Source organism: Eretmochelys imbricata, chromosome 1 (assembly GCF_965152235.1).
Source record: "Eretmochelys imbricata isolate rEreImb1 chromosome 1, rEreImb1.hap1, whole genome shotgun sequence".
Classification (NCBI taxonomy): domain Eukaryota; kingdom Metazoa; phylum Chordata; order Testudines; family Cheloniidae; genus Eretmochelys; species Eretmochelys imbricata.
Window position 1 is genome coordinate 214,767,203 of NC_135572.1, and position 71,659 is coordinate 214,838,861.

General features: G+C 46.0%; 1 protein-coding gene across 3 annotated transcripts; it reads left to right on the forward strand.

The window, feature by feature from the left end:
- The first annotated feature begins 3,890 nt into the window (after positions 1–3,890).
- CASP2 (caspase 2) lies at positions 3,891–31,141 on the forward strand. 3 transcript variants are annotated; one of them, XM_077823592.1, is made up of 11 exons: positions 3,891–4,210; positions 4,849–4,999; positions 8,718–8,885; positions 9,835–9,916; positions 15,324–15,418; positions 16,115–16,291; positions 18,554–18,682; positions 18,932–19,022; positions 27,777–27,926; positions 28,112–28,221; positions 28,887–31,141. In XM_077823592.1, the coding sequence occupies exons 2-11, from the start codon at positions 4,850–4,852 to the stop codon at positions 29,019–29,021; spliced, it is 1,287 nt and encodes a 428-aa protein (XP_077679718.1). In that variant the 5' UTR covers positions 3,891–4,210; position 4,849; the 3' UTR covers positions 29,022–31,141. The 3 variants fall into 3 exon arrangements, with proteins under 3 accessions (XP_077679718.1, XP_077679728.1, XP_077679709.1); XM_077823602.1 differs by having other exon boundaries at positions 3,891–4,125; positions 16,115–16,261; XM_077823583.1 differs by having other exon boundaries at positions 3,892–4,125.
- The last annotated feature ends 40,518 nt before the right edge of the window (positions 31,142–71,659 follow it).

The window sequence follows — 71,659 nt, forward strand, 5'->3', positions numbered from 1 at the left end:
TCATCTTATGGAACCCCAGCTAAAGCTGACATCATCATCAAGACCAGGCATAAAGATGCACTCTGCTCTGTAAGAGTGAACAACCAGACAACACAGTGATTTAATATGGACACTGGCATAAAACAAGGCTGCACTTTATAGAATCATAGAACTGGAAGGAACCTTGAGAGGTCATCTAGTCCAATCCCCTGCACTCATGACAGGACTAAGTATCTAGACCATCCCTGACAGGTGTTTGTCTAACCTGCTCTTAAAAATCTCCAATGATGGAGATTCCACAACCTCCCTGGGCAATTTATTCCAGTACTTAACCACCCTGACAGCTAGGAAGTTTTTCCTAATGTCCAACCTAAACCTCCCTTGCTGCAATTTAAGCCCATTGCTTCTTGTCCTATCCTCAGAGGTTAACAAGAACAATTTTTCTCCCTTCTTCTTGTAACAACCTTTTATGTACTTGAAAAGTATTATGTCCCCTCCCAGTCTTCTCTTTTCCAGACTAAACAAACCCAATTTTTTCAATCTTCCTTCATAAGGCATGTTTTCTAGACCAGTGGTTCTCAAACTTTTTTTTTTGCGGACCACTTGAAAACTGCTGAGGGTCTTTCCAAATGTTGTTTGTACGATTAGCTAACTATTGAAAAGCATTTTGGATAGAAGCGCTATATAATAAAAACTTAAAAATAATAAACTTTTTTTGTTCTACAAATAAGAACACACAACTCATATTTTAATATCAGTAGTCTTACCTTTCTAATGCAATGGATGTGCCCTCTCTCCCCTGCTGGGGCTGGGAAGGAAGGGGGTCTCCCCTGCCACGGCAGCCACTGAGCTGGGCTGGGAAGGAGGGGCATTTCTCCCCCGCTACAGCAGCCACAGAGCTGAGACTGGGAAGGAGGGCTGTCTCTCCCGGCAGCCGCAGACCCGGAGCTGGGGAAAGTCACCTCTTTCTCTGGCCGCTGCAACCCTGCACATCCCAAATTCCTCCCACCCCCTCTTCTCACCCCACTTCCCCCTCCCACCTATCCCTTATTCCCGCAAGACCACCACCTCACCTTACATGTGGGTCTTCTCCAGGGTCCAGGAACTTAATTAGTGGAGCCATGCCTGCACAGCTCCACTAATTAGGTGGATGGTACTTCATTCTCTTGTGTGCGGCCGCCCAGGCATGCACCTTAGAGGGAACTAACCTCTGTTCTAGACCTTTAATAATTTTTGTTGCTCTTCTCTGGACTGTCTCCAATTTGTCCACATCTTTCCTGAAATGTGGTGCCCAGAACTGGACACAATACTCCAATTGAGGCCTAATCAGCATGAAGTACAGCGGAAGAATTACTTCTCATGTCTTGCTTACAACACTCTTGCTAATACATCCCAGACTGATGTTAGCTTTTTTTCAACAGTATTACACTGTGGACTCATATTTAACTTGTGGTCCACTATGACCCCCCCAGATCTCTCCCCGCAGTGCTCCTTCCTGGGCATTCATTTCCCATTTTGTACGTGTGCAACTCATTGTTCCTTCCTAAATGGAGTACTCTGCATTTATCCTTATTGAATTTCATCCTATTTACTTCAGTCCATTTCTCCAGTTTGTCCAGATCATTTTGAATTATAATCCTATCCTCCAAAGCACTTGCAACCCCTCCAAGCTTGGTATCATCCACAAACTTTATAAGTGTACTCTCTATGCCATTATCTAAATAATTGATATATCTACTGTTGTTTGGCATTGCCATAGACTGGAGAGTGAAGAAGTGTACGAGCAACACAAACTCTGGTATAGCATGGATAGATGGCAAATACCTAGAACTTTGCTGACAATATTGTGCTACTGAGTGATACCTTCCAAAAAGCTACAAATTAAGACAATTTGGTAAAAACAGGAGGCCAAATAGGGCTCAGAATCGGTTATGCTAAAAGAAACTCCTTGAAACCCTGACATCAGGCAACATCATCATATTAGAAGGCAAAAATATCAAGAAAGTATAACAGTTCACATACCCTATAAGTCAATGGCCACCTCAAGAAGAAAGGGACACCAAAGATAGAAAAGGCATCCACAGCATTTGCTAAACTTGACAAAGCATGGAAATCAAAAAGATACACAATACCAGAACAAAACTGAGAATTGTCAACTTGAACATAATCTCAGTGGTAACCTATGGCTATGAGAGCTGGAGATTCACCAAAACAACAGACAGAAAACTAGACATGTTAAAAAATAAGTGCCTGTGAAAGATTTTGGGCATTGGCTGGAGAGACTTTCACCAACAAACAGATTTGAAAAATCTTCACCAGAATCAGAAGAAAGTGCTGGACACATTTAGAGCAAGTACACAGGGACTCCCACATGAAGCCCTCAAGTGGGAACCAACTGGTGTGAGGAAATGAGGATGTCCAAGATAAACCTTAAGAAAAACCCGTAGCAGGGAGGACAGAACAGTTGATGTCAGCACCACAGAGCAGACAGAAGCAGCAGTAAATGTCAGAGTGGAGCAGAAGAGATTACTTTCCATCCTAAGCACCAACACTGGCATAAGAGTAATATATATATTAAAAAAGTTGCCAACCACAAGCATCAAAAATTATGAGTCAAGCTCCAAAATAAATAAATAAATAAAAAACATGATTGACTTAAAAATAAGCTATTTTTAAAATGACTTTGGGTTCTTTCTAATTTGTCTTCTGGTGTCAGAGTCTTTGTGGGACACAATTTCAAGTTTTTCTTTGCAATCAGGAAGGCTGAAACCTTTTTTTCCCCCCACATAATCCCAGGACTCCAGGAACTGAGGCTTTCAGAAAAGCAACAACTATCCCAAGACTGCTGATAAAATCATGCAAATTGGCAGGCCCTACCCCAACTATGGGAGCAAAGCAGAGTGGAGGGAGTGGCAGGGTGGGGATCCCATCTGCCTGGGTGCATTTTAGGGTTGCTAGGTGCCTTGTTTTCAACTGGAAAGCCTGGACAAAAGGGGACTGGTACCATGTCCGGTTACCATGAATGGGAGAGGAGGGAGAGGGTGTCAGCATCTCATGGGCCGACAGGCTCCGCATCAGGGGCTGTAGCTCACATCCCAGCCCCAGAACAGAGGGCCCCCAGCTGGTGGTGGAGCGGGGGGAGATGGAGAAGATCCAGTAACCTGGAAAGGGGAAGGACAGAAGCGTAGTGATCAAGGAGCCACAGGGGATGGGGAGGGAGAGAGAGAGAGAGAGAGGAGCAAACGGGGAGAGACCTTGAGAGAAGAGATAGGGTGCGAAGCTGGGCTCCAGGGGAGAGGCGGGGCAGGGGATCCAATGAGAAATTTGGCAAGCGTAGTCCCAGACCGCCCCTCCCCCCCAAGTAGCAGCCCCAGAGCAGGGGCCAACAACGTGTCCATAGATGGACACAAGTGTCCATGGTAAAAATGCTGAGGTCTGTGGTAATTTTTCAAAAAACTGAATGACTAAATGACATATCCTCTTCCCCCCACAATGTCCGTCACTAAGTACGGTAATTTTGTCAGGCACCCATCAGGCAACATGGTGGTACCGACCCCTGCCCGAGAGGAGCGACCAGGGGGCGGGGAGCGGCGGGGGAGCGTGGTCAAGGGGTGGAGAGAAGCCAGCGACGCAGGGCCCGCAGCAGCGGCGCTGTCAGCCGGGTACTGCCCGGAATAGGGATCGGGCTGCCCTGCCACGTGGGCAGTAAACACCAAGGGGGCCCGCGGGGCGCCCTCGCCGCCGCCACGCCAAAACTGTCCCCGCAGCCCCGTCACGGAAGCCCCCGCTCTGCCCCCACCTCTCCTGCGACCGGCACACGCGCACAGCTGCCTTGCCCGCCCAGACCACGCCCCTCTCCTTCCCGTGAAGGAACATAGGCGCATGCGCGTAAACTCCAGAAAGCTGAAAATCCCTCGGCTGCGGGCCCCATGCACATCCATGGGAGGGGGAGGGAGATGAGGGGACTACGCATGCGCATATGGACAGTGCCCAATTTTGTGTAGGTGCTAGGGGCCGTTGAGGCTATCCCGGAGGGAGGGGTTTCCATTACAGGAGCCTGGCTCACGTGATCCAGAGGAGCGGGTGCCTTGTTTGAATCCCCAGCTCAGAGAAGCGGGTGCGCGCTGTAGCGCGCGGGAAGAGCAGGTGAGTGATCCGTGCAACGGACCCAGCACGAGGGGACGGAAGTGGAGCAGCCTCAGTGCCTCTTACGCGGGGAGGGGAGAGAACGGTCAGTAAGTCACCCCCGGCGGGAACAGCCTAGGAGCACGGCGGACAGGGCCTGGGCCACCCGTGCAACAGGTCTGGGCGGGGGAGCAGAGGCAGCCGGCTAGTAGCGGGTGCGTCAGGGCCAATGTGCCCTGGGAGAGCAGGGGCAATGCCCCGCCCTGGCAGCCAGTGCCCCGCCTAGGGAGAGGGATGTCAGCCCACGTAGGGGAGCAGAGCCCTCTGGGGATGGGCAGGGGAGGCGAGTGACAGCCTGCAAGGCCCCATGGGGCAGGGAGGAGACATCCTGGGGACATTGAGGCAGATTACTAAGAGTTAGCTGGGCTATACCAGCGCCTGGGCTGAAACCCTCAGGAGGTGAAATCACACTCAGCTAGTTGTCCCTGCCCAGTGATAGCATATGGTGGGGTGGGACTGCTGGCTGGGCTGTCTCAGTGCCAGTTGGATGGACGAGGGTGTCCTTTCTAGGTTTCAGAGTAACAGCCGCTCATGCTCAAATAAATTGGTTAGTCTCTAAGGTGCCACAAGGACTCCTTTTCTTTCTAGGTTTGTTATTAATGCTGTCTTCCCCCCCTCCCCCTGTGTGGGGAGAACTGTTGACCCTCATGCTGGGGCTTGTGTGTTTTCTTTCCCCTTTGACAGCATGCTGGGTACGTGTGGCATGCAACGATGTCACCAAGAGGTTCTAAAGAAAAACAGGGTGTCACTGGCAAAGCAGCTGGTGTTGAAGGAATTGCTGGAGCATCTGATAGAGAAGGATGTTATCACCATAGAAATGATGGAAACTATACAGGTATTCCTCACACTCCTGTTTGGCCTAAGCAGTTTGTATAATTTTGTTTTCTGTGAAATAGTGACATCACCAAACCCGTGTTCATATTAATTTCAGGTTTGCAGTCTGAGCTGGTCTGTGTCCTCCCCTCCCCTGCCCCCAGTACTTTGAAAACTCTGGCTATGTTTTCTCTGTTAAGGAAAAGCATTGTGTCCTAAAATAGTTTAACTAATATTTTAAACTTGAGTTAGCATGTAGCATAGGCAAGAACAAGTCCATATTTAAATAGGTGTTAGTTGGTTGAGGTCACCTGTAGGACACCCTGTCAGTGATGAGAGGCAGCTGTGTAGAAGCTTAACCAAACAAAAGAAGAGAGAGAACAGAATGCTATTTGCATCCACTTGCCATGTAAATAGCACTAATGTCAGCAGTGGGTGGAGCATAAGTCCTCTCAGGTTTTTCTGTGAGGGCATGGGGTCAGAGCCTCTATTTTAAATAGGGCCTGATGAAAGTAGTGGTTTTGACAAAAATAAGTAAAACAAACGTGGATCTTCATGGAGCATGAATCTCATAAATTGGAAAAGGTGAACAAACTCAAGAAAGGTTTGCAGGTTATTTTTAAAACACAGGTCTGATAGTCACTGGTGTGATATCATTGTAATCATATCTCTGTTATAGATGTACAGCGTTATCTTTGCAAGTAACTTCACCTCAACTCAGTTTCCCTAGGATAACATCTGCCTTCAAAAGGGTGCGATAATGCTGAAATACATTCATGTCTTTAATTATACGTTATGTGCTTGTACAGTGGGGCTGTCAAGGTTCCTCCCCCACTCTGAACTCTAGGGTACAGATGTGGGGACCTGCATGAAAAACCTCCTAAGCTTATCTTTACCAGCTTAGGTCAAAACTTCCCCCAAGGTACAAAATATTCCACCCGTTGTCCTTGGACTGGCCGCTACCACCACCAAACTAATACTGGTTACTGGGGAAGAGCTGTTTGGACGCGTCCTTCCCCCCAAAATACTTCCCAAAACCTTGCACCTCACTTCCTGGACAAGGTTTGGTAAAAAGCCTCACCAATTTGCCTAGGTGACTACAGACCCAGACCCTTGGATCTTAAGAACAATGAACAATCCTCCCAACACTTGCACCCCCCCTTTCCTGGGAAATGTTGGATAAAAAGCCTCACCAATTTGCATAGGTGACCACAGACCCAAACCCTTGGATCTGAGAACAATGAAAAAGCATTCAGTTTCTTACAAGAAGACTTTTAATAAAAATAGAAGTAAATAGAAATAAAGAAATCCCCCCTGTAAAATCAGGATGGTAGATATCTTACAGGGTAATTAGATTCAAAAACATAGAGAATCCCTCTAGGCAAAACCTTAAGTTACAAAAAAGATACACAGACAGAAATAGTTATTCTATTCAGCACAATTCTTTTCTCAGCCATTTAAAGAAATCATAATCTAACACATACCTAGCTAGATTACTTACTAAAAGTTCTAAGACTCCATTCCTGGTCTATCCCCAACAAAGACAGACTATAGACAGACACACAGACCCTTTGTTTCTCTCCCTCCTCCGAGCTTTTGAAAGTATCTTGTCTCCTCATTGGTCATTTTGGTCAGGTGCCAGCGAGGTTACCTTTAGCTTCTTAACCCTTTACAGGTGAAAGGAGCTTTCCCCTGGCCAGGAGGGATTTCAAAGGGGTTTACCCTTCCCTTTATATTTATGACAGGGGCCAATCCTGATTGTGGCCATTAATTGCTTCTCCAATAAAATTATTAAAAAAAACAGAGTTGTGTAGACTGCTTTAAGAAGGTTGGATAGCAAGTGGTCTAATGATTGCATATAGGTACTAAGAAGGGCAAGGTGCTATTATCCTAGCTAGAGCAGTAGGGACTGATCAGTTGGGACATTCATCTCTTATAAGTAGGGCTGTCAAGCGATTAAAAAAATTAATCGTAATTAATCACACTAGTAAACAGTAACAGAATACCATTTAAATATTGTTGGATGTTTTCTAAATTTTCAAATATATTTTAATTCTAACACAATACAAATTATACAGTGCTCCCTTTATTTTTGATTACAAATATCTGCACTGTAAAAAAACAAAAGAAATAGTATTTTTCAATTCACCTAATACAAATACTGTAGTGCAATCTCTTTGTCATGGAAGTGGAACTTACAAATGTAGAATAATGTACAAAAAATAACTGCATTCAAAAATAAAACAATGTAAAACTTTAGAGCGTACAAGTCCACTCAATCCTATTTCTTCAGCCAATCTCTCAGACAAACAAGATCATTTACATTTGCAGGAGATAATGCTGCCCGCTTCTTGTTTACAGTGTCACCTGAAAGTGAGAAAAGGCGTTCTCATGTCACTATTGTAGCCAGCGTTGCAAGATATTTACATGCCAGATGTGCTAAAGATTCATATGTCCCTTAATACTTCAACCACCATTCAAGAGGATATGCTTCCATGCTGATGATAGGTTCTGCTTGATATCAATCCAAAGCAGTGCGGACCGATACATGTTCATTTTCATCATCTGAGTCAGGTGCCATCAGCAGACGATTGATTTTCTGTTTTGGTGGTTCGGGTTCTGTAGTTTCTGCATCAGAGTGTTGCTCTTTTAAGACTTGTGAAACCATGCTCCACACCTCATCCCTCTCAGATTTTGGAAGACGCTTCAGATTCTTAAACCTTTGGTCAAGTACTGTAGCTATCTTTAGAAATCTCACATTCGTACTGTCTTTGCATTTTGTCAAGTCTGCAGTGAAAGTGTTCTTAAAATGAACATGTGCTGAGTCATCATCTGAGACTACTATAACATGAAATATGGCAGAATGCAGGTAAAATAGAGCTGGAGACATACAATTCTCCCCAAAGGAGGTCAGTCACAAATTTAATTAATGCATTATTTTTTTTAATGAGCATCTTCAGCATGTTCTCTGGAATGGTGGCCGAAGCATGAAGGGGCATATGAATGTTGAGGCTGAGGTGCACGTATGTGTATAGCTAATTTACCTGAACAGTGTAAAAAATGTAGTGACGTGCACAGAGTCCTTTGGGCATCATTCATAAGGTATGTGGCATAGACCATTCTGATGAACTCCAGGGATAAATTTCCATGACATGGAAGTTTTTTTTCTTTTTTAAACCCTAAGAAATTTCATCCAAAAAACAGTTAATGCTCATATAAATGTTCCTTATTACATTTGTCTTTAATTATGCAATCTTATATTATTAAATACTATGTCATAGTTCTTTTTTCCTACCAGTTTAGATACTTATATATAGCATCTTGTAACATTTTTCATATTTAACAAGGAAACATTATGCTTATACTAACACATTTTCTGATGGATTTGTATATAAATATATGGGACCTGGAACTGAGTGGTTGGGATATGATGGAAATTGTGTTAGAATGCAGAGTGTGGAATAAAGGAAGAACAGGATAGATACTGTACAGGGAAGTGGGGATAAGAATCATGTAGAGGAAAAATATGAAAGATACACATCCTAGAGGGTATGATGATGAAGCATTTGAGCAGGGAGTTGGACTAGATGACCTCCTAAGGTCCCTTCCAACCTGATATTCTATGATTCTGTGATCTCAGATGAGGGAAGAGGATTTGAAACTCATTTTGAGGTGTAATTAAAATTAATTCTGGAGGGGTTTTTTTGTTCTGGTTTTAATTTTCTTATCTGTGGATCCAGGCTAAGGCTGGGAGCTTCAGCCAAAATGTAGAGTTACTCAATCTGCTGCCCAAGAGGGGCCCCACAGCCTTCTCAGCCTTCTGTGAAGCTCTGCGAGAAACCAAACAGCAGCACCTGGAGGAAATGCTCTTGAATGCCTTACCCAGCCTGAGCAATGGGATTTCAAGGGTAAGAGAGGGCTACAAAATCGGGAGAATGGAACTTATTTGGGAATAGATGTGATCATGAAGGGCGGGTGTACCTTGAATGTAAACAAAAGAAATTTTTGGCTTTTGGGGGTGAGAAGAGATTGGGGGAGAACCTGAGTGTAATAAGTGATAAGCAAAGGGTTGTGGGGATAATATACTGTGAATTGGGCTCATATACTGTGAAGAAGTATAAAGGCCTGAAAAGGTTTGTTGTGGTGCTTTTTACATTAAAGTTTGGGTACTGTCTAAGGGTGGAAGATTCTCTGACTAGAGAGCTGGTGAAAGTGAGTTGTTAAGAGGGGAAGGGATTTTGTTCTTGCTTTTTTATTTACAGTGGCTAATGTTGGAATAAAGGAAGCCTTTGTTAAAGATTCAGAACCATTACCATATTAACTATGGTGATAAGATCTCTCAATAAGCACTTTATACCTGGGAAAGACCAGATTTTACGATCCTGATTGTTAAAAACAAGCAGAAAAATCCTTTTGGTAAAAATACAACACTTCCCAGGCATTTTTTATACCTCATAAAGAGGCAAGGGCACAGGGAAGCACCAGCACAATTTAAAAAAACCCTTTGAAAGTAGCCTAAAAGAGGGGAATGGTGGGGGAGGAGGAGGTTGAGTGGGGCATATAGCTGAGAATAAAGATGAATCCAGAGAGGGCACCCTGAATGTGCGGAGGGGGAACTCTACAGGGGGATTCAGATGGGATTATGTGAGCATGGAGAAGAAGAGATCTTGAGTTTAAAGAAAACATAGCCTAATCCTCTTGAGCCACGCATTCCTTGTGACTGAGATCTGGATCAGAGTTGGTGATCTAAAGGTTTAAAGTTTTATATTCAATTCCTCAATCCCTACAGTTCTGTACTGGACAGATTAACAGGAATCTTCGACTGGTGACTTCATGGATTTCTATAATCTCTTGCAGCTGGGCCAAGGTTACGAGTCAAGTGTCCCGTTCCCAGTTCGTGAATCCTGCTTCTCACCAAAGAGACCATGCCGGATTCGTGGTGAGTAATCCAAGACATAATGAAGGTTGAATTGGCCATTTCTTCAAGGGGCAAAATGGACTACTACTTGCTCTCCTTCCCCGAAATACTGCACACCATTTTGCTTAGCCCAGAAATCTGGAAGTTCCAATGGTAACACACACTTTTCACCAAGAATGTCTTGAGACGTGGGATATTAGAAATATACTTTGTTAGATTAGCTTTTTTGAGTTTGTTGCTGGAGGAAGAATTTAGTTGAGAAATGACTGTGAGCCTAGTGGAAGAGATAGCAAATCAGTTTCTAATTAGCTTTCATCATGGTTCATACAATCATAGAAGTAACTGCATTATGTAAGCAAAATGTGTGAACTGTAAAATTCTGAGTTTTAAAATTCTTCTTTTTAAGTTTAAGATGTATGAGAAGAGAGGGACAGAATATAGAGAATGAGAGCTTGAGTTAGCACTAGAGATTATGAGAGGATTATATTGTTATCTTAACAGCACCCACAAGTATGGTGAGTGCTTTTACAAAACAAAAGAAAGGCACAGCCACACAGTCCCAATGAGTTTACAATCTAATTTTAGATGTGATTTGACATCTGGGGTTAGCAAACAGTAGGGGGAGGAAGGAAGGATTACGTCAGTAAAGTAAAAGTTACAAATCTATGGCACGTGCATGTTTTACTGATTCGATTCTGTGGATCATATAATAATGAGTTTTATGTTCTAATAAAAAAAAGGCAGCAAATGAAAATTTTAAATAATTACTAAGACAAACAGAGTTAAATCACAAAAAAAACTTGTGATACTAACAAGAAATGTGATCCCTTTAGTCCCCTTGCTCTAGTCCCCAGCCTCTTTCTTTATTACCTACATATGCCCCATCCTGACTGGATCTCTGTTACTCTTCCATTCTGGGACTTCTCATCCAACCTAAGTGTTCTTGCCTCCACTGGATCCTTGTCCCAGCCAGCATAGGAGAGAGAGAGAGAGAGACAGAAAAGGGACAATGATAGGAGTAAAGGTTGGGGAAACAAGTCACACGTCCACCCAAATTAGGCCTAATCAATTTTTTGCCTTTATTCAATAATTTCAGACAGAATTATTGTCACTTATAATGTCTGGATATACCTTTATGCCAAACAAATAATAAACAGACAAGACAGAACTAGTAAATGGCCCAAATTACCACATTTTGGGGCACTGGGAAGGTCTTCCACCTTCCATGATGGACATTGCTTTCTCTGATCCCTTGGTCCCATTCTTCAGTTTCTGGTCCAGTGTTTTTCCACTTTAGGTCCATGTTCACTATACATTTCTACGTTACAGATTAATCTTTATCCAGTCGGCTTTTAGCACCGCTCCTCTTTGGATTTTACTCATGTGTAAGCTTCAATTACCCAACTTCTACGTATTTCCTGCTGGTTTTGCAGTTTTTGGATCATGTCCTGGGCCTTTTCAGAAAAAGGGGGGTTTATTTATCATTACATGTTTGTGTATCTCTTACTTACATCTTTCAACACACACATAACGTGATATTGCTTATAGAAAAAGGGTAAAGAAGATTAGCAATCCTATGTAAAGGAAGAATTGGCAAAATCACACTTATGCTAGCAAGGACTTGGTCTAATCATTTACCTCATCTGTGTTCATTCACTATATAGAATTACAAACTATTAAAAGTATAGGTATCAATACTCTGAATCTTACCATTAACAATTCTTCATTTTGTATTTCATTGTTACGCATCAGTATGTGATTCTGTGCTCCCCTTAATCTTTTGGGAAGGGGGAGTTATGAAAAACATGATGATTCTTTAATGTCAACATTTCTTAACTTAACACTTTTTTTTTTTTTTTAATTTAAAGTCCAGTTTTGTTTGTGAATCATTGCAAAGAAACTTCATTAGAGTTTTTTCTGTGAGTGCAGTTTTAGTGCCTGGATATGTAGTTGCTTTTAATGGTACCCCAACAGACAGGTTTCCTGCTTTCACTTCTGGTGCCCAGCTTCACCTTAGCATGGACCAGTGGCGAGTCCAGGCTACCCCTCCCCTGGCCACCCAGTGTGACAGGTTGGACCCCTTAGGATGCCACCTGGTGTGCTGGGATACCACTGAGCCCGCCTGTTATGCCAGCCTGAGGCCCTTTTTACCTGGCCTGCTGAGCCAGGCCATTAAGCCTCCTCCAGCAAACAGACAGGCAGGGCCACACCCCACTGCAGAACAAAACAGACACTGAGATCAGATCTGGGAAGGCTCAGCTTAAGGGACTTGCCCAAGCACTCAGGTGTCCACCTCCCTTCGAGTGCAGACCCAAAGGTATATTAGGAAATCCGCCTCCTCTCTCAATGTAGAGGAAAGTATGCACGTCTCTTCTCTTCTTTTCTCTTCTCCCCCACCCCGCCCAATTAGAAATTACAGAAACTGAGTTTAATAAGAAACAAAATAAATTTTATTAACTATAAAAGGCAGGTTTTGAGTGGTTAAAGCGATAGCAAACAGAACAAAGTAGATTACTAAGGAAATAAAAACAAACACTTAAACTAAGTTTGTTTCACTAAAGAAATTGGTTACAAATAGTAATTTCTCACCCTAGATATTGTTGCAGGCAGATTACAGAAAGTTTTGAAAGACAAATGCTCTGGTCTCCATCTTGAAACTTCGGTTAGTATTACTCACAAGCTAGATACCCTTCCAGCTTGGGCTCAATATTTCTCCCTCCAGTTCAGTTCTTGCTTTCAGGTCTTTTGCAGTGTTTCTTAGGCTGGGGAGGCAGAGGAGACTCCTAATGATGTCACTCCCTGCCTTATATAGCTCTTGTGTAAGGCGGGAACTCTGTCTTCTAGTGGAAAACCACTGGCATTCCAAAAGGGGAGGAGTATCCAGTACCAGGTGATTCAGACCCATGACTCTGCATGGCTGTGGCAGGCATTGCCTATAGGCTGTCTCCAGCATCCACAGGAAGACTAATCTCTTTCACAGTCCATTGTCTCTGCTAATGGCCCTTTAGCCCTGTCTGGCTTTTCCATTGTTATACCTAAAGGGCTGGTTGGGGGTGACACCCAAAGTCACACATTTGAAATACAGATACATAGTTAATATTCCTAACTTCAGATACAGAAATGATACAGGCATACAAATTGGATAATCACATTCAGTAAATCATAACCTTTCCAATGATATGTCACATGAGCCGTCTTGCATAGAGTATATATCAGTTATGTCCTATTAAGATCATAAACCTATTTTCATAAAGAATATGGAGTGAAACATCATGGGCAGGTCTGGGGCTGAGTGGGTGCCCCCATAGACTGACTGTGGATGTTCCAGGGCTGGAGCACCCACAGATTATAATTAGCAGGTGCTGCTCAGCAGCACCCACTGGCAGCCAAGCTTCCCCCTCCCCCAGCTCCTCTCACCTGCTGGCAGCCCCATTGACCAACTCCTCCCCCTCCCTCCCAGCACCTCCCACCTGCCACAAACAGCTGTTTTGCGGTGTGTCGGAAGGTCTGGGAGGGAGAAGTGGGGATCGGGTGTGTTCTGGGGAAGAGGTGGGGTAGGGAAGGCAGAGTGTGGGCAGGGACTTGGGGAAGGGGTCGGGGGGGTCAAGCACTCCCCGGTGAGTGGCAAGTCCCGGCTGGGCGGGTTCCCCAAGTGCCTGCGTGGTGCTAAATAGGCACAGCTTACAGGGAACTTAGCACATCATCTCTTTTTTTTTTTTTTTTTTAATCCCTTGCTTAAATGTAAGAATTAAGAACTTTTAATTAAAAAAATAAAAATAAAAACTTCCTTTACATGTCTGAAATTCTAATTGACACACTGCCATCCTGTGTATATCACAAGGAATGTCAAAACAAACTACCACAGTTTTGCCTTAAAAGGTGCAGGTTTTTTCAATGATTATAAAAAGTAAGTTTAAAAAAACCCCAAAACTGGAATTGTTTAAATCGCTTAAGTGCCGTTTTTAGAACTTTGATACCGAAATAACTTGAATGGTATGTATCAGGATTACTGTTGCTTTTTGAAAAAAATTTAACAGAAAAACTGCTCACAGAACTGACAGCAAGCTGGTACAACAGTGACAGCATAGGTGCTAAGCACCCAGGGAGAAAAATTTGTTGGTGCTTAGCATCCACCAGCAGTCAAGCTCCCCTCCCTCCACCCCACTCCTGCCCACTGCAGGTCCCTGCTCATCAGCTCCTCCCTCTCTCTCCTGCATGCAGCAGAACAGCTGTTCAGGGGCATGAGGTGCTGGGAGGGAGCAGAAAGAGGCGGGGTGGGGTGGAGCGGGGGCAGGAAGAGGTGGGGCCTTGGGGGAAGGAGTAGAGTGGGGGCGGGGCCTGGGGCTGAGTGGAGATTGAGTACCTTTGGGGAAAATTAGAAGCTGGCGCCTGTGAGTGACAGTATGTGACATCACAGAACAACAAAACCTGTGAGTGTGATTCTCTGACCAGACTTGAGCCGGTGTACTACACCGGATTCGGGGCAAGGGAGATAAACATATATAGGAGAGAGAGGCTCAGACAAAATATTTAGCAATTTCCTGAATAGGCGACTTTTGGTAAACCGATGAGAGGCTTAGTGTTTTCCTGCAAATTACCACAGTCTGTGTGGTGGGTTTTTTTTCTTTTCTTTTGCCCACCCAACGCTGCTTGCAACAAAATACATTTTACCTGTTCCTGCTATTATGGCAGCTGGTTCTGCCATATTATGGGATCCCAGTCCCATTGCAGGTGACTGAAAAGTGACTAAAAATGATCTTTTAGAAGACTGCTTCCTATGTGTATTATTCAGTCGTGTATACTCCTTTTAATAACTACAAAGATTCTACTGCTTTTTTTAATTCTGCTGCAGAAACAGCATAGCTCAGAAGGAGTGAGCTAGGTTCCCTTTCCTGTTGTGCAGTTCAAATTAATTGAAGTGATACAAAAGCCAATAAAAACCCTGGGTTTGCATGAGTGTCACTGAAGGAATAATTGGTGGTGATGAATGCGGAGGAGAAAGCCCAGTTTGATAAATCAAACTGTGTCCCTTGTCCCCAGTCCAGTTTCCTTTAATGGGTTTGCATGGATGTAACTGATTTGGGACTTGGTAAACAATTCTGTTGATGCACAAGAAGCAATAGGCACCAGTTCCTTTCTCTGAGAAGTATTGTTTGTGCAGGGCAAACAGCAGTAAAAGCAGTAATAACTTCTCATTCACATCACAGAGCTGACCCCAAATACCCACAAGGGGCTGACCTACTGGATGAAAGATGAGTGAAAACATCTTACAGTAGAACCACACTTTAACATTAGCTAGTTAACATTTGTGCAGTGCTTTCAGTATGTGAAGCACTGTATACTATGTCTAAGTAACTGTTTCATATTAAATATGTTTTGCAGCCAGATCTTTCGTTTGTTCATTGCTGATTTTTTTTGTATCAAACAGAGCTGATGGAGCATTCCTTGGATAATGGAGATGGTCCTCCTTACGTTCCGGTGAAGCCATGCACCCCAGAATTCTATTACGCTCACCAGCGCTTGGTGAGTACTTGGTGGGGCAGGAACTGAGGTGGGATGGTTGGATGAGCTGAAGAAAGAGCACTCCACAAGCAGGCTGGGTGAAGAAAAATGCATTTTTGGGCTGTAAATATATATATAATATTGACACACGTGTAACTCAAAGGTGTTACCTGCCATAGTCCACCTCATGCGACTCCCACCAGCAAGAGTCGGAGAAAACCCTAGATCAGTGTCATAATCCTGTGCTACAGACCCATGCCTTCTTGAGACAGCTATTCCAGTCTGTCACTCTTTGTGCCAACATTCACAACTACATGTGCCTGTCAGTCCGTGCATACATCTGTTTCATCTGTGTTGGGACTGACAAACTCTGCTGCTTTCGTTTTGTCTCAGCTGGAAAGGGAGGAGTTGCTCCCTAGATTCACAGGAACTGGATGAGTATTCTGTACAAATCCTATGGGAGAAGCACCTAATCCTCCACGGTGGTCTGTATGTCTCAGTACCTGTCACAGATGATGGAGCCTTCACCCCATGTAGGAAGCAAAATAGAGCGTTTCTAGCCCAAGATGGTTTCTCTATCTGTATCTTTGCATCTCTTGTGCCCCAAAGGTCTTGCACACCTCATCACAATAATGGAGTGGATGTGTAGTACCCTGTAACTTTATTTCTTTTCCCACATAGCTGGGTTTATCTATTTCTGCCCTTCTCTGTTAACAGTCATATAAGTTGATATCACAGCCCCGGGGCCTGGCACTTGTGCTCAGCAACATGCATTTCAGCAGTGAGAAGGACCTGGAGTTCCGTTCAGGTGGAGATGTGGATTACACTGCTCTGGAGATGCTTTTCAAGCACCTTGGCTACAGGGTGACTGTCCTGCATGATCAAACTGTGCCGGTGAGGAGGTTCCTTTGCTGCCTAGAGATTGGGGTTGGGGATTTGTAGCTATTGCATTGGTGTCTTGGGGACAAGCTGAGAGTAAATGGAAGGGAAGGATGGGGCAGAGTAATGGTAAGGGGCGGTGTCCATGAGACACTCTCTCTATTAGGATATGGTCGACAATATGAAAGTGTTTGAGAGCCCCTGTATGGAAGGTCTCAGATTAATGTTTCCACATAAATATTTGTTAGAGAATATATGGTCTGTGAAGGATTCAGATCTTTAGGGATGTTACCTTATTACTGTCATACTCTTCAGTAGTAAAGCTGGGGGTTTAACTGCAGCTGTAGTATTTTTTCCTAACGTTTGTTGCACCAACAAGCTTAATTTAATGTTAACAAAGGGCGGGGTTGGTTTTTTGTTCTGGTTAAATAATCAGAATTTCTCTATTTCATTTTGAGGATCTTGTAGAACCTCACAAATATTCACTGATTAAGCCTCATGGTGAGAGTGTAAAGTATTAACCCATTTTGTAGATGGTGAAACTGAAGTGACTTGCACAAAGTCTTGTGGAAATTAAGGTTAGAGGTTCTCTTAAAACCAGGTCTTTTGACTTCCAGGCCTATGGTCTTGCCAGTAGACATCGGTCTCCTCAGCAAACTTGTTCTTCATTTGCTAGTTCAGTAGGAGTGTTTTTCCCTCTGAGTTGATAGTAAACCAAGTGATGCACACTAAAGGGTGCTGTGCTGCTCCAGAAGCCATTTTCTGGATAACAGATCAAACCCAAGGACCTGTCTATTCATTAAAGATCCATCCATTGTAAACAGTTCTACCACAACAACAATGAGGAGACCGGTGGCACCTTAAAGCCTAACAGATTTATTTGGGCATAAGCGTTCATGGGTAAAAAAACCCACTTCTTCAGATGCATGGAGTGAAAATTACAGATATGTGCCAATATATTTATGACTGTAATTTTCACTCCATGCATCTGAAGAAGTGGGTTTTTTTACCCATGAACGCTTATGCCCAAATAAATCTGTTAGTCTGTAAGATGCCACCGGACTTCTCGTTGTTTTGGTGGATACAGACGAACACGGCTACCGCTCTGATACTTGGCAGTTCTACCGTGTTCATCGCTATTAGTATCTAAGTACCTGAGTTACCATGGGCACTTATCTCAAAAGCTGCCCCAGTATCCTTACCAGGCTCTGGCAAATAATATTCTGTCAACCTAAGCTCCCTGTGTAGTAATTGTCTATGGAATTTATTATCTCTTAAATGGCTCTTAACGTAGCTGAATTTCAGAAGTGGTGAGTGACTCCTATGTAGAGCCTACAAAACATTTTGGGATCCTTAGGAATGAAAGATACTAAAGTAATAAGGGCATTTTGCTGCTGTTTAAAAGCATTAGAATATTCCTTCCTCCCTATCCTCCCCCTTTAAATTAGGTTTATGGTTCACTTTACTCCTGGGGGAATTCTACACCAAAAAATTAAAAATTCTGTGCAAATAATTTTAAAATTCTGCATATTTTATTTGTGAAAACAACACTATATAATCATGCCAGTTGCAATTATTTTGGTAATTTATTTCAAAATACCTATCGGCAGCTATGTCTGTAACAGTACACAAAAAAATTCCTTTGGGAATAGTGTGTTAAGGAAACCCCTACAACACCCCAGTTCCTGTTTCTCTGCTCCCTCCCCCCAGAGCCCACTAGGGGAGTTAGATACCCACACTCCATCGCCCCACCAGAGCCCAGCTGTGGGGCGTATTCCCCAGGCCAGACATTCATATGCACCCCCTAACCCTCAGAGCCCAGCTCTGGTGCACCCCTAGACCAGACACCCACACCCACTTCCCCCAAGACCCTAGCTGTGAGCCGCCCCCCAGCCCAGACACTTGCACCCCCTCCCCCTCAGAGCCCAGGGATCAAGAGGGAGAAAAAGCCTGATGCTGGATTCTGAGTGGAGTTCTTGTGTGGAGTTTCCTGCATGTCACATGCTTCTTTCAGGGTGTGCTGAGAACTGCAGCTGCCAGGAACCCTCCAGCTCTCTCCCTCTTCCTGACAGTGTCTTTTACTTTCAAGCTGTGCTCCGCTGGGTCCAGCGGCCCCTAGTGGCAGCCAGCAGTTCATTTTTGTGGAGGGCAAGAAAACATTAATTTCTGTGTAAATTCTGCATGCGCAGTGGCACAGAACTGCCCCAGGAGTATCACTTGACTCATTCCACTTGTTTCCCTTTCTGAAGGGACCACTGAGTGTTTCTCTCCCTCCAGGAGATGCAGGAGGCATTGCAGATGTTCTCTCAGCTGCCAGCTCACCGAGATGTGGATTCCTGCATTGTGGCCCTACTCTCACATGGCATCGAGGGTGGGATCTATGGAGTTGATGGCAAGTTACTGCAGGTACCTTCCGACATACTAATCCCTTCCATAGCTTTACGAAGCGGTACTGGGGAGGAGGGATATTGGGGAGGCTGGAAGCACATGTGGAGTGGATGGGAACTGGTGGGGAACTCAATGTAATACTGAGAAGATTGCATGTAAGAAGTGTAAAGGGAAATTATGGGAAATGGGAAGTTATGGGGAGGCACATATGGAAAGAAGGGGGAAGTACCGTGGGGATATGCTTAGCTCTCTTCTTTCTTCTCACAGTTGCAGGAGATTTTCAGGCTCTTTGATAATGCAAACTGCCCAAATCTCCAGAACAAGCCCAAAATGTTCTTTATTCAGGCCTGTCGTGGAGGTGAGTGATGCCAGGGATCATGAGGGCCAGGTACTTGGTACAGCATTAAAGATGGAGTCTGGATTACGCACATACGCACACATCCTCCCACCCAATTTCCTGTCAACTCTCCTCTTTGCTTCTCTCAGGTGTAAGCAGAACCCACATTCACCTCCCTGCTGCCACAGCCTCTGTTGTTCTGTAAGTGCCTTTCACTCTGCATGGGGTGTGTGCATTGAATCACAGACCCCACAGCACCCTGGGAATGACAAGTTTCATCATGGCATTTCTACTTGTGGCTTTCTCTTGCTGTGCCTGCATGGGGGAATAGGGGCATATAATATCATAATCCTTGTGCAATTTTGAGTGATGCATCTATACTCTCGAGTCTTGTTTGAAATCCTTCTCTCTCTCTCGCTCCCTTTCTTCCCCCCACCCCCCAATGTCCTGAAGCTGTTGTCTCCTCTTTCCCTATCCTGAGCTCTCAGAACTGGGCTCTCCTAATGTCAGAGCCCTTTCCTCTTATCTACCTTCTGGTCCCCAAACCAGTGTGTTCTCTTTTTTTTTTTTTTTTTTACATCCATGTGCGGAATGAATTTGTTATGTGCAACAATATGGAGGCGATGTGGGGTGAGGCTGAGAGATTTGGAGTGTGGGAGGGGGCAGAGGCTTGGGGTGCAGGGGGATGAGGATTCTGGCTGGGGGTGTGGGATCTGGGGGGGTAGGGATGAGGGACTTGGGGTGCGGGAGGGGGCTCAGGCTGAAGCAGAGGGTTGGGGTGCAGGCTCTGGGGTGGGGCTGGGGATGAGGGGTTTAGGGTGTAGGCTGCCCTGGGGCTGTGGCGGGGAGAGAGGACCCTCCCTCCCCCGCCCTCTCTTGCCGCAGCAGTTTGGGTCCAGGGGAGGGGCACCTCTCTGTGGCAGCTCGGGCGGGGCAGGGCTGGGCTGGACTGGACTGGGCCGGGGGAGTGGCTCCTCGCTCTGGCGGGCCTGGGCTGGGCCAGGCTGGGAAGGGGCTCCTGTCTCTGGCTGCGGCAGTTCTGGCGTGGCCGGGCCGGGGAAGGGGCTCCTCTGCCCGGCAGCTCTGGGCATTTTACAGGAACTTAGCCCCAAACCCTTGTCCATGTCTCTTCCCACCTCTGTCTCCTTCTCTTCCTGAAGTTCTTTCCCTTCTCCATCCATGCACTAAGTCTACTCTTATGGCAGTATGTAGAGTGTATATACACTGCACATACCCGTAGCACGCTTGTAAATAGAGTAGTTGATATGGCACTGCTTAAGTGAGTAGATACCTGCCTGAACCTTAAGATGTATACCCTGTGTGGCTCTGTAAGCACCCAAGCAATGCCTCCCAGTTTTAGGAGTGTAGTGTCCCACTGCTGTGAAAGGCTGAAGCAGCAGGGAAAGGCTTATGCAATGGGGAGGCAGCTGGGAAAGGCTCTGGCAGGTGGAGCTGCTGGAGCCTTTCCCTTCTGCCTTTCATTGCCAGATGTAGCTACACACCACAGCCTGCTTTTCACAGCTGCAGGTCATCACTCCCAGAGGAATTCATGCGTTGCACAGAATTCATGTTATGCGCAGAATTTTTTTCTGCAGGAAATACGTTCTGCCCCAGAAGTGCTGCAGTTCCGCCTTTCACCCACCAGAGGCTGCTGTGGCACCAGAACAGCCAGCAGCATGAATGCATCTGGCTGTTCTGGGACCACAGTGGCCTGTGATGGGGGAAAAATGCAGTACTGCAGCACTTCTGGGGCAGAACATAAGATTTTATGCAGTGTGGGGGGAGGAATTATGTGCATGCGCATTGGCACAGAATTACCCCAGGAGTAGAAGTTCATCACAGCACTCTGCCCATGGAGCCAGGTTAGGACAGAGTGGGGCACATGGGGCTGGGGGTGTGTGTGTGTGTGTGAGAGAGAGAGACTGGGGTTCAGAATGGCTAGTATGGCGGGGTGGGGGACAGACTGGGGCATAGATTCAGGAGCTAGTAGGGTGACAGCCTTGGGCCAGGGGCTGAATGGGAGTGAGGGTGCAAGGCCATATGGGGAGGGGGCTGCAGGGACACATGGGGATGTGGGGAGGAGGCTGCAGACAGCCATGGGGGTGGGGAGGTGCCAGGACAGGGGCAGACGTGCCTGACTGAATGGGAGAGGCTTGGGATCAGCCGGGTCTGCATGGGGGAGGCTCCCCAACTTCCTAACAATCCTTACTCCCCTCCCCTCCCCCCCCAAACCCAAAAAACTGTTCTGTACTTATGCCACCCACACCCAACAACCCTCCAGGTTCACTCCAGGCTCCTACCCTCTCCCTTAGCTCCCCCATTACCTCTGACTCCCCCAAGCCTTTTCACTGCTTCTGACAGGTGAAGGAAATACAGTTCTGTATTGTAATTCAAATGAATTACTCAAAATTCTGTATTAATATGCCTAGTAAGGAATCTATTTGTGTGATTTAAAAAAAAAAAAAATTTACCAGAATCTCTTTTTTGGTCTGTATTGTTACAGACATACTTGCTGACAGATATTTTGAAATAAATTACCAAAATAATTGAAACTGGCATGATTATATTGTGTTTTTGACAAAATATACAGAATTTAAAAATCTTGTGTGTAGAATTTTTAATTTTTTGGCTTGGAAATTTCCCAGGAATAATATTATATGTACCCCACATGCTGCCACCAGTGTCAACAAGGCCATAGTCTCCTACTGGCCTCATTGCCCCTTTTCCAATCTCCTCTTAATCTTCTAGCTGTCTCCCTTTTCTCTACTGTGCTGTCCCCATCACACTTCTTCATGCTTCTCACTTCTTGGTTCCTTCATAACTCTAACGTGGCCCTACAGCATGCAGACCCTTCCCAAGTGATATCCTCCTTTTGGCCCTGCTGCTATGATACAATCCAACGCAGAGCATCTGTTGTACAAGCTGTCTTTGTCTGTGTCGGTGGCAGTGAACTCTGAAGATGACTGTTGAAGTCTCTACCCCTCTTCATAGTTGCTTGCAACTGCCTTACAAATTTTCCTTTTGGGCTGAAAGTTCATATCTGGAGGTGGGGGTGTTTAAGCAAAATTAAGTCCACCATTTGAGTTTGGTGAATTTTATTTCAGACTTGGAAAATCTCCCAAATCTCAGAAATAGAAATTTCTAACTGGACCTCAATAGGAATGTTTGGGCAAAAAGGTGTTCAGATGATCTTTTTTTAAAATGTCATAATAACTTGAAGTTATGCTGTAGTACATGTAGGAACTACATACAGTAAGATTTTAGTGTGATTATAACATTTTCCTGTGTTGTGCCAGCAGATGCTCTCTTGTACAGAAGTTAAAATGAATCTGAGTTACCTGCAAATGTCTTTGTTTTGTTTTTTTTATTTTAAAGGAGCTTCTACCCCCCCTTTTTTTTTTTAATTCTTTCTGATGTATAGGTTTTCCCTTCTAGTGAGAGAATGGTATGGTAGATCTCAAATCAATGAAGGCTATACTCAGAAAGACCTCAAGATTTCTGGAATATGCTGCTCAAACAGTTTCACTTTTGTTTCTACTGCCTGTCCCTCCCTTCTCACATTTATCTCCAAGCTTCTTCTTGTCCAGATTTATTCCACCCCCAACAATCTTCTATTCATTGAACTTTTTGAAACTTTGCACTTTTAGAGAGAGGTAAGGGATTGACTCTGTGTACACAAATTTGCAGAGGGACAGTAGGATTGAGATCTGTTTTGTTTGTTTTATTTATTTATTAACATTTTTGCTGTTAACAAGCATGTTGTCTCTGGAGACACACATCCACAGTTTGAGAACTGCAAAACTAAGCATCTCTGATGGTATCCTCTAGAGCGGGGGTCTCAAACATGCGGCATGCGGCCCCTGCAGTTATTTCCTACGGCCTGCCATAGGCACCAACTCCGTGGGTGCTCTGGAGCACCCACGGGGGAAAAATTAGTGGGTGTTCTGCACCCACAGCGGCCAAGCTCCCCTTCTCCCCCCAGCGCGCCCCATCCCCACTCCTTTGCCTACCTCCCAGCGCTTCCCACTGCCAAACAGCTATTCTCCAGTTATTCTCCACCCTAGAGCAGTCCCTAGAGGCCATTTCAGATTGTCCCAGAAATCCAGGGCAGGATTTTCCCTACCTCAATCCAGATGAAGAAACAGGCTGCGAGAGTCCTCTGCCTCTCTTAACCCTAATGCAAGAGGTTAAGAAGAACAATTTTTCTCCTTCCTCCTTGTAACAGTCTTTTATGTACTTGAAAACTGTTATTGTGTCCCCTCTCAGTCCTCTTATCCAGACTAAACAAACCCAATTTTTTCAGCCTTCCCTCATAGGTCATGTTTTCTAGACCTTCAGTCATTTTTGTTGCTCTTCTCTGGACTTTCTCCAGTGTGTCCGCATCTTTCCTGAAATGTGGCCCCCAGAACTGGACACAATAATCCAGTTGAGGCCTAATTAGTGCGGAGTAGAGCAGCTGAATTACTTTTCCTGTCTTGCTTACAATACTGCTGCTAATACATCCCAGAATGATGTTTGCTTTGTTTTTGCAACAGTGTTACACTGTTGATTCATATTTAGCTTGTGATCCACTATGACCCCCAGATCCCTTTCTGTAGTACTCCTTCCTAGGCAGTCATTTCCCATTTTGTATGTATGCAACTAATTGTTCCTTCCTAAGTGGAGTACTTTGCATTTGTCCTTATTGAATTTCATCCTATTTACTTCAGACCATTTCTCGTTTGTTCAGATCACTTTGAATTTTAATCCTATCCTCCAAAGCACTTGCAGCCCCTCCCAGGTTGGTATCATCCACAAACTTTACAAGTGTACTCTCTAGGCCATTATCTAAATAATTGATGAGGATATTGAACAGAACCGGACCCAGAACCTATCCCTGTGGGACCCCACTCGTTATGCCCTTTCAGCATGACTTTGAACCACTGATGATTACTCTCTGGGAACGATTTTCCAACCAGTTATGTACCCACCTTATAGTAGCTCCATCTAGGTTGTATTTCCCTAGTTTGTGTATGAGAAGGTCATGAGAGTATCAAAAGCCTTACTAAAGTCAAGATATACCACATCTACCTTCCCCCCCCCCCCCCCCCAAAAAAGGGGGGGTTTGTTACCCTGTCAAAGAAAGCTGTCAGGTTGGTTTGACATGAGTTGTTCTTGACAAATCCATGTTGACTGTTATATGTCACCTTATTATCTTCTAGGTGTTTGCAAATTGATTGCTTAATTATTTGCTCCATTATCTTTCCGGGTACAGAAGTTAAACTGACTGATCTGTAATTCCCCGAGTTGTCCTTATTTCCCTTTTTATAGATGGGCACTATATTTGCCCTTTTCCAGTCTTTTGGAATGTCTCCTGTCTTCCATGACTTTTCAAAGATAATTGCTAATGGCTCAGATATCTCCTCAGTCAGCTCCTTGAGTATTCTAGGATGCATTTCATCAGGCCCTGGTGATTTCATGACATCTAACTCGTCTTAAGTAATTTTTGACTTGTTCTTTCCCTATTTTAGATTTTGATGCTACCTCATTTTCGCTGGCATTCACTATGTTAGACATCCAATTGCCACCAACCTTCTTGGTGAAAACCAAAACAAAGAAGTCCTTAAGAACCTCTGCCATTTCCACGTTTTCTGTTATTGTCTTTCCCCCCTCATTGAGTAACTGGTCTGGTCTGTCCTTGGTCTTCCTCTTGCTTCTAATGTATTTGTAGAATGTTTTCTTGTTTCCTTTTATGTCCCTACTAGCCCCTTGTTTTGTGCCTTGGCTTTTCTAATTTTGTCCCTACATACTTGTTGTTTATATTCACCCTTCGTAATTTGACCAAGTTTCCACTTTTTGTAGGACTCTTTTTTGAGTTTTAGATCATTGAAGATCTCCTGGTTAAGCCAGGATGGTCTCTTGCCATACTTCCTGTCTTTCCTATGCAGTGAGATATTTTGCTCTTGTGCCCTTAATAATGTCTCTTTGAAAAACTGCCAACTGTCTTCAATTGTTTTTCCCCTTAGACTTGCTTCCCATGGGATTTTACTTACCAACTCCCTGAGTTTGCTACAGTCTGCCTTCTTGAAATCCATTGTCTTTATTGTGCTGTTCTTCCTCCTACCATTCCTTAGAATCATGAACTCTACCATTTCATGATTATCCATAAAAATGTTCAGAGTTCTCAACTAATGCTAACAAATTCTGGAAGGGATATTAAGCATACTTAAGCAAGTTAAAGACCTGCACGAGACCTAATGTATGGGGGACTTTATCTCCTATCAGCCTACTGTGATGTTCTTACACCTTCCTTTTGAAGTAGCTGGAGTTGGCTACTGTCAGAGACAGGACATTGGACTAAATGTAGACTTGAAATTTAGATGAAGGTTTCTAACCATCAGAAGAATGATGTTCTGGAACAGCATTCCAAGGGAAGCAGTGGGGGCAAAAGACGTATCTGGCTTCAAGACTAAACTGATAAGTTTCTGGAGGGGATGATATGATGGGATAGCCTAATTTTGGCAATTAATTGATCTTCAACTATTAGTGGTAGATAGGCCCAATGGCCTGTGATGGGATATTAGATGGGGTGGGATCTGAGTTACTACAGAGAATTCTTTCCTGGGTGTCTGGCTAGTGAGTCTTGCCCACATGCTCAGGGTTTAGTTGGTCGCCATATTTGGGGTCGGGAAGGAATTTTCCTCCAGGGCAGATTGGCAGAGGCCCTGGAGGTTTTTCGCCTTCCTCTGCAGCATGGGGCACGGATCACTTGCTGGAGGATTCTCTGCACCTTGAAGTCTTTAAACCACGATTTGAGGACTTCAGTAGCTCAGACATAGGTTACGGGTTTGTTACAGGATTGGGTGGGTGAGATTCTCTGGCCTGCGTTGTGCAGGAGGTCAGATTAGACCAGGAGCGGGCAAACTTTTTGGCCTGAGGGCCACATTGGGTTTCCGAAATTGTATGGAGAGCCAGTTAGGGAAAGCTGTTTCTCCCCAAACAGCCAGGCGTGACCCGGCCCCCTATCTGATCCCTCCTGCTTCTTGCCCCCTGATGGCCCCCCAGGACCCCTCCCCCATCCCCCCCCCACCGCTGACTCCCCCCCTGCCCCCCCATCCAACCCCTCCTCTTATTCCTGACTGCCCCCCGGGACCCCTGCCACATACAACCACCCCTTCTCCCTGTCCCCTGACTGCCCCCCCCCACCCCCCCCATTCAACCCCCCTGTTCCCTGCTCTTGGACTGCCCCAACCCCAATCCACACCCCCGCCCACTGACCACCACCCCAAACTCCCCTGCCCTCTATTCAACCCCCCCCCGCTCCCTTACTGTGCTGCCTGGAGCACTGGTGGCTGGCGGTGCTACAGCCGCCCCACCCAGAGCACTAGGACAGGCAGCGACGCTGCCTGGCTGGAGCCAGCCACGCCACCGCATAGCACAGGTCAGGCCGGGCTCTGCAGCTTTGCTGCCCCAGGAGCTCACAGCCCTGCCGCCCAGAGCATTGCGCCAGTGGTGCAGTGAGCTGAAGCTGCAGGGAAGGAGGGGACGGGACGGGGGCTAGCCTCCCAGGCCAGGAGCTCAGGGGCTGGGCAGGAGGGTCCCATAGGCTGGATGTGGCCCATGGGCCATAGTTTGCCCACCTCTGGACTAGAGGATCATAATGGTCCCTTCTGACCTTAAAGTCTATGATTCTATGAAATGGATCTTGAGTTTGATTCACTATGGCAATCTCTGTTCCCATGCTCCCCTTCAGGCCTTTTCATTTAAGGACTGAGAGAACTTGTAGTTCAGAACTGAGTCTTCCAGAGAGCACTTAGCGAAAAGCACTAAAGACACAAGGCTTTATATCCTTGAAATGTCTAAGGTAGAAAACATGCAGGAGGGGAAAAAACATTAAAAAGAAAACCAAAATCCCTTCCGTCTTAATATGTTATAAAGAACTAAAAAAAAAAACACTATTTTTTCTTTGCAGGTCCCCTTTAGATGTGTAGGGGGTAGAGGGAAATGCAGAACTCAGATCATCCCTGGTCTGGTCAGACTGAGTCAGTTCATTGCAGCGAGCTGTACGCTAGCACTTTTTGGTATCCCCAGCCATTCATGCAGTATCAAGGATCTAATTTTTAAATAGTGTTTCTAGTCTTCATGGCTGTATAGAGAATCTGTCCAAAAGTGCAACCAGTGCAGGGATTCCTGATTTCATCTACGGATCGAGAAAACTAATAGGTTTAAATGGGTTCTGTTGGAACTGTTGACATTGTGAACTGCTATTTTAGCAGATGCATCCTGCTATCCTGGGATTGAGGGGAAGATTTGGGATTTGGAGTTGTGTCCAGGGTTTAGAAAGAGTGCTGCAACTTCCCAACACACCCAAATTCTCAGTGATTATAGAGCTATGCTACTGTAATATATAGACATTGAATAAGAGCTAGTGGTACTGCAGCAGTGATACTAAATTAACCACAATAGTAATGTGGGCTTAGTCAGCACAATATTAACAGAGTTTCTATTGCTGCCAGTAATCACAGAAGACCAAATGTAGAAGGAAAGAGGAGTTTAAATGTTATAGGTAAGGGAAAAGAGATTTTTCTGTTGAAATTTGAGAAGACACAGATACAGAAATGCAGGAGTTGTAGAGAAGGTTCTTGTGCTAACAGCTGTGGCGTTGGGTCCTGGACAAAGGAAGCCAGCACTATGGAAGCAGATAGGGCTCAGTGACTGGGGGAATATGAGGAGACTGCACAACAGGTTTGGGAGTAACTTGTTTCCCTGTTGCTGTTTTTTTCCCCAACCCCTCAGATGAGACAGACCGGGGAGTGGATCAGAGGGATGGGAAAGAGCGCTCTGACTCTCCAGGCTGCGAGGAGAGTGATGCCAACAAAGAGGAGAATCCCAGGCTGCGTTTGCCCACACGTTCTGATATGATCTGTGGCTATGCCTGTCTGAAAGGTATCGGGGAGGGTCCCAGGGAGGTGTCTGTCTCCCTGTCTTTGAGGGTGTTAAAGGTGGTAGCCCTCCTCTGAGCTTCAGCAGTTCCCCTGTGTGTGTCCGCTAGAGACTTCCTTCTCTCGATCTTCCTGTGTTTGTCTCTCTCTTTTTTTCACCGTGGACTGATGCACTTTTTATGTTTTCAGGCACAGCAGCCATGAGAAATACCAAGCGTGGATCCTGGTATATTGAGGCTCTCACCTCTGTGTTTGCCGAGGATTCTCAAAACATGCATGTGGCTGACATGTTGGTGAAGGTAAACTGAGACACCCCTCTCCTACATTTGCCTGGTTCTTGCAGTGTCTTATGCTTCAAGTTGTTAGGCCTGAGCTGCCCACAGAAGAGTGCTCCTGCCCCACACTCTACAGCAGAGGTTCTCAAACTGGGGGGTCTCAAACTGCAGAATGTATTCTGAGGGGACATGAGAAGCTTTAGGAGTGCAGAGGCTGCTGGCTGGGCACCCAGCTCTGAAGGCATCGCCAGCAGCAGCGGAGGGTGGCAATGCCTGGCCAGAAGCTGCCGTTCTCCACTCTGCCTTCAGAGCTGGGCAGCGGTATATACTTCGGTGGTGGTGGTGTGGGGGGGGCATAAACAACTACAAACACACAGAAGGGGGGCTGCAATCAAATAAGTTGGAGGAAAAACTGCTCTGTGGTACCTCCTGCTGTGAATGGCCATGGCAGAGCCTCCTACATCCATTGCTCCTACACCACTATCTATAGAGCCTCCTGCTAGGAGGAACTGAGACAGTTCCCTAGAACTAATTCTCTGTGATGCCTCTACCTGAGAGCTTTGGCTGGAGTAACTTAACTGCCTGATCTGTTTGTTGGGGCTTGTTTCACTTATACCCCAGGAATGAAGTTTTCCTTAGCTCTGTTTGTTTTGTTTCTCAAACCACCTCCTGTATCTTTCCTCTTTCAGGTGAATAGACTGATCAAGCAGCGAGAAGGCTATGCCCCTGGCACAGAGTTCCACCGATGTAAGGAGATGTCAGAGTACTGTAGCACACTCTGCCAAGACCTTTATCTGTTCCCTGGCTATGTTCCTAGGAACTAACCCTGCTGTTCTTGCTCTGACGGATGTTCTGACAAAGCTTTAATGTGGACAGCCACACCTTTACTGCTGTCAGTCTGGGCATCTGACAGTGCAGCCCACAACAGGAAGTGTCCCTTCAAGATTGGGTGTTCTTCCTGCTTGTGTGACTCTCGCTAACTCTCTCTGTCTTGGAGAATCTCGCAACTGTTGGTGACCCCCAACTCAGTTCAAGGTTTAAAATCTTAATGTTCCACTGGATTGTCTCACTTTTAGCTGCTGGACTAGGGGGAATCAATGGGGGAATCAGGGCAGTGGTGGCAGCACCTTTTGAATGAAAGGAGACCTGTGGGCATTGGTAGCCAGGAATGTGAAATTAGAATCGGCCTTTCCTTTTTAAATTTTGGAAAACTTGGGTCTGTTTCTGTCAGGGTTCCCTCCCCACTCTGAATGTGGAACTCCAAGTGGTCCTTTCCCTGATTCTTTGCCGCCACCACCAAGTGATTTAACAGTATACCCTCCAAGGGCAAAGAATTTGTGCCTTGGGGAAGTTTTAACCTAAACTGGTAGAAATAAGCTTAGGGGGTCTGTTATTTCTAAAATTTTTTTTTATACTGCTTAACTTGTTATGACTTTTTAAGAAATTCTCTGCCTGGTTTCCCAAGCAGCAGGGTCTACAACTGTGAAGGACAGGAAGGGATGCCCCTCCCTGAAGTCAGGAGAGACCTTCCTCCCAGTAAAACAGAATCTCTCACCACTGAAAGTCCATGGTGAAGGTTTTCTCTTCATTTCCAGTATATACCCAAATTTGACACCCTCATCTGCTTTGGTTTGGTTTTTGTGTTTTTGTTTTGTGTGGTTTTTTTTTTAAAGTCGTGATATTTTGCCTGTGTTTTCTGTAGCCATAGGAGAATTTCAGATTAGCTGGAAAAGACATTGTGTTGAGATCTAGCTCTGAAAGCAAAGGTATGTTTTTATTTTAGAAGTCTAATTCTGTCTTGGAAATATTTTGAATCTGGGAACTCCAGGCTTGTTTCCCTCATGAGTTCCAAATGTGAGTTAGTACACAGTTTTTGTAACATCCACATCTAGTTGCTGTGGTTTTCTGACCATTTAAATACTTCAGCAGGCTTCTGATGAGTCTATAAACTGTACCAGGCTTGTGGATTCCTTGTCTTTTTTGTTTAAGTAATGTATAAATCTTTTTCCTTGCAAAGAGCCTGTCACTGTTTCTTCATCACAGTGATTTTCTTTCCTTTTAAAGTTTCTTTAAAAAAAAAAAAGGGGGGGGGGTTGCAGAATTCAGCTTCACTCCTCCCCTCCCCCATAACTTTTGCTCCCCCCAACTATGGGCAGATAGAGATCTTTGCTTGTCCACTGTTCAGTGCCACCACACAGGGCCAGTCAGAGAGAAGAGATGGAGTAGGACACTCCATCTGTTGAAATCTACCTATGCGTTCTCTTTTCCAGTACTGTAACTGTCTCCCACTTCAGGACCTGCCCTGGGGTGTGATCAGGGAGATAGAGGGCGTTTCTGCACCCTCCCTTTGTTGTCCTCTTGTGTGTTTCATGGTAGCCAAAGCCCAGGAGTGCTGGATTAAAGTCTGAATTCCTGAGCCTACTTTTTCCCTACTCCATGGCAGTGTGTTAGCAGCTCTCTCACTTGGATTACTCTGTGTGTCTCCTTTTGCCAGGATCTTTCTTATTTTAAAAAAATATTGTAGGGTTTTTTTATATTTCTGGAGGAAGGCCAGAAGGCTAGGTGTCTGCTTCCTTCTTGCCCTGCCCAGCAGATATGAAGGTCATATTCTTCCAGTTAAAAGGTGTGCTGCACGGTTATACGTCCTACATACAGCAACTGAGGAGCAGAATACCAGTGACCATGTCTGCCAGCTGGCACCTTACCCTGGAGCTCAAGATAGCAACTCAGGGGGTATTTCCTCTCTAGGTGAGAAGTTTTTCTCGGAGTGCTCCTTCCTCGGCAGGAATGCATGTCAGTGCGGCATCTCCTCTCTGTTTGGTGAAGGGAACTCCAGTAGAGCTACACCAGGTCTCAATGTCACTGCCACTTTCATATATACTTTTTTATATGCCTGTATGTACTACCTCTGGATGCCAAAATACAGAGTTCATGTTTGGTTATATCTGTGCCCTGTTTCCTGTCTAGAACACTGCACCTTTTTTATTTTTTTTTTAAACCCCCATAATGGAACTTTGTGTATGGAGAGAATTTTGAATGAGCTTTTGTACAGCAGTGCCCAGGGACTCTGCTTGGGGGGGTTGTGTTCTTGTGCTATTGCCCAGGCATTCTGGTGTAGGGAGTGTGGCCAACTGAGAAATAGTTGGGCTGTGGTATGAGGCAGACTTCCTTACAGCAGTGATCAGCCTGAGTGTGAGTGTGCCTGGTAGGCTGTGAATGGAATCAGGTCCTGGAAAATCTCCCACAAGGGTGAGGGTTTGTTCAGAGCACCTGCCATTAAAGCTAAAAGAAAAGGAGTACTTGTGGCACCTTAGAGACTAACCAATTTATTTGAGCATAAGCTTTCGTGAGCTACAGCTCACTTCATCACTGCATTCGATGAAGTGAGCTGTAGCTCACAAAAGCTTATGCTCAAATAAATTGGTTAGTCTCTAAGGTGCCAAAGTATTCCTTTTCTTTTTGCGAATACAGACTAACACGGCTGTTACTCTGAAACCTGCTATTAAAGCTGTGAGTCTGTTTATAAGAATTAGCCACACTGAGGAAAGAATATAGCAGAGGGTTTTTTAATAATCTCTTTCCCTGTGGCCACCTACTCCGTCCAATTTCACAGAAATGGGCATCATAAAGGGTCCCCTGAATGACATCTCCCTGTCTCTTACTTTTAGTGTTTTTGCAACCCACATATGGGTGCAAAAGTGCAGTACCAATGGGAAGCCACATGGTGGCTGCAGAGATGCAGGCATAGAAGGCTGAAGGGGATAAAACCCGGTCCCATTACTAGTGAAAGAGAATACAATCTTCTATAGAGAGTCATTTCTGTGACTAAGCCCTAAAGAGTTTATAAACTAACTGTAGATAAGTCAAGGAGCCATTTCCTCCCATCTCCCACAAAAACACCCATCACTGTCTCCTCTGCTCCCCTCATTGTACTTCCCTGCCTCACTTTCCAGAATTTGCGAAGAAATCTGTGAGTGAAGTACAGTACAATGGAAGGAAGAATTATTAAAATCCAGCAGTGTAGAAAGTAACTGGAGAATTGTAGAAGATGCAGCAGTAAGCACCCATTGCTATATTCCTCTGGCTGTTCCTGTTGCTTTTTCAAAGTGCCTTAGTAAGCAACTGTTAAGATTTGATTTAAAAACAACCCTAAAAGAATCAGTTAAAGCTTTCAGGGAGAAGAAGACACACAAGAAAAAGTTAATGCTAGCCAAAGGGGTTCCTATAAATAAGCCTTTTATAAATCTATCAGTTGAAAAGAATTGGAGAGTGAAAGTAATTGTTAGTGAGTGAATTTGGAGTTTAAGTTAATAAAGACATGAAAAATGTGACGATACTAAACTTTTTTCCATTTCTATAAGGATTAATAGAGATTCTGGTGATTGGGAAGAAAGGGAGCTTTTGTAAAAATAGTTACTGATGGCAGAAGGAAAAAAGGGGGAAACACTGAGTCTGTAGTAAATACTAATGATGGACTATGTTTTATGGAGTGTAGGAGGATTTAGTTAATGAGCTTTCCAAACCACTTATTTAAAAAAACAAAATCATAGAGAAGCAAGCACTCATCCAGGCTGCAATGTGTTGCTATAACTGAGGCATTTATCTGCAGGACCTGAGGAGGATTTTTGACCACATTACTAACAATTCCCCAGGCCAGCATGGGAGTCAGAGAAGAAAACTTCAGAAGAAAACTGAGTAGCGGTGCTATCAGCAACACATCACCCATACAGTGGATTATTTCGTCTGTCCTATGGTACATAGTCTGAGCTCATCCCTACAGAACACATTTCTTCAAGTAAAGGAAAAAAATGGGAGCAGAGCCCCCAGCATACATAGCTGCTGCTGCTGCTGTAGTATCAGGCTTCTGGATTTCACCAGGCACAAGCAGTAGGGTTCATGGGTCAGCTTTGCTACTCAGCCTATCATCTTGTGTGCTGCTGCTATCTCCTCTCTGTTGTGCACTATCAGTGTCGTCTTGTTCCTGGGTAGTTTCTGTCCATCTGTACATGTTCCATTGTCCATCTGTGCTGCTGCCTGTCCTTTAAAGCAACCTCGAGCTGCACTTTTTCACAAACTACTGCTGGTGCCTGAATGCACAGGACCTTAGGGGGACGCTGCAATGTACGCAGTTCATTATCATCTGCCCAGGGGTCAAAGTATATATTGCATGCTTACTTCTCCATTGCAGCACAACAAGTAGTGAATGGGATAATGGGGGCTACTGTTAAGGAAAATATTTACCATTTTATTCTGTTTCTCCCAGAAACTCTGATCTTAATTTGGAAAATGAATTAAATTCAGCTTGGATAGCAACATTTGCTTGGGTTGAAATCTGGCAGAAGAACAAAGGACATGCTGCACTGGGAAAGTATCTAGGGGTGGGTCTCTGTTCTTATTTATGGTCTTTGGTAATAATCTGGAAGAGAAGACCAGCAGTATGTTAATGATATTCACAGATGAGGCTAAAGTGGAAGGAGTTACAATCAGCACTGAGGACATGGAAATAATTAGCTACCCATAGAGATTAGAAAAATAGGCAGGATAAAAATATTTTAACTTGGAAAAATTCAGTCCAGGCAATAATACAATTATTTAACAGTAGGGAGAAACCTGGGAAGCACTGAGCCTGTGGAGCATTTGGTGTGATAGAGAACAGCAACTTGATTAGACATCTTCAAAATGGGAAATGGTAGGACAAAAAGGCCTCTGTGGTTTGGGGCCATACATGAAGAGCTATCAAATCACATAGCAGGGAGATAATTTTTCAAAAGATAGCAGGGGTGAGATCAGATCTAGAGCATACATTCCATTCTGGGCTCCTACTTATCAAAGTGCAGGGTTTTCAGAACCACAAAACTGATTGGGGAGCTGGAGGATATGACTATTCATTATTATTTCTGTGCACCCAAAACTGTGGGAGGTACCTCAACAAAACAAGGGACCCAGTGGAGTCTGCAATCTAAATTTGACATGAAACAAGCATGGGGCTCCTAACAGACATGGCAGAGAGGAAGGCACGTGGGTGACAATAGTAAGGTTGCCTAGTAAGGATTTTACATTTCCGGATGGTTTCATTAAATTAGTTTATCTACAATGAGTTATAAAAGTTTCTTCTTGTGGACATCATGACAGAATTGGTGTTCAGAAGAGAGAATGAAATGAGAAATACGAGAGCTGTAGTAAACCTAGGTTAACTAAATGATGGGTGTGGAGGTGATAGTGTAGAATGATTACTGGCTACAAGAGTGTAAACATCAAGGAAGGAGAACAAATGCGGCGGGGAGGGGGTGGAGGGATAGAACCAGGAGTAATAGGACATAATTTAAAAAACAAAAAAAACCCAAACAAACAAAAACCTACATTGAATGTGAGGGCATCTATGTGCACAGTGAGATTTGAATGTAGAATACTCTCCCACGGGTTGCTGTAGAAGTCTTGTCATCTGGGACATTTAAAATGCACAAAGCTGTACTATAGTATTCTTGCCAGCAAGTTAAAGAAGTATGGGCTGGATGAATGGACTGTACGGTGGATAGAAAGCTGGCTAGATTGTCGGGCTCAACGGGTACAGACAAAGGACTAAATGGCTAGGCAGCAGATCTGCAGAAAAGGACCTAGGGGTTTCAGTGGATGAAAAGCTGGGTATGAGTCAACAGTGTGCCCTTGTTGCCAAGAAGGCCAATGGCATTTTGGGATGTATAAGTAGGGGCATTGCCAGCAGATCGAGGGATGTGATTGTTCCCCTCTATTTGACATTGGTGAGGCCTCATTTGGAGTACTGTGTCCAGTTTTGGGCCCCACACTACAAGAAGGATGTGAAAAAATTGGAAAAAGTCCAGCGGAGGGCAACAAAAATGATTAGGGGACTGGAACACATGACTTATGAGGAGAGGCTGAGGGAACTGGGATTGTTTACTCTGTGGAAGAGAAGAATAAGGGGGGATTTGATAGCTGCTTTCAACTACCTGAAAGGGGGTTCCAAAGAGGATGGATCTAGACTGTTCTCAGTGGTAGCAGATGACAGAACGAGGAGTAATGGTCTCAAGTTGCAGTGGGGGAGGTTTAGGTTGGATATTAGGAAAAACTTTTTAACTAGGAGGGTGGTGAAGCACTGGAATACGTTACCTAGGGAGGTGGTGGAATCTCCTTCCTTTGAGGTTTTTAGGGTCAGGCTTGAGAAAGCCCTGGCTGGGCTGAATTAGTTGAGGATTGGTCTTGCTTTGAGCAGGGGGTTGGACTAGATGACCCCCTGAGGTCCCTTCCAACCCTGATATTCTATGACTAAGAACTGCTGTAGGGAATAATCCTGCACAGGCCCCATAGACGAGGGTCCAGATCCTCACAGGTATATAGGTGCCTAACTTCCATTTATATCATTGGGAGTTAGGTGCATAAATACCTTCAAGCATCTGGGCCTAGATGACTCAAGAGAGTTTCCCCTATGTGTAGTTTAGGTGATTCTTAACTTCCAACCTCTCCAATTTTTAATCTTCCTCTTCACCAGCCTTCAAGTGCCACGAAGCCCCATTCTGCCCCAAGAACCTGCCACCTACCCCTCCCAATCTCTGGCCTTGGATGGAGAAACAACACCGCCTGAGCAGGGAGACAGAAATCTTATCACCTTTTAATTTACTGAGCTGTCCCAGTGCCAGTGCAGCAGGAACAGATAGCAGAGAAGCGGCTGCTGTGTCAGAGTATGGACAGAGTAGGGGGTCTCTGGTTACATTCTCCCACCCCCACCTTCACTCTCAGGTTCTCTCGACTCTTAGCTGGAGCACTCCGACTCCCTCCTCTGTTCTTTCCCATTCTGTAATCCTGCAGCGGGGAGGCAGAAGGGCCTCCCCGCATACCTTCCTCTCCCCAATATTTTTTCATTCTGGATATGACTGGTGACACCCTTCCAAAAAAGGAATTTCAATACCAGCAGACTCTGGTGAGTATGACACCTGCACGACTCCTCTAGTCTTCTTCCATTTCTCTGCTTCCTCCTACCTGGGCCCCCAGATATCCAGCAGAACAGCCCTGCAGGAAGCAATCTCTGGTTCCCTTCTCTCCTGGTTAGCTGGATAACATTTTACAAGGCCATGCATGGGAGCCACAGGGAATCTTCAAACTTGCTGCCTCCAAACACCAGTTCTTCCAGAATTGTTCCTCCAGTTCTTTCCTCTCCCCAAATCCCCCTGAAGGAGAGCACTGCCCAAGCTCTTTCTAGGAGGGGAGAGAATTGTTTTTTAGGACAATTGCTCCCTCCTGCATACAAGGGTTAAATCACCCATTTAACCCCAGCCCCCTTTCCTTATGAACTTGGTGGGGGTTTGTCTGGGCCGGTGACATGAGAATCCCCACATTCTCTCACAGTGAGGGAGAGGAAAATGGTACTTCCCAATGTGCTGTGAACTGGCACTACTGAAGTTGGAGGAGGATAGGAAGGGAATGCCTGGGAGGTTGGACCAGTGCCTCTAGGGGTGGGTGGCTGCCAGCCCCCAAACTGAGCTCTTGCTCCCCTGGGAGAGCTACAGACTGCCATAGAGGTCAGTGTCCTGCCCTGCCCTGTCCTGTTATACTCATCCTAAGGAGTTAGTGCCCTTCCCTATCCTGCATAATGGGTGTCCTAGGGGGCAACTGCCCTGCATAGTCCTTTGTTATGGACACCTTAGAGGGTTATACAGGTGCCTTTGAGTCAGTCATTTGAACTACTATGTGTTGTGGGCACCTTAGAGGTCAGTGGCCTACATTGCCTAGTGTTATGGGTGCTGCAGGGGTCAGTGTCCTGCAGTGCTATGTATTATGGGGCCTGAGGGATCAGTCCCCTGCAGTGCTGTATGTTGTGGGGCCCGAGGGGTCCGTGCCGTGCTGTGTGTTGTGGGGCCTGAGGGGTCAGTCCCCTGCAGTGCTGTGTGTTAGACTCTAAACGTCAATGTCTAGTAGGAAAACTGGGGTCCCTTGTGCTCCCTGGTCTCTCACTCCCCAGGGCTGTCAGAGGAAGAGGTATTCATCTGCACCGCAGTGGAGAAACCCTGCCTTTGACTATTAAAGGAAGAGGCGTGTCCTCCCATCAAGACTGGCTAGGGAATAATGCAGATGGAATCCTAGCCCTCCTCTGGATGGTGGTGGCTGAGTGGCACTCAGACCCACTGGGTATGTGTTATACAGTACAGTGATAGAAGAGGTGCTGGGCAGAGGCTGTCAGGCTGAACTACATCAGATCTGATGGGAAAGCAATATTTAATACTTTTCATCTGAGTGCTGCAAGCGAGCACTGCCCTGTCCTGAGGCCCAGTTCCATCCAGGTCAATGAGAAGCTGGGTTAATTCTAGGGTCATCCACACCACTTTATCCTCTGAAAACTTTATTTCAAATCCTGATTTAAGTGACTTAAGCCTTTGGTTCCTGTTTATGCACATTGCAAATGTATGAATAAATTCATACCATTCTGCTCAAGCACTCAAGGGCTGGAATTGTGAGAGTGCTACATGTCAGTACTGAGGGCATTGGCAGAGCTGGAGGGAGCCATGCTTGCTATAGCAGGTTGTGTGCATTAGTTAAGCTTTCTGAGGGCCAAGTCTAGAAGAACAAGAGGTACTGAGTGGGTCAGGAGGACTGAGTTATTAGCAGAGTTGGGTGGAGAGTGTAGGACTAAAATAGCAGGTCAGAACTGAGGTTTCTTGGTGGAATGGCAGGTAGGAGCCCAGGATTGAAATAGCAGGGGGAGCTGAGCATTAGCATCAAGTTATGGTGATGAAAATCTCTAGGTTTGAGGATGATATCTGGGAGAACTGCAATTCAGATTAAGATTAATAGATTTGTTGATTTATAAAACCAGAATGGACTACTGAGATCATCTAGTCAGACCTCCTGTGTAACAGGACTGAACTAGAGCATATGCCTTAGAAAAACAGCCAATCTTGATTTTAAATTTGCCAGTGATGAAAATTCACTACAACCCTTGTTATGCTGTTCCAATTGTTAATTACCTCACTGTTAAAAATGTACACATTATTTCTGGTCTGAATTTGTTTACCTTCAGCTTCCAACCATTGGACCTTGTTGTACCTTCTCTGCTAGACTGAACAGCCCGTTAACATTATTTTGCTCCCAATGCAGGTACTTATAAACTGTGATCAAGTCATCCCTTAATGTTCTCTTTGTTTAAAACTAAACGGACTGAGCTCCTTGTGTCTATCACTATGAGGTGTGATTTCCAAACTTTTAATCATTCTCATGGCTCTTCTCTGAACCCTCTCCAATTTATCAACATTCTTCTTGAACTGTGGACACCAGAACAAGACACAGTATTTGAGTAGCAATCACATCAGTGCCAAATACAATATCCTCCGTACTACTACTCAAGATTCTCTTGCTTACCTGTACAAGGATGACATTAATCCTTTTGGTCACAGCATTGCAGCTGGTTATTCACCATAACCTCCAAATCTTTTTCAGAGTCACTGTTTCCCAGGACAGGGTCCCCCATTCTGTAGGTATGGACTATGTTCTTTCTTCCTTCCTACATGTATAACTTTGCATTTGGCTATATTAAAATGCATATTGTTTTCTTATGCCCAGTTTACTAATCGAACCAGATTGCTCCGTATCAATGATCTGTCCTCTTTAGTTTTTACCACTTACCCATTGTGTCACCTGCAAACTTTTTTCTTCCAGGTCATTGACAAACATGTTGACTAGCACAGGGATAAGAACTAATCCCTGTGGGACCCCACTAGAAACACACCCGCTTGATGATGATTCCCCATTTACAGTTACATTTTGAGACCTATCAGTTAGACAATTTTTAATCTATTTAATGTGTGCCATGTTAATTTTGTATCATTTTAGTTTTTTAATTAAAATGTCAAGCAATACCAAGTCAAGTTAGTCTCTCTAAGGTGCCACAAGTACTCCTCGTTCTTCTTGCTGATACAGACTAACACAGCTACCACTCTGAAACATGTACATCAACACTGATGAAGTGAGCTGTAGCTCACGAAAGCTCATGCTCAAATAAATTGGTTAGTCTCTAAGGTGCCACAAGTACTCCTTTTCTTTTTGCGAATACAGACTAACACGGCTGTTACTCTGAAACCTGTCAAAATACATCAACACTGTTACCCTTATCAACCAAACTTGTAATCTCATCAAAAACAAGTAAGAAGTTAGTCAAGATTTGTTTTTCATAAATCCATGTTGACTGGCATTAAGTATATTACCCTCCTTTAATTCTTCATTAATCCAGTCCTATATCAGGTTTTTTTGTTTTGCCTGGGATCAATATCAGGCTGACAAGCCTATAATTACCCAGGACATCCATTTACTTGTTTTATATATTGGCACATTAGCTTTCTTCCAGTCTTCTGGCTGCGCTGGAGGAGCTCAATGGGTTATAGCAAGTATTGCAGAATTGAGTGGCAATGGCAGAGCTGGAGAAAAATGTACTAACATACCTTATTCTTTTCATGTAGCACAACTGGTGGGTGCAATTGAAATAGCTGGGAGTGCTGCGGGTCACGACTGAAGTGCATCAGCAGTACTGAGTGTATGTATGTACATCAGGACTTGAACAGCAGTGGGGGCTGCTAATCAAGACTGAAGTGCACTGTTAGAGCTCAGATGAACCCCCAAACTGGAAGTATAAAGGGGCTCCAGATCATGACAGTAGCACTAGCAGAGCTGGGTAAGAGGCCAAGGCTTGAATATAAGGGGGTGCTGCATGTTTCAGTCAAGGTATATTGGCAGGAGCTATATGTAGTCCCAAAACTGGAATTGCAAGGGGTGCTGGAAGTAAGAGATGGAATGACAATTGCCTGTATATGTCAGATGATGCTCTGAGGAGAAGCACAACTAGTTAATACTATATGAACAAGAATGATGCAATGTTCATATACTTAAACTATGCATGTGATCCAGCTCATCTATGCCAAGAGTGCTGCTGGCACTTAATAAATAACAATAATGAAAGCCCAGACCAATTTTTTCAAAACTATAATCCTGCCTATAAAAGATGTATAAAACAATCACAACCCTACCAAGCATTAAAAACTCATTAAAATAGACTCAAATGTAGATTGTAACCAAACAAACCATTCCCCAAAGCTGATCTTTACATTTGAACACAGGTGCTTGTTTCCCCCCCACCCCCCAATTCAGATTCTAGAACCCTAAGGCTTGGGTTCCTAGGCACGATGGTGGTGGTAATAATAAATAAAGTATAGCATTCTAGAACTCCATCTCCACTCCCAGAATTGTTTTCTCTGAAATTTCATCGTTACCCTTCGTTGTCTGTCACAGTTTGGTCCACTACAGCACTGGAAAGAGATCAGTCTGTGGCAAGTGGACACAATCATTGGGACCCACCTCAATATAAGCCAACTGGGTCTGGTCCGAAATAGCTTCCAAGGCCAAAAAAGAACCATTGTGATCATCTAGTCTGACCTCTTATATAGCACAGGCCAAAGAACTTCCCAAAAATAATTCCTAGAGCAGATCTTTTAGGAAAAACATCCAATTGTGATTTAAAAATTGTCAGTGATATAGAATCCACTACAATCCTTGGTAAATTGTTCTAATGATTAATTGCTCTCATTGTTAAAAATGTACACCTTATTTCCAGTTTGAATTTGTCTAGCTTCTCTAGCTGAGCAAGATAATGGGGTGACTGATATGAGACTCAATTAATAATTAAAAGAGTAATATAATTATTGCAGTCAACATAGTTTATAGACAATAGATCCTGTGAAACTAACTTGATATTTTTTTTTGGTGAGATTATAAGTTTGGTTGATTACAATGAATTGTAGTTGTCTATTCAGCATATGACACAGAAAGGAGGTTGTAATACAAAATTGAGCTTACAATACAAAATGCAGTTCATCGTTTGATTCAGATATTCCCCATTCTGTCACAGCCGCCACTTGAATTTTAATTAGAATCATAGAACCATAGGGTTAGAAGGGATTGAAGGGATCATCCAGTCTAACCACTTGCCAAGCTCTAGGATTTGTTGGGTCTAAACCATCCAAGACAGATGGCTATCCAGCCTCCTTTTGAAAGCCTCCAGTGAAGGAGCTTCCACAACCTCCCTAAGCAGTCTGTTCCATTTTCCTACTGTTCCTACAGTTAGGAAGATTTTTCCTGAGATTTAATCTAAATCTGGCATGCTGTAGTTTGAACCCATTGCCTCTTGTCCTGTCCTCTGTGGCAAGAGAGAACAACTTTTCTTCATCTTTTTAGAGACACTTGATTTGCTTCTGGATATGCTGAGGGAGCTTTGGGCAATGACATGTAAACTGGACTTTCACCCCTCTAAGCAGGTGAAGTTCTGCCAGGAGGTACTGTGTATGTTATCAGAGGAGGCTGTCAATGCCTTTCTATGGAAATGCAAGGACTGAGCATTTCTTAAATAAATGGGTGTTTGGCTCTTGTTCAAGAAAAAAGTTCTTGTAATGGACTTGCTAATTATCACCCAGTCTTCAGTCTTCCTTTCCTGGAGATAGCTTTGGTGACACCTGGAGTTTCCTCATTCTTTTTTGACCATGGTTGCAGGCTGTATGCTGGTTTCAGTGACAAGTGATCTCCTAGGAGTGCAGAACAAATATCCATGGTGAAATGTTTAAATTCAGATTTTAAGGCCCGAAGGTCTAGGCCTCTTGCATAATACAGGTCCTATAATTTCTTCTGCATCAAGCCCATAATTTCTGATTGTACAAGAGCATACTTTTTAGAATGACATTTAATCCTGGTTTAAAGGCATAAGGTGTTGGAGAATCCACCACATCCCTTCATAGATCTCAAGACCAAGTTGCTCTTGAGTGACTCTATTCTTTCCTTTCTGAGAGCTCCCAGAGAATAGACTGGGTGATTCCTTACCTGCTCCTAGGGCTTTGAGACCCGACTGAACCAGCCATGAGATTCTTATTCAGCATGTACATGTGCTAGTACAATGGAGGGCCTATTTACATATGAAGTCAAGGGAGGGATGTGAAGTCAGCAGGAGGCAGGGCACTGGAGAATAAGCCACACGGTGGGAGGTGTCATTCTGACTCTGGGGACAAACAATGAACATTGGGGGATGTAAGAAGGAGGCAAGGAAGATACCCTTTGATCCTGCACCTAGGACATAAATAGACAGCATGTTTACATTCATGAAAATGAAATCCCAACCAGACTTGGTTGAAAACACAGCAGAGGACATTTGAGGCGAGATGAAACTGATTTAGACTGGAGGTTAGCCTGTTAAATTATAAAGTGATATAACTTTGTTTTATTTATAACCTGTTGTTTCCATTAGCCTTACTCACTATCTCTTAAATATTGATATTTGATAATAAACTTATGAGTATTTTTCACAATACATATAACTCACTGCTGTGCTGTTAAGCTTGGTGTTGACCCTGAGTACAATCATACAAGGTGGAGTGTACACTGTTTCCTTGGGATAGCAGACCTGGGAAGTCTGTGAGTGTTCAGTGGATAATGGACTGGATGCTACAGGGGATCCCTTCAAAGGGACTCTGGGACTGGGATGTACCTATTTGTTAATCTGCAAGGCACAGTAAGGGCTGGTATATCCCAGAGAAGATTGTTTGGGTGGCTCACACACTGGAGGTGCCTAGGAGCCAGTTAAGCACAAATAAGTCTCCCTCTGGCTGGAAGCAGGGAGGCAACAAGGTGACTCAAGACATGAATCCGATGAAGTGAGCTGTAGCTCACGAAAGCTTATACTCAAATAAATTTGTTAGTCTCTAAGGTGCTACAAGTCCTCCTTTTCTTTTTGCGGATACAGACTAACATGGCTGCTACTCTGAAACAAGGTCCTGGGTATCTCAAAAATTGTCACAGAGCCCTTGGGGAGATATTGAGGCTTTGTGAGCTGTGGTGCCTCTGCTATGCAGTTAACACCTGCGTGAACATCTCTGTTTTAGCAGCATCAGCTGGTGCAGTTATTTATTTCTATTGTACTATAAACATGTTTACAGACAAATAGAAAATGATGCCACTAGCCCAAGGAGTTTGTAATTTTGACTCAGTACCCAGCAGCTGTCTGTGACTGGGCTTGTTAAATGGAGGAAACCTAACTCAGCTGAGACTGAGGTGATTTTTGTGAGGTGCAAAGGGGAGAAATGGTAGAGATTACATCAATCACCTGGATTTAAGGGAGTTTACTCAGGTTGGCAACCCAGGAGCTCCTCAGCCATTCTAGATGTCCAAAGAAACAAGAGGCAGGAACTTTTTTTTTTTTTCCTTCATCTGAGCTTGGCTGGAAAGTTTGCTGTCTTTTCTTTTGGATATGCACCTTACCCCAATGATCCCTGCCTTTGTCATCTCAAAACATCTTTGTCTATGTCTTAAAACCATTTGAAAACTGTAGCTGATGCAGAATGTTGCTGCCCATGTGTTTAAACTATATTTCTTACAGGGAGTATTTTGCCACCTCTTGTGATTCCAAGCAGTAGCAGTATTAATTTTCTTCAACTGTCAGTGTAATGAATGCATACACTGTAGACAGCAGACACAGCTATTGTATAAATTGCTTAACACACCCATGGAGAGCTAAGACTAGACCTAGAGCTCCAAAGTCTAACCTCTGCCACTCGAGCTAAGGCAGAACTCCTTTAGCTGTAAATAGCAAATGGTTAGAAACACTCAGGCAGCTATTTGAGGGAGACACTAAGACAATGTATTACATACTCCCCATTAGACAAGTTTGTCCCAATGTTTGAACTCTATGGGAGGTTCTGTCCCATCTGGGTTATATTATCATTTTGTAACAAATGATGGTTACACACACCTACAAACACTGAGGGATTTAGCACCGAAACATAAGATCATGCCACTTGTAATAAAGGAATAAGGGACAGATTTTTAGAGGTACGTAGCCACCTGAAGATGCAAACAGGTGCCTGCTGGGATTGTCACAAGAACCAAAGCAGGTTAGCTACCTAACTCCCATTGAAATCAATGGGCATACACTGTCTACACTGGCAAGCTTCTGTGCAGTAAAGCAGCTTCCTGCATAGTAATTCCTGAGGTGTACACACTGCCAAGCCACGTAGTGCACAGAAATTGCACAGTTGCCGCACTGTAAAAAAAAAAAAAAAAACACCCTGATGAGAGGCATACGGCTTTCTGCACCGGGGGTACACCGTACGTGCGGTGCCCGTGTAGATACCGTGGTCGATTACAGCACTGCAATTGGCCTCCAGGAGGTGTCCCACAATGCCTGTTCTCGCCTCTCTGGTCATCAGTTTGAACTCTACTGCCCTGCCCTCAGGTGGCCAACCGTCATCCCCACCCCGTAAATTCCTTTGGAATTTTGAAAGTCCCCTTCCTGTTTGCTCGGTGATGCGTGCAGTGATCTCAGCGCATCCTTCCAGGTGGCCATGCCTACTCCATGCACCAGGCGATCCCCTGCTTGGAGCAATGCCGAGCTGCTGGCCCTCATCAGCATTTGGGGAGAGGAAGCCGTCCAGTCCGAGCTGTGCTCTAGCCAAAAAATTATGATACCTACGGACAGGTTTCACAATGCATGACAGAAAGGGTCCATGACTGGGACACATTGCAGTGCAGGCTCAAAGTGAAGGAGCTGTGGAACACCTACCACAAGGTGCTGCGCCCATGAGCTGCTGGTTCTACAAATAGCTAGACACGATACTCGGTGGTTACCCCACTTCTACTGCGAAGGCCACTGTGGATACTTCAGTGGCTCGCGTGCCAGTCGTGAGTGGACCAAGCCAGGAGGAGGAAATCTTGGATGAGGATGTGGAGCAGGAGGGGGACTCAGAGGCAGAGGATGACTCGGAGGTCAGAGGTGTATGCAGCCAAGAGCTCTTTTCTACCCTGGAGGAGGCTAGCCAGTCACAGCTGTCGGATGTTGGCAAAGCACAAGCAGGAGAGGAGGCCCTTGGTAAGTGGATTTGATTTTGGGAATCGCTGAAGCAAGTTGTTGGGAGCAGGAGGGTTGCAGAAAGCAGGCTTCTGTCTGTATTATGCATGTACCACCACATGCCTAGTCTGAGTGGTGGAACATGCTGTTCATTGACTCCCTCACTTCACGGGAATCTGCCTCAGAGATCTCCAGGAAACTCTCGTGGAGATACTAGGCAATCCGTTGCTGCAGGTTCTTGAGCAGAGCTGCTTTGTTTCTTGCCCCATTAATGGTAACTTTCCCATGCCACTCTGCCCTTACTGGGGGGGACCATTGCTGCACCCAGGCAAGCCACATAAGGGCCAGGGCGGAAGCTGCAGTCTTGGAGAAAACCCTCCTTTGATTCCCCGCTCACCTTTAGCAGAAAGATATCTTCCATAATGAACACAGCCTGTGGAAAATGTGGGGACAGGAATGATTATGAGGCCCCCCCACTTACAGTGCTGGCTCTCCCCAAGAGCCACATGCCGAGTGTACAGCAGGGTTCGGGAAGACTTATTTACCCTGCCCCTGTGCCTACTCACCATTTTGGGGGTCTTGTGGCTCATATGTGCTTGCCTGGGGTCATCCAGTTAGTGACAGGTATGTGAATAGTGGCTGTGTTTTAAATCACTGAAGCAGTGTTCTGTGTATTGCAAACAATACTGCTTCTGTAAAATGTTGCGTTTTGGCTTCACAGAGATGACCCTGGGAGCCCAGCCTCCCTCTTTGTAACCGGCAGCTGAATGGCTGCGCAGAATTAGAAAACGACCATGAAGAACTAAGGAGGACTTTCTGCATGAGGCCGAAAAACAGGAATTTAAGGAGTGGTGGGACAGTGAGAAGAGGGACCAAAAGGAGAATGAAGCCACAGAGTGGTTCTTAAACGTTATGGAGCGCTAAGCGGACACACTCCAGGCGATACTACTTCTTCAAACCGAACAGCGCTGTGCCTGCCCTCCCTTGCAGCCACTGTCACAAAACTCTTTCCCATATGGCCCCCAGACACCGCCAACACACTCTTATTAACCTCCTGGCTCCAGTCTATACCCGCGGTATTCCACTTCTCCCCCCTCACAGTCCAGTACTGCGGACTCCCAGTACCCACTGCACTCAACACCCATCCCTCTGCAGTTTAACCCTGTAGAAGTACAGTACCTGCTGCACTGTCCTCCAAAGGAGAAGGTTAGATATGATCCCTGGACATACACAAATCTTTAACCATCCTGGGACCCCACCTCCTCCTGGGACCTTCCATTCCCCCCGTCCTCCTCACTGCTGATGTGTTTTTTTGTTTGTCTGTCTCCTCCAGTTGTTTTTTAATAAAAGAGTTGTGTTGGTTTGAAAGCAAACAGAGCCCTGCAAAGCAATAGACAGTTATCTTAAACCTTCATATTTCTTCCTCTCCACCAATCACAATCACCTCCGAGCATTACAAGCACTGAACTCCTGAGCATAGCAACAAATATTATAGAATCATAGAAGATAAGGTTGGAAGAGACCTCATGAGGTCATCTAGTCCAACCCCCTGCTCAAAGCAGGACCAACACCAGCTAAACCATCCCAGCCAGGGCTTTGTCAAGCCGGGCCTTAAAAACCTCTTAAGGATGGAGATTCCACCACCTCCCTAGGTAACTCATTCCAGTGCTTCATCACCCTCCTAAAGAAAAGGTGTTTACTAATATCCAACCTAGACCTCCCCCACTGCAACTTGAGACCATTGCTCCTTGTTCTGTCATCTGCCACCACTGAGAAGAGCCGAGCTCCATCCTCTTTGGAACCCCCTTTCAGGTAGTTGAAGGCTGCTATCAAATCCCCCCTCACTCCTCTCTTCTGCAGACTAAACAATCCCAGTTCCCTCAGCCTCTCCTTGTAAGTCATGTGCCCCAGCCCCCTTATAATTTTCGTTGCCCTCTGCTGGACTCCCTCCAGATTGTCGACATTCATTCTGTAGTGGGGGGCCCAAAACTGGACACAGTACTCCAGATGTGGCCTCACCAATGCTGAATAGAGGGGAGTAATCACTTCCCTTGATCTTCTGGCAACGTGCCTACTAATGCAGCCCAATATGCCGATAGCCTTCTTGGCAACAAGGGCACATTGCTGACTCATATCCAGCTTCTCATCCACTGTAATCCCCAGGTCCTTTTCTGCAGAACTGCTGCTTAGCCAGTTGGTCCCCAGCCTGTAGCAGTGCATGGGATTCTTCTGTCCTAAGTGCAGGACTGTGCACTTGTTCTTGTTGAACCTCATCAGATTTCTTTTGGCCCAATTCTCCAATTTGTCTAGGTCACTCTGGACCCTATCCCTGTCCTCCAGCGTATCTACCTTTCCCTGCAGCTTAATGTCATCCGCGAACTAGCTGAGGGTGCAATCTACCCCATCATCATTAGTTGGGGATTGGTCGGGGTTGGACTAAATGACCTCCTGAGGTCCCTTCCAACCCTGATATTCTATGTTGAACAAAACTGGCCCCAGGACCGACCCCTCGGGCACTCCGCTTGATACTGGCTGCCAACTAGACATCGAGCCATTGATCACTACCCTTTGAGCCTGACAATGTAGCCAGCTTTTTATCCACCTTATAGTCCATAAATCCATCCATACTTTTTTAACTTGCTAGCAAGAATACTTTGGGAGACCATTCAAAGTTAGTGGCTTTCAACTTAAAATTGCTGCCTCAAGGCATCCCTGATGCTTATGGTCCTGCTCTGTGCCCCTCTAATAGCCCTGGTCTGTGGCTGTTCAAATTCAGCCACCAGGTGCTGAGCCTCAGCAGTCCAGCCCTGAGTGAAGCTTTCACCCTTCCCTTCACAAATATTATGGAGCGTACAGCATGCGGCTATAAGCATGGGAATATTGTCATTGGCCAGGTCCAGCTTCCCATATAGGCAGCACCAGTGGGCCTTTAAACGGTCAAAAGCACACTCAGCAGTCATTCTGCACTTGCTCAGCCTGTTGTTGAATTGCTCCTTGCTGCTGTCAAGGTGCCCCATGTATGCCTTCATAAGCCACGGCATTAAGGGGTAGATGGGGTCTCCCAGGATCACAGTGGGCATTTCGACTTCCCCTATGGTGATCTTCTGTTCCAGGAAGAAAGTCCCTGCTTGCGGCTTCCTGAACAGGCTAGTGTTCCGAAAGATGCATGTGTCATGCACCTTTCCAGACATTAATGCCCGTGAAACGCTCACAGTGATCCACAAGCGCCTGGAGAACCGTTGAGAAATACCCCTTCTGATTAATGTACTCAGGGGCTAGGTGGTCTGGTGCCAGAATTGGAATGTGCATGCCATCTATTGCCCCTCAGCAGTTAGGGAAGCCCATTTGTGCAAAGCCATCCACAATGTCATGCACGTTGCCCAGAGTCATGGTCTTTCGGAGCAGGATGCGATTAATGGCCCCGCACACTTCCATCAACATGAGTCCAATGGTCGACTTTCCCACACCAAACTGGTTAGTGCCCGAACTGGTTAGTTAGCAGTCTGGAGTTGCCAGCTTCCACAGTGCAATTGCCACGTGCTTCTCCAAAGGCAGGGCAGCTCTCATTCTCGTGTCCTTGTGCCATAGGGCTGAGGCGAGCTCATCACACAGTCCCATGAATGTGGCTTTCCTCATGTAAAAGTTCTGCAGCCACTTCTCATCATCCCAGAAGTGCATGACGATGTGATCCCACCACTCAGTGCTTGTTTCCTGAGCCCAAAAGCGGCGTTCCACTGTGGTCAGCACCTCCGTGAAAGCCTCAAGCTGTCTCGTGTTGTAGCTATTACGCTTGGTGAGATCAATGTCACGCTCCTCTTGCGTTTTTAGTTTAAGGAATAACTCCACTGCCACTCGTGACATGTTAGTCAGAGTGAGCAGCATTCTGGTCAACAGTTTGGGATCCATTCCTGCAGCCCGAAGAGGCAGGGAGTGCAGTACACAAACCATTGAAAGATTGCACCAAATGCGGATGGAAGCACAGGGATTGCTGGGATGTGAAGCAATGCATCACGGGGCATTGGGAGAGGACCCAGGATGCCGCACAACCCCCTCCGCCTTCCCACAACCTTATGCGGCAGAAGAGGAAGAGATGCTCTATGGGATAGCTGCCCAGAGTGCACCGCTCCGAATACCCACTGCAAGTGCCACAAGTGTGAACATGCTATTGCGCAGGCAGCTGACAGTGTGAACACACAACAGCGGTTTTCCTTCAGCGCTCTCTGAGCAGCGCTGTAATTACTGGCACTGTGACTCTGCCAGTGTAGACATACCCTCACACACTTTTGAAATCTCCACTAGGCACCTATCTGTATATTTAAGTGCCTAAGGACTTGAAAATCTGGCCCTAAGGCTATGTCTACACAGCGCACCTTACAGCAGCACAGCTGTGCTGCTACAGCCATGCCGTTGTATGGTATGCACTGTAGCCCCTCTTTGTTGGCAGGAGAGAGCTCTCCCACCAACAAAATAAAACCATCCCAACGAGGGGTGGTAGCTTTGTCGGCGGGAGATTGTTTCCCACCGACATAGCGCTGTCCACACCAGTGCTTTTTGTCAGTAAAACTTTTGTTGGTCAGGTTTTTGTTTTTTTTTTGACACCCCTGCCCCACAAAAATTTTACCAATGAAAGTGAAGTGTAGACAAAGATGTTAATCACTGAGCTGAAAGAAAAGGAGTACTTGTGGCACCTTAGAGACTAACAAATTTATTTGAGCATAAGCTTTCATGAGCTACAGCTCACTTTGCTCACAAAAGCTTACGCTCAAATAAATTTGTTAGTCTCTAAGGTGCCACAAGTACTCCTTTTCTTTTTGTGAATACAAACTAACACGGCTGCTACTCTGAAATCAATCACTGAGCTGTAAGTTCAAGTCTTTTATCCTAAGAGGGAGACATGATTGCATGTGCTAAGCACCTTTTCTCCGGCACATTGCAGACACACATGCAAATGGCTGTTGCAGCCCATGGCCATGATAGATACATGTCGATTCCAAACTTTGTTGCTGAAGTATCCTCTCATGAGGTCCCAGAGAATGTTAACCATTCAGATTGGGATTCAGTATTCAACAAATATTACACCATTTCTTGGAAAGCGAATACTATACTGAGCAAACCAGTTTCAGTTCTAAGTTCTTTTTCAGTTGCATTTCACCAGCTGAAAAATTTTCCTTGTCGCTTAAATTTATCATCAGCTGAAAAGCAGATTTAGAAAAAAATTAAGGAAATCTCATTGTTAATGATATGCATGAGACTGAAAAACAACTCAAACCTGTGTCCGACCCTCCCTCATGCCTTCTCTGCCCCAAAACTCACTTTCCCTTCCCAGCTCTCCCAATTCTCCTCCCTTACCACACCCTTTCTTTTCCCCCTTTCTCAGTAGGTCCTACTTTCTCTCTTCCCTTTTCCAAGTGCCACTGTTACATTCCTCTGCTTCCTCGTTCTCTATCTCCAGCATAATGATAATACAGGGTTTTCCAGTTATGGCAGATTATGTCCAGGCAGGAGCAATCACAGTGGGGTTTTCCCCCAAAAGATTAATCAGGAAAGTGATCTAAAGGAGTGTGTGTCTCTGAAGGGAGAGGAGGAATTCCCCTTCCTACCTCTTTCTGAGTACTCTCAAATAGGGTGATTCATCCCCCTGCCTCCAGGAGAAACTTCGGAAGAGCAAATATTTTGCCTTTGGGATGCACCAGGTGGGATGGCTTTTTTAAAACAATGTCACTGGGGAGGGGACTGAAAGAGACACCTAAAAGGGCTTTATCTCTGCGGAGGAGGGGTAGCATATGTAGATTCTCACCACCTGCCTATGCCGGGATAAGCTAAGTGGGAAGAGCCCTGATGAGCCAACTGGCCTTTTCCTGTCCTGCAATTCCTTCGGCCCTTAAAGAGACAGTTTCTGATTATTTACAGAACACACAACATGGTCAATTAAGTTCCACCTCTCTCTCTTGCCCAATTATTCTCTCTCTCCTTTTCAGCTCTTTCTTTCCCATGTCCTATCACTTTTTCTTTCCTCAGTCTCTCTCTCTTTCCCTGACCCTTCACTTTCTTCCCACCACTTCTCTCTCTCTCTCTCTGCCTCCTCAGTTTCTCAGCCCACCTCCTCCTCCTGTCCCTCTCTCAGTGGCTCCTGCCCTCAGCAGAGAGGAGGCCAGGCATTAGGTTTCACAGCTGCGGTTTTCTCTGCCCCTCCCTGCGTCACTGCCATAGAATTCTGTTCTATAAATATCCCACATGACTTTGCCCCTGAGCTGTCCCAAAAGGGTGCAGGGGAGGGGGTATCTGTGGGAAACTACTTTATCTTTGCTCCCCCCCATCCCAGGACCTGTAAACCCCAAAAAGTAACATCAGAGGGAAGGCAAGAAACCCAAGGGAAGCGAGGTCATGGGCGAGAGCTCTGGCAGGGGATTCCACAGCTAATTCCAGGGCTGGAGAGAATAGAACAGCCGGGTGGACCTAGGGCCAACATTTCATAAAAGGAAACAAACAAAGGGCCAGGTGGGCTGTTGGCACTGCTGGGAGAAGGGGAGCGGGACCTGCTAGTGCCTCTTCCTGGTGAGATTTGAAAGGGACTCAGGCTTCTCATAAAAAATGCAGGAGTTAATCCCTCTTGAATGCCAGAGCGTCCCCTACTGATATGAGGGAGACATTTGCAGTTCCTCACACTCGGTCCTGGAGTCTCCTCTTTGGGGTACTGTCTGTACTCTCTGACCTGGGGAGAGCATCCCCTGCAAATGCTAAGGAAAAATATCCCCCCCTTCCCACCCCGTCTATTGGCCTCCTCTCCCTCTGCACTGTTAGCATGTCCCAAGCTACAGTCTCATCCCCAACACGCTCATTCCTGGGCTCCATGAACTGATAGCAGCCCTCACCCTGGGGCAAAGGAAACAATAAGGCCCAGATCCTCAAAGGAGTGGAATTTGGGTACCTAAATGATTTTGAGGATCTGGCCTTCCTTCCCTGCAGACTCAGGCCTGGAGTCTCTTCTCTGAGGCACAGTGCACCGTAAGTGCTCCGTATTGGGAGTGGACCCCCTGCTGGGGCCAGGGAGACATTACTATCACTTTCTCACACAGTCCTGGGATCTCTTCTTGCCTGAGCTGTTAATCCCAACTCCCCGACCACTGAGAATGCCTGCCCCACGCTGAGCGCCTCTGGCTCCTCCCAGCCTGGGGGACTGTGTGACAGGATCACTGAGGGTATAGTATGTTTTGTCACTTCCAAACCCCTTCTGGGAGCAGAATGTGTTTGGTGCTACTGGGTGCCCACAGAGGAGGGTAGGAGAGTGGAGAAGGGGGTACAGGTGACTGGAATTAGTAGCAGCTGACTCTCCTCTTTCCCTCCACCTCCCAAAATGGATTTCATTTTGATTAATTTTAGGCTAAGCCAGGAAGTGCTTGACATTGCCTGGCTACAAATTGGGGGCAGGTCAGAAGGTGGCATGGGTATTGAGTTCCTGCCCTGGGCAGCACCAAGCCATGGAGGGAGACCAGATGGAGTCATTTGTGGTTGCTAAGAGGATGGCTGACAGCAACTGGGATAACAGAATTGCAATGCTTAAAATGATCTTGTGTCTATTCCAATCTAGGAGCAGCAACTTTAGTAAAACAGAGCTTAAAGTGTGTGCCTTAGCAGCCCAGCTCATTGATTTATTTATTGCCGGGTCTGAAACCCTTGTGACTCCCTTTCTCCCCCACCCCTCCAGTTTAAGCACTACCGAGTCACATATGAGCCCCCGGCTATTCCACAAGAGCTTCCCCCTCTATCTTCTAGGGGCTGCTGCAGGTCCCAGAGCCAGATGGGGATAGGAGATTCCCATAAGCTCACACCGTCTATCTGTGTCTGTACCTCTTGCCTTAAGCCCCATAACAGTTCTCACCCACCCCTAGAGCTCCCTGGATAGTCTCAGTTTACCTTTTTAGGGGATTGTGGTCTTCCATGAGTGAGAAATGCCAGGCCTCATTCCTGCTTCACTGGCAGGACTATATCCATGATAGCAGAACCTCAAGTCCATATTTTCCCTCCCTGAGATAGAGGCTCTGAGAGCTCATAGTTCTCCCTTGTCCCTCAGAAGGGCATCAAAGACCCATTTGCACATACCTTTTTCCAAAAAGGGGGCTATAATTCAGGCTGTGACACTCAACAGCTAGTGAAACTTCTGCTTGGGACTGCTTTTGTACTCTAAATCAGGATTTCTCAACACATGGGTTGGACCCAAAATTGGGTCACCAGAATGTTTCAAAGGGTCACATGGCAGCTCCTGTCCCACGGGGCTGGCTGGGCTCACCTCCCTGCTCCCGGCACTGCAATCTCTGGCGTCCCAGTGCCACTCAGGTTTGGCCCAGCCATCAGGATGGTGGGAGTCTGAGTAGGCCAAATTTGAGTGAGTGGCATTGCAACCCCATGAGCCAGGTCACAACTCCACTCACACAAATTCGGTCCAGTCACAAGGGCAGGGTAAAACCTGAGCAGTGCTGCAACTCTGGAGGCTGCAATGCCTGGAGCAGAGAGCCAAGCCCAGCCAGCCCCACAACAAAGGAGCTGCCACTGTCGGGTGAGTGCCAGGCAAGACCAAACCCCCAACCCCGGTGGGTGGGACCCAAACAAAACCACCCCAGGGCCTCCACCCCTAGACTATTTACTGGGTAAAGACCTGCCATAAACATTTACAAATGGGTTCTGAGTCCAAAAAAGTTGAGAACCACTTCTCTAAACTCTCCCCAGCTGGGGTCTCTGTTCCACATGCTGCAGGAGTAAACATTCACCAGCAGAGGGAGATATTCCAATGTGGATGGTTTGCCTGCAGGTGTTTTAGCCTTGCTCCATGGGATTGTTCAGGCTTCAGAGTGTCATGCCCAGCGATCCTCCTGGGTCCAAGCCACAGAGAAACATGCCGTATTGACCTCTGCCATTACTCCAAAAAGGCGGGTACTTACACTGCTCTCCATCTTCCTGTCTCTGAGAAGGTTAAACAGGGACAAGCTAGAGGGGTTGCCATGACCCAAGTTAGCTGCAGTCCCCTGTCTGTATCCCTCAGTGATTTCCCACTCTCTCTAAGAGGATGTTATATAGGGGTCACCCTCATCTGAACTGCCCCAAACCCATGTGTGGTTCCCCTGTCTGCATCATTCACCCCCCTTCCCTCCCTCTCTCTTGGAAGAACCCCATTGGAGCTGCCACAAACATCATCATGTCCCCTAAGGATTCCCTGCTCTCTTGTTCTGTCAGTGACCTGAAGACAGTTATGTGGGAAAGTAAAAACCATCAGGCCAGTGCCTGAGCCTCAGATCCACAAAGAGAACAAGCCATTGCAATACTTATAGGTATCTAGAAAATCACAGGAACAACAATGGGATCCCCAAAGCCTGAGTCAGGTGCCTAGGTTCCTTAGCCAGTGAATGGGGAGAGAGAGGCCCATAAATCTGGGATCAAAAAAAGCCAGAATGTTAGGTGAAGAGGTGTCTAAGATAGCCAGTGGGAAATACCAATGAGAGGGGTGTGCCTAAAACTTGCCCCCTCCTGGGATTAGGCACCCAAACCCAGGCTATAGATAGGGTTAGACCAAGGGTCATCTAGTTTACCCCCCTGCCAAGATGCAGGATTTATTGCATCTAGACCATCCAAGACAGATGACTATCCAGTCTCCTTTTGAAAACCTCCAGTGAAGGAGCTTCCACAACCTCCCTAAGCAGTCTGTTCCATTGTCCTACTGTTCTTACAGTTAGGAAGTCTTTCCAGAGATTTAATCCAAATCTACTATACTGTAGTTTGAATCCACTGCCTCTTGTCTTGCCCTCTATGGCAACTTTTCTCCATCTTATTTATGGCAGCCTTTCAAGTATTTGAAGACCACCATCATGTCCCCCCGTTAATCTCCTCTTTTCCAAACTAAACATACCCAGTTACTTCAGCCTTTGCTCGTGTGGTTTGCATTCCATACCTTTGATCATCTTTCAGAGTAACAGCTGTGTTAGTCTGTATTGGCAAAAAGAAAAGGAATACTTGTGGCACCTTAGAGACTAACCAATTTATTTGAGCATGAGCTTTCGTGAGCTACAGCTCACTTCATTGGATGCATACTGTGGAAAATACAGAAGATGTTTTTATACACACAAACCATGAAAAAATGGGTGTTTATCACTACAAAAGGTTTTCTCTCTCCCCAACCCACTCTCCTGCTGGTAATAGCTTATCTAAAGTGATCACTCTCCTTACAATGTGTGTGATAATCAAGGTGGGCCATTTCCAGCACAAATCCAGGTATTCTCCCCACCCTTCCCAACAAACCCACTCTCCTGTTGGTAATAGCTTATCTAGGGTGATCACCCTCCTTACAATGTGTGTGATAATCAAGGTGGGCCATTTTCAGCACAAATCCAGGGTTTAACAAGAACATCTGAGGAACGGGGAGGAGGGGGGAGGGTAGGAAAAAACAAGGGGAAATAGGTTACTTTGCATAATGACTTAGCCACTCCCAGTCTCTATTCAAACCTAAGTTAATTGTATACAATTTGCAAATGAATTCCAATTCAGCAGTCTCTCGCTGGAGTCTGGTTTTGAAGTTTTTCTGTTGTAATATTGCAACTTTCATGTCTGTAATCGCGTGACCAGAAAGTTTGAAGTGTTCTCCGACTGGTTTATGAATGTTATAATTCTTGACATCTGATTTGTGTCCATTTATTCTTTTACGTAGAGACTGTCCAGTTTGACCAATGTACATGGCAGAGGGGCATTGCTGGCACATGATGGCATATATCACATTGGTGGATGTGCAGGTGAACGAGCCTCTGATAGTGTGGCTGATGTTATTAGGCCCTGTGACGGTGTCCCCTGAATAGATATGTGGGCACAGTTGGCAATGGGCTTTGTTGCAAGGATAGGTTCCTGGGTTAGTGGTTCTGTTGTGCGGTATGTGGTTGCTGGTGAGTATTCGCTTCAGGTTGGGGGGCTGTCTGTAGGCAAGGACTGGCCTGTCTCCCAAGATTTGTGAGAGTGTTGTGTCATCCTTCAGGATAGGTTGTAGATCCTTGATAATGCATTGGAGGGGTTTTAGTTGGGGGCTGAAGGTGACGGCTAGTGGCATTCTGTTATTTTCTTTGTTAGGCCTGTCCTGTAGTAGGTGACTTCTGGGAACTCTTCTGGCTCTATCAATCTGTTTCTTCACTTCCGCAGGTGGGTACTGTAGTTGTAAGAATGCTTGATAGAGATCTTGTAGGTGTTTGTCTCTGTCTGAGGGGTTGGAGCAAATGCGGTTATATCGCAGAGCTTGGCTGTAGACAATGGATTGTGTGTTGTGGTCAGGGTGAAAGCTGGAGGCATGTAGGTAGGAATAGTGGTCAGTAGGTTTCCGGTATAGGGTGGTGTTTATGTGACCATCGCTTATTAGCACTGTAGTGTCCAGGAAGTGGATCTCTTGTGTGGACTGGGCCAGGCTGAGGTTGATGGTGGGATGGAAATTGTTGAAATCATGGTGGAATTCCTCAAGGGCTTCTTTTCCATGGGTCCAGATGATGAAGATGTCATCAATATAGCGCAAGTAGAGTAGGGGCGTTAGGGGACGAGAGCTGAGGAAGCGTTGTTCTAAGTCAGCCATAAAAATGTTGGCATACTGTGGGGCAATGCGGGTACCCATAGCAGTGCCGCTGATTTGAAGATATACATTGTCCCCAAATGTAAAATAGTTATGGGTAAGGACAAAGTCACAGAGTTCAGCCACCAGGTTAGCCGTGACATTATCGGGGATAGTGTCCTTGACGGCTTGTAGTCCATCTTTGTGTGGAATGTTGGTGTAGAGGGCTTCTACATCCATAGTGGCCAGGATGGTGTTATCAGGAAGATCACCGATGGATTGTAGTTTCCTCAGGAAGTCAGTGGTGTCTCGAAGGTAGCTGGGAGCGTTGGTAGCATAGGGCCTGAGGAGAGAGTCTACAAAGCCAGACAATCCTGCTGTCAGGGTGCCAATGCCTGAGATGATGGGGTGCCCAGGATTTCCAGGTTTATGGATCTTGGGTAGTAGATAGAATATCTTAGGTCAGGGTTCCAAGGGTGTGTCTATGAGGATTTGATCTTGTGCCTTTTCAAGGAGTTTCTTGAGCAAATGCTGTAGTTTCTTTTGGTAACTCTCAATGGGATCATAGGGTAATGGCTTGTAGAAAGTGGCGTTGGAGAGCTGCCAAGCAGCCTCTTGTTCATATTCTGACCTATTCATGATGACAACAGCACCTCCTTTGTACAACACTCTCACAAATCTTGGGAGACAGGCCAGTCCTTGCCTACAGACAGCCCCCCAACCTGAAGCGAATACTCACCAGCAACCACATACCGCACAACAGAACCACTAACCCAGGAACCTATCCTTGCAACAAAGCCCATTGCCAACTGTGCCCACATATCTATTCAGGGGACACCGTCACAGGGCCTAATAACATCAGCCACACTATCAGAGGCTCGTTCACATGCACATCCACCAATGTGATATATGCCATCATGTGCCAGCAATGCCCCTCTGCCATGTACATTGGTCAAACTGGACAGTCTCTACGTAAAAGAATAAATGGACACAAATCAGATGTCAAGAATTATAACATTCATAAACCAGTCGGAGAACACTTCAAACTCTCTGGTCACGCGATTACAGACATGAAAGTTGCAATATTACAACAGAAAAACTTCAAAACCAGACTCCAGCGAGAGACTGCTGAATTGGAATTCATTTGCAAATTGTATACAATTAACTTAGGTTTGAATAGAGACTGGGAGTGGCTAAGTCATTATGCAAGGTAACCTATTTCCCCTTGTTTTTTCCTACCCTCCCCCCTCCTCCCCGTTCCTCAGATGTTCTTGTTAAACCCTGGATTTGTGCTGAAAATGGCCCACCTTGATTATCACACACATTGTAAGGAGAGTGATCACCCTAAATAAGCTATTACTAACAGCAGAGTGGGTTTGTTGGGAAGGGTGGGGAGAATACCTGGATTTGTGCTGGAAATGTCCCACCTTGATTATCACACACATTGTAAGGAGAGTGATCACTTTAGATAAGCTATTACCAGCAGGAGAGTGGGGTGGGGAGAGAGAAAACCTTTTGTAGTGATAAACACCCATTTTTTCATGGTTTGTGTGTATAAAAACATCTTCTGTATTTTCCACAGTATGCATCCAATGAAGTGAGCTGTAGCTCACGAAAGCTCATGCTCAAATAAATTGGTTAGTCTCTAAGGTGCCACAAGTACTCCTTTTCTTTTTGATCATCTTTGTCGCTCACCTCTGGATCCTTTCCAGGTTCTCTGCATCCTTTCTATACATTGGTGATCATAATTGGACACAGTACTCCATCTGAGGCCTAACCAGTGCTGAGTAGAGTGGTACTATCATCTCCCATGACTTGCATGCTATGCCTCTGTTAATGCAACATAAGATTACATTTGCTTTATTTGCAACAGCATCACGTTGCTGACTCATGTTGAGGTTGTGATCCATCACAACTCCAAGATCCTTTTCAGCAATGCTGGTGCCAAGCTAGTTTTCCCCCATTCTGTATTTGTCCATTGATTTCAGTGGAAATTAGGAGCCTAAATACCTTTTGTGTGTGTGTGTGTGTGTGTGTGTGTGTGTGTGTGTGTGTAAGACAGTGACAGGCCGCAGCATTTCCTTACCTGAGCCAACAACTTGGGCCTTCCCTGTCGATTAGCAAGTGGCAGTAGTTATGGCGTATGAAAGAGTGTTTACCCCTAAACCACTCCCTTCCCTGAAGCCCTAGAATTTCATGTCCTTGCTCCCATATCTCCATCAGACAGGGATAATCTCTGGATTAAAATAAGAGGAAATTTGTTTTGGCTTCCCTTTCCCAGGAGATAGCAGCTGCCAGTCCTCTCTCTTCATACTCTTGAACCTCTCAATCTCACTCCCTCTGTTGTGAAATGAGATTGGATTTTCTCCTGTGTCTGGTCAGCCACCATTAGGGTTGACAGGTGTCCAGTTTTCGACCAGAATGCCAAGTCAAAAAGGGACCCTGGCGGCTCCGGTCAGCACCCTGACCAGGCCATTAAAAATCTGGTTGGCGACGCAGGAGGGCTAAGGCAGGGTCCCTGCCTGCCGTGGCTCCACACAGCTCTCAGAAGCAGTGGCATGTCCCCCTTCTGGATCCTAGGCGAAGGGAAAGCCAAGGGACTCTGCCCACTTCCCCCGCCCCAAGCACTGGTTCCGCAGCTCCCATTGGCTGGCGTTCCCAGCCAATGGGAGCTGCGGGGGCAGCGCCTGTGGATGGGGCAGCACACAGAGCTGCCTGGCTGCGCTGCCACATAGGTGCCGGAGGCGGGACATGCTGCTGCTTCCGGGAGCTCCTTGAGGTAAGTGCAGCCCAGAACCTGCACCCCTGACCCCCTCCTGTGCCCCAACCTCCTGCCCCAGCCCTGATCCCCCTCCTGCTCTCCAAACCCCTCGATCCCAGCCTGGAACACCCTCCTGCACACCAAACCCCTCATCCCCAGCTGCACCCCAGAGCCTGCACCCCCAGCTGGAGCCCTCACCCCCACCCCCCATACCCCAACCCCCTGCCCCAGCCCGGAGACCCCTCCAGCATACCGAACCCCTCAGCCCTAACCTGGAGCCCCCTCCTGTACCCCAAATCCCTCATCCCTGGCCCCAACCCAGAACCCTCACCCCCTCCCACACCCCAACCCCCTGAGCCAGCCTGGTGAAAATGATTGAGTGAGTGAGGGTGGGGAGAACAAGTGATGGGGGGGGTAGCGGAGTGAGCAGGGGTGGGGCCTCAGAAGAGGGGGGGCAGAGGCGGGGCCTTGGATGAGGGACAGGGCAAGGGTGTTTGGTTTTGTGTGAGTAGAAAGTTGACAACCCTCTCCACCATGGTTTGCAGTCTCTGCCTGCTACTCTGCACTTCTACACAGGGAAAAGTGCCCAGAATAATTATTCTACCATAACAATGGTGGTATAATGCCCCATGTGGACTTCAAATTCTGGAATAAAAGTGACTTTATTCTGGAATAATTACTGCACTGGATTTAGATGGGAAGGTTAGTGGTTAGAGCAGGGGTGTGAGAATCAGGAGTCCTGGATTCAACTACTGGTTCTTTCATTGACTTGCCATTAAGGCCCTGATCTTGTAAACTGATCCACGGGAGTATACCTCTGCATGGTGACCCCAGAGATTTTAAGAGTGTGGGGGTGAAACCCTTATGTTTGTGCAAAGACTCACTGAAATCAGTAGAGCTCTATGCTGGCACACAACTCTACCCACATATATTAGCTTGGAGGATTGAGAAGTAAATTAATTCCCATGGGCATTGTGAGGCTTAATTAGCCAAAGTTTGCAAAGTGCTTTGAGATTCTCAGGTGAAAGGCTCTAGAAACATGAATGTTATCAATCACTTCTCTTGAATCTGCTCACTAGATAAGCCAAAATCTGTAACTTTTGGTGGTTATCAGCTGAGAAGATAAGAGGTCTGTGTGACAGCTGACTGATTTGTAGTACTATGCAGTGTTGTAGCCATGTGGGCCCCAGGATATTAGAGAGACAAGGTGGGTGAGGTAGTATCTTTTAGTGGCCCAACTTCTGCTGGTAAGAGAGACAAGTTTTCAAGCAACACAAAGCTCTTCTTTAGGTCTGGGAAAGGTATTAAGACTATGGTCTTGTCTACACTACGGAGTTTTGTCAACAAAAAGTACTGCCAACAATAAAAAAGGGCTATAATAACATCTCTATTGCATGTTCACACTACTCTCCCTTTGTCGGCAGTGCTACTCGCCACCTTCTGCTGCTAGGACTTGTGGGAAGGTTGAGTGGATCACAGTGCTTCATGGGTGTGAGTTCAATGTCCCATGATGTATTGTTTTCTGTCCCAGCATTCTATGAGCTTCTGACTGCAGTTCGCAGCATTTTTCAATATCCCCTGTTTAATTGTGTGCCTGCCATCTCTGTAAGATGATGGATCCTGCATTGCTCTCTACTGTTGTGGTGACTGTCATTAACACATCACAGCTGGTAACACAGTTAATCATGAGGTACCTATGTGAACAGGAATCAGAGTTTCCTGACCAGCTGTGCGCCATGGAAAGAAGCAACACCAGATTGCTTTTGGCATCTACAGAGCAGCTGCGCACAGTGGCCCATGGCTTTTAGGCTCGGGAAACAAGCATTGGCTGGCGGGATCACATTGTTATACGGGTCTGGGATGACAAGCAGTGGCTGCAGAACTTTTGAATGCGGAAAACCACCTGCCTGGAACTGTGTGCAGAGCTTGCTCCAGCCCTGCGGCGCAAGGAAACCAAAATGAGAGCTGCCATCTCTGTGGAGAAGCATGTGGCAAGCGCAGTGTGGAAGCTGGTGACTCCAGACTGCTACCCATAGGAGACACATGGCGGGGCATGTGGGATCAAGTGCCCCCATCCCAGATTGCTGCTTGGCCTGCCATGGGGAGGGGAGGGAGGAAGAGACACTCTGTCCTCCTGTTGTGCCTGCCCCTCCTGGCACACTCAGCCCCAGTCCCTGATAGCTAGGCCCAGGCAAGGAGTGTAAGGGGCAGGACCAGCCAGTTCTCACACTTGCCACTTGGGGTCACTACTCTGTGCAGTGCCGCAGCTGCCTGAGAAAGCCTGACTGGGGAGGTGGTGGCGGGCTGCCCCCCGCCTGGGCCCGGCTGCTGGGAACGGGGACTGAGCGAGCTGGAGCCCCCTCTCCCTCTCCATTAGCAGGTTTCTGGCTCACTCAGCCCTTATCCCCGGCAGTCAGGCCTGGGTGGAGATTGTGGCCCACCACCCCTTCCCCAGCCAGACTCTCTCAGGAGGCTGCTGCACTGCACAGAGCAACGACCCAGAGTGGCCTGCTTCAGCCGCATGAGAAGGGCAATGGATGGCAAGCATATTCCCGTTTTGGCACCAGACAACCTTGCAACAGAGTACATCAATAGAAAAGGGTACTTCTTTGTACTTCTCCCTGTCAAGGCCCCGCTGCCAGGGACAGGGGCCAAACATGCCAGGGGGCAGGTACAGTGGGAGTGGGACAGAGCCACGTGTGGGTAACATGGGGCAGGAAAAGCACGGCGGCCTTGGCTGGGCACACGTAGGGAGATCACTGGGCAGAGGACACACATGGGGTGGTCATGTGTCCTCCCCTTTAGATTGTGTCCCCCCCAGTATGGGGAGGCATGAGTTGTCTATGCTCCTACCTGTCAGTCGTGAATCAGTTTGGTGTCAAGAAGTCCACCGTTGGGTGTGTTAATGCAAGTGTGTAGGGCCATTAATTGCATCCTGCTATGACTCTTGGCAATGTGGGTGAAATAGTGGGTGGCTTTGCGTAAATGGGCTTCCCTAACTGTGGAAGGGCAATAGATGGCACGCATATTCCAACTTTGGCACCGGACAACCTTGCAACAGAATTGGTATTCCATGGCACTTGTTGATCACTGCAGGCATTTCACTGACATCAATGTGGTGTGGTCTGGGAAGGCGCCTGATGCACGCATCTTCAGGAATACTGGCCTGTACAGAAAGCTCCAAGCACGGTCTTTCTTTCCAGACCAGAAGATTACAGTAAGGGATGTTGAAATGCTCATAGTGATCCTGGGAGACCCAGCATACACCTTATTCCGATGGCTCATGAAGCCTTACATGGGAAACATGGACTGCCGAAAAGAGTGCTTCAACAATAGGCTGAGTAGGTGCAGAATGACAGTGGAATATGTGTTTGGCAGATTAAAAGCTCGGTGGAGATGCCTTTATGGCAGATTAGATCTAAATGAGGAAAACATTCCGATGGTCATTGCTGCATGCTGCATAATCTTTGTGAAGCAAAGGGCAAAAGTTTTGCTCAGGGATGGGGTGCTGAGGCAGATTGGTTGGCTGCTGATTTTGAGCAGCCTGGGCTATCAGAGGGGCCCAAAAACCTGAGTGTCTCTGGATTAAGTTTAGAAGTGTGAGCAACAGGAGTGATGTAGTGGTGGGAGTCTGCTATAGACCACCGGACCAGGGGGATGAGGTGGATGAGGCTTTCTTCTGGCAGCTCGCGGAAGCTACTAGATCGCATGCCCTGGTTCTCATGGGTGACTTTAATTTTCCTGATATCTGCTGGGAGAGCAGTACAGCGGTGCATAGACAATCCAGGAAGTTTTTGGAAAGCGTAGGGGACAATTTCCTGGTGCAAGTGCTAGAGGAGCCAACTAGGGGGGGAGCTTTTCTTGACCTGCTGCTCACAAACCGGGAAGAATTAGTAGGGGAAGCAAAAGTGGATGGGAATCTGGGAGGCAGTGACCATGAGTTGGTTGAGTTCAGGATCCTGACACAGGGAAGAAAGGTAAGCAGCAGGATACGGACCCTGGACTTCAGGAAAGCAGACTTCGACTCCCTCAGGGAACGGATGGGTAGGATCCCCTGGGGGACTAACATGAAGGGGAAAGGAGTCCAGGAGAGCTGGCTGTATTTCAAGGAATCCCTGTTGAGGTTACAGGGACAAACCATCCCGATGTGTCGAAAGAATAGTAAATATGGCAGGCGACCAGCTTGGCTTAACGGTGAAATCCTAGAGGATCTTAAGCATAAAAAAGAAGCTTACAAGAAGTGGAAGGTTGGACATATGACCAGGGAAGAGTATAAAAATATTGCTCGGGCATGTAGGAATGAAATTAGGAGGGCCAGATCGCACCTGGAGCTGCAGCTAGCGAGAGATGTTAAGAGTAACAAGAAGGGTTTCTTCAGGTATGTTCGCAACAAGAAGAAAGCCAAGGAAAGTGTGGGCCCCTTAATGAATGAGGGAGGCAACCTAGTGACAGAGGATGTGGAAAAAGCTAATGTACTCAATGCTTTTTTTGCCTCTGTCTTCACGAACAAGGTCAGCTCCCAGACTGCTGTGCTGGGCATCACAACATGGGGAATAGATGGCCAGCCCTCTGTGGAGAAAGAGGTGGTTAGGGACTATTTAGAAAAACTGGACGTGCACAAGTCCATGGGGCCGGATGAGTTGCATCCGAGAGTGCTAAAGGAACTGGCGGCTGTGATTGCAGAGTCATTGGCCATTATCTTTGAAAACTAGTGATGAACAGGGGAAGTCCTGGATGACTGGAAAAAGGCTAATGTAATGCCAATCTTTAAAACAGGGAAGAAGGAGGATCCTGGGAACTACAGGCCAGTCAGCCTCACTTCAGTCCCCGGAAAAATCATGGAGCAGGTCCTCAAAGCATCAATCCTGAAGCACTTACACGAGAGGAAAGTGATCAGGAACAGTCAGCATGGATTCACCAAGGGAAGGTCATGCCTGACTAATCTAATCGCCTTCTATGATGAGATTACTGGTTCTGTGGATGAAGGGAAAGCAGTGGATGTATTGTATCTTGACTTTAGCAAAGCTTTTGACACGGTCTCCCACAGTATTCTTGTCAGCAAGTTAAGGAAGTATGGGCTGGATGAATGCACCATAAGGTGGGTAGAAAGTTGGCTAGATTGCCGGGCTCAACGGGTAGTGATCAATGGCTCCATGTCTAGTTGGCAGCCGGTGTCAAGTGGAGTGCCCCAGGGGTCGGTCCTGGGGCCGGTTTTGTTCAATATCTTCATAAATGATTTGGAGGATGGTGTGGATTGCACTCTCAGCAAATTTGCGGATGATACTAAAGTGGGAGGAGTGGTAGATACGCTGGAGGGCAGGGATAGGATACAGAGGGACCTAGACAAATTGGAGGATTGGGCCAAAAGAAATCTGATGAGGTTCAATAACGATAAGTGCAGGGTCCTGCACTTAGGACGGAAGAACCCAATGCACAGCTACAGACTAGGGACCGAATGGCTAGGCAGCAGTTCTGCGGAAAAGGATCTAGGGGTGACAGTGGACGAGAAGCTGGATATGAGCCAGCAGTGTGCCCTTGTTGCCAAGAAGGCCAATGGCATTTTGGGATGTATAAGTAGGGGCATAGCGAGCAGATAGAGGGACGTGATCGTCCCCCTCTATTCGACATTGGTGAGGCCTCATCTGGAGTACTGTGTCCAGTTTTGGGCCCCACACTACAAGAAGGATGTGGATAAATTGGAGAGAGTCCAGCGAAGGGCAACAAAAATGATTAGGGGTCTGGAACACATGACTTATGAGGAGAGGCTGAGGGAACTGGGATTGTTTAGTCTGCAGAAGAGAAGAATGAGGGGGGATTTGATAGCTGCTTTCAACTACCTGAGAGGTAGTTCCAGAGAGGATGGTTCTAGACTATTCTCAGTGGTGGAAGAGGACAGGACAAGGAGTAATGGTCTCAAGTTGCAGTGGGGGAGGTTCAGGTTGGATATTAGGAAATCTTTTTCACTAGGAGGGTGGTGAAACACTGGAATGCGTTGCCTAGGGAGGTGGTGGAATCTCCTTCCTTAGAAGTTTTTAAGGTCAGGCTTGACAAAGCCCTGGCTGGGATGATTTAATTGGGTATGGGTCCTGCTTTTGAGCAGGGGGTTGGACTAGATGACCTCCTGAGGTCCCTTCCAACCCTAATATTCTATGATTCTATGATTCAATGGAGAGCAATTTGAATCAGGGAGGCTTTGGGAACCAGTGATGTATATTTCTACACAGCAATCATTAAATAGAGTTTTATTTGTTAGCACTTGTGATGATTCCTGAGCTGGATTTTCAGTAAGTAAATGATTAAACTGCCTATATATGTTTAATCACCAGCTGCTATCAGAATTTGTAAGAGACAAATAGAGATTTGTTATATTTAAGAGACTTTGTTTTTAATAAACACCAATTAACACACTCACACAGAGGCTTTGGGGGAAGGGAGGTACTAGTGAAGGGCAGGCTCTCATAGCTGTGAGTAAGTCCAAATATCATTTTGGAAGCTGTCCGAAGGGGTGGCGTGAACAGTAAACTGAGATGTTCCAGAAAGTTGAAAGGACTGTGTGTGGGAGTTTGGGGAGGGCATGGAAAACAGGTCTGTACAGGCTGCGGGGGGTGTGTGTGTGGAGGAAGGTGAGCATGCATCTGTTCTGACTGCAGTGTGATTAGAGACTTCAGCATTTCTGTTTGTTCCTCAATTACTTTAATTATTCGCTCCATGACCTTTTGAACAATCTCTTGATTTTCTTTTCTGTCCCACCTTTCTATTACTCTCCACTCCCTGCATTCCCCTTTTTCTGACTCAGAGGATTGCAACACTTCTTGGAACATGTCCTCCTTGCTCCACCTTGGTTGCTTTCTTATCTGGTGGTGGTGCTCCGCTGGGGTGTAGGGGGTTCCCCAAAGGCCACACCTGCATAAACACAAGAAACAATGCACAGAAGAATGATTGTTAGTTCATGAACAGCATTGAATCATTACAGTAAAATACACCTCTTGTAACATATCAGTCACTTTGTCACTGACCCTTGGCAAGCACACATCTTGGCTAACACCCTAAACATGGTGAGTTCTGCCCAGGTGGGTACGGGACATTTAAGCTGCGGTAAACAGCGATAATGATGATTCCAGGGTAGCAGTGTAGGAGACTAGGGACAATACTGTAAATTCTTATGCCATTTTCCACAGGCAGGGTCATTGAAGCAGATATCTCACTGCTGAGGGTAAGCAAGGACACAAGGGTGCATTTACTGCATGCATCTGGCTTCAGACCCAGGCCCTATGCTGCTTGCTTGTGTGCTGCTTTGGTCCCTGTACAAGTGATTGCCAAGTGGCATGGGAAAGCAGCTCTGCCAAGAAAGCTTCGGCAGAGGATTACTAAGTACCTCCAGGAAAGTTTCCTAGGGATCTCTCTGAAGGATTCCCGTGAAATCTTGAAGTGCGTCAACAAACTGTTCTGCCACACTGCTCAACTGCACAGGGGAATTTGTAGCACAATGAAACACAGCTAGTCTTGTAAACTTCTTGCCCTTCAGCCACTTCCACATTATGCATAGCAAAGGAAAGTTAAACGTCATATAACTGACTCAAAAAGATCACTTATCAGGGGTCTCCTCTCTGGCTTCTTGCTTACCAGAAATGTACTGCTGGGACTGGCTAGACACTTCCAAAGTGGAGAAAAATTCCTGACTATTTGCCCTGCCAGGCAACCCTGACATGGGCTTCACATCATCCTCCATCTCCACCTCCTCATCCAAGACTTCGTCCTCCGGGTTAGGCCAACTTTCTACCACCTGCAGCCAAAGTATGTAGGGGGCTCTTGGTGAGGGAGGTGGGGGTCGCTACCAAGGATAGCGTCCAGCTTCTTATAGAAGCGGCAAGTCTTTGGTGCAGCTATGGAGTGATGGTTTGCTTACCTTGCCTCCTGGTATGCCTGCCTCAGCTCCTTTATCTTCGTTCTGCCCTGCACTGTCTCATTTGTAGCCCTTTTCACACAAGACACATGAAATCTGCCTGTAGGTATCGAAATTCCTATGGCTGGAGCGCAGCTGGGACTGCACGGCCTCCTCTCCCCATATACTTGCAGATCCAACAGCTCCACAGAGGTCCAAGTGGGAGAATGTTTGTTGCATGGAGCCGCCATTGTCGGCTGGGAAGATGTGATGTGAGCTGTCCATGCCAAGCAAACGGGAAGCGGAATTTCAAAAATTCCTGGGCCTTTAAAGGGGGAGGGGCAGATGCTTGTTTACCTGGTTGCAGGGCAGCGGAGTTCGACCTGCTGACCAGGGCGGTCATGTGGACATTGTGGGACACCTCTTGGAGACCATTTACAGTGACAAAACCAAGCGTGGTGTCTACACTGACACTTTGTTGATAAATCTTTGCTGAAAAAAAGCCTCTTGCTGAGGTGGTTTTATTTTGTTGCCAAAACAGAAGAGTTTTGTTACTAAAAGTCGCATTGTAGTGTGTACACCTCCACTGTTTTGTCGGAAAAAAATCTGTCTTTTGCCGACAAAACTGTGCAGTGTAGACAAGGCCTGTGTCTACACTAGAAACCTTACAGCAGCACAGCTGTACCGATGCAGCTGCTCCACAGTATGCTGATGGGAGACAGCCCCACATCGCTGAGTGATGTAGTCATACTGACATGAGTTTGTAGCGTAGACCTGGGCTCAGGCTCCAGTCCTATTTCTTCCATTACTCTTTAATTATCTATAAACAGTGGAACAGATTCAACAGGAGAGACTGACATCAGAATATCTGATAGTTCAGTGGTTAGAGCATTCTCCTGAAAAGTAGGAGACCCCTCTTCTTTCCTCAGGCAGAGGGGAAGATTGAAGCCAGTGCTCTAACCATTTGGCTCAAAGCTATAAAGTAGGCAGCACCCCCACCATTTTGTATGGAGTGAGGCAAATTGATAATTTTATCTCAAGGAAGCAAAATTAGGCAGACTAACCACTTGGTAAAAGGCAAGAGCACCTTGCTCCCCACCCCAAAAAATACTGTGAAGAAGATGATTGCAGTCACCAGGGGCACAGGGAAGGCTGTAAGAGCTGAGGAGCTCCAAGCCTGGTTACCATACAGCATTTAGCAGTAAGCCTGTGTTGAGGTGTCTGAGTCTGACTCTGAATGTTCTCATATTTAAGGGGATGATGTTGATGTTCTCATTTGATGTTCAATTGCTACAATTATTATAACATTCATGGGTGGGGCCAGGGCCGGCCCACAACATTTTGGCACCTGAGGCGGGGAGCTCAAATGATGCCCCCATGCATCCTCGCTTGGGCCAAAACTTTGAAAAGTCTCAATTCTGCCTTATTCCTGTTCTACTCCTCTCGTGGTACTGCTCTGCTACCTACCCCAATAAAGGAAAACTAATAACTTAAAATGCCTTGTTCAAAAATTTTAAGTAACACTTAACTATCAAATGCCTGAACAGCAAATGTAACTTTTCTTGTCTGCATAGTAAAGACTGGCATTTTTATCTGTTTGAATAATCAAAGTGGTGCTTTCCATGCCTGCTTGGTTGCAAAGATTTGAACTGCTTCCTGAAGGTCCACAGTCTGGGCCAGCTCATGCTCTACTGAGACAGTTGCAAGGCTGACCAGCATCTCCTGTGTCATTGTGGAGTGTAGATGTGTTTTTATTAACTTCAGCTTGGAGAAGCTGCATTCTCCACTGGCAACTGTTACAGGAAGTGTTAGAAGTATGCGCAGAGCAACAAAAGCATTTGGAAAGAGGGTGGTGGTCTTATTTGTGCACATATGTTCCAGAACAGCCTTTGGAGTTGATCCTGCTGAAATGTATCTTGAAAGGGTTTTCAGTTCATCGCCTAAATCACTCGCATCAATATTGAGCATGTCATCAGGTGTCAACACTGTCTCTAGTGCCCTGCATTGCTGATATAGGTCTTCTTCAGGTATAGTGAGGAGTTTTGGAATATCATACAACATCCCAAATATACTGCAGTGTTCCTTGAGGTGCATGAAACGTTCTTCAGCTGACTGTATTGCACAGTCTAGCACCTGATTAAAGAATTCAACTTAGAATTGTTGTTTGGGGTCTCTTATGGGATTATCCCATGCCGGGAAATCAAAATGTCTTCTTCTTCAGTGACTCTTATATTCCTGAATGGGTGAGAAAATAGCTTCAGTGTGAAGTTCCTCTGCCAACTTCTGTGCACTCTTCAGAACATATTGAAATCCCTCATCTGACTGGTAAGACTGTAGATATGACTTCGCTTTGCCCAGTTGTTCCATTGCTCCAGATATATCAAGGTCAACACCTTGGAGTCTCTTGCTTACAACATTTGTTTCAAACAGTATGTCATGCCACAACACTAAGCCACACAGAAATTTGAAGTTATGTATGTTTCTGGTGATTCCATTTCCCTCTGCCACTGTTCTCCCACAAACAGTTCTTGTCATAGCATTATCCTCCATAATGGCAACTATGGCATCATCTATCTTCCCAATTTGGTGTTTGATAGGCTTTATCACCTCCACTTAACTTTCCCATCGTGTGGCACTCAGTGGTTTCAGTGTCAGAGAGGATGTTCCCAGATGTTGCTTCAAAGTTTGCCATTGATGAGCTGATGCAAAGAAAAATACATAGATGCTTTGAATTACATTAAAAAATTCAGCAGCCTCACTAGAAGCTGATGCTGCATCACTGACTGCCATGTTCAATGAATGAGAACTGCATGGGACAAAAAAACCTTGAGGGGTTAACTCTGCACTCCTCTGTTCTTTCCTCTCATGTTGGCACCATTGTCATAGCCCTGACCTCTCATGTCAGCTATCGCAATTCCCATATCTTACAGCTTTTTAAGAAGCACATTTGTCATACCAGCTCCTGTAGTATCATCAATGTCAATACATTCTAGAAAATGTTCTCTAACAGTCACCATTGCAGAGACATTTTCACTAGGTTCTGTTGTTGTTACAAAATGCACCATTAAAGTAATTTGTTCTGTGTGGTTGATATCAGGTGTGCAGTCCAGAATAACAGAGTAATATCTTGCTGACTTCAGATCTGCCACAATCTTCTGTTTGACTTTTGTTGCCAGTAACTGTATGATCTCTTTTGAATTGTTTTCCCAAGGCAGTGGTGTGTGTACATTTTTTGGGTGGTGACGCTTCTTAGATGCTCCTGGAGTACAGCATCAAACTCAGCCATCAGCTCCACAATGTTAAGGAAGTTTCCATTGTTTGGCACATACAGCTGATCTGAAGTGCCACGGAGTGCTAGGTTTTGGGTAGCAAGCATTCTCACAATGTCAATGAGCCTTTTCAGAACATTTTGTCAGTAAAGAGACACTGATGCAATCTTCTCTTGATGCTGATCATCGATGGTGGCCTTTAACCTTAGTCTCACCTCAAGCTCTTTCCACCTATGGAATGCTCTCTGGTGATTTGCTGCCTTCTCATGGCATACCAGATTTCTAGCCAGATTTTTCCAGTCCCTTTGTTCCTGTAAAACCCAATGTGGCTGGAACATTAGACTGGAAGAATTTGCAACAAAAACAGTTTGCAGCATTCTGGGTTTTTGAGTACATAAGCCATGGCCTCTCCACTTTGTCACCATTGGGGATCTCATGCCAGTAATGTGTGGGAAGGAAACTTCTATTTTCATTGTCTTTGGGGAACATGAAGTTTTTCACTTGCTGTGGTGCATGCATACAAGGAAGTCCCTCAGGCTACTGCTCAAGTGGATCCACAGTCCTGGATCATCTAGACTTAAGGAACTAAACTCAGCAGCAGATGTTTCTTGCGCCTCCATCACACTTTTCTCTGATCTACACTTTTCTTCAGGAATGTGCAGGGTTACATCCATTTGAGAGATGGAGACATGGGTGCTGCAGTAGCTGGCCAGGTCACCTGCATTCTGACTAACTGGAAGATCAGGCATCTCCTCACCCCTCACATCCTCAGTGGGGCCGGAAGGCTCACTGTGAACATCTGTGTCTATGCAAAAAGAAAAGGAGTACTGTGTGGCACCTTAGAGACTAACAAATTTGTTAGTCTCTAAGGTGCCACAAGTACTCCTTTTCTTTTTGCGAATACAGACTAACATGGCTACTACTTTGAAACCTGTCATTTGTGTCTATGTATCTCAGGAAAGCTCCTTCCTGCTTAGCTAGAAAAGCTTCCTTTGCTTTCTTTTTTTTTCTGAATGCTGTCCCAGAGGGGCATTTTCTTCTTTCGCTCACGACTGCTGTTTTGTGCCAGGTATAGTGGCTCTCAACACTCAGTTGAAGGGGA

Coding starts and splice junctions, on each gene's coding strand:
- CASP2 (XM_077823592.1), top strand. CDS start 4,850: ATGCTGGGTACGTGTGGCATGCAACGATGTCACCAAGAGGTTCTAAAG. Junction 15,419..16,114: donor ATTACGCTCACCAGCGCTTG/GTGAGTACTTGG, acceptor CTCTGTTAACAG/TCATATAAGTTGATATCACA. Junction 28,222..28,886: donor TGGCTGACATGTTGGTGAAG/GTAAACTGAGAC, acceptor TTCCTCTTTCAG/GTGAATAGACTGATCAAGCA.